Below are 60948 nucleotides of genomic sequence, written 5' to 3' on the forward strand. Positions count from 1 at the left end.
CAAAATGATCTCATATATCTCTATCTCAATTTTTACTAGGTAGTCTCCCTTCTTCTTTTGCACAACGCATTTGAAGAGTATCCTTGCTCGGCAATGTATTCAAGTGCCTAGAGCAATCTCTCTCTTTTGGTGTGTATGAGTGTCCCTACACTCATAGTCACACTAGTCATTTTGGGGGGTCATAGAGTGTGGGGGTTTGCATGGAGACAAGGTGTGTGGAAATGCATACATGGCTAAAGTATGTAAGGCCTCACATAGAGCTATTATATATATGTGAAGTCTCCTCTACAAAGTGATACATAGGGTGCCTAGGAAGATATGATATTATGCCTTTAAGGTGCCCATAAGATACTATAAAGGTCACGATGGCATGACTTATTGCTAGTCCAACCAATCTTCTCAAGATCTCACAGTTCTTGATATCTAGTATTACTAATGGTGATCCTATCAAAGTAGTTCACTATACTTGCCCCTCACTCATGGCTCCAACATGTTAGGGCGTCTAATCTTAGCCAACATGAGAGAACATTGAATATGGCTGATCTATGTGCACTTCCTAGATTTAGCAAGTGTGCCCCATATGTACTCCCTTCTTTGCCTTGGGCCATCCTATGTAGGCCCACCTCATCTACATCAATCTCTTTGAGCATGCCATCCTCTTACATGTAAAAGTCACTTTGTGTGGCCCCAATCCATGCATTAAAATCCCTTGCCAATAATACATCTCCCAAGCTAGCATATCTCATGATATCCTCATATAATGCATCAAATGGTGACCCATCTAATGAACATAGCCTTAGTTTGCATGGGAAAAGTACATACAGTGATGAAGATGTTGTCTAGTCTCCTTCTATGTATTTGGACTGACATGTGTCATGCATCTTCATCATTGTGTATTACATGCATGACATCTCTAAAACCCTCTTGAAAAAGTATGCCTACAACCTTAGAACCCCTCGTGCTGTAAGGCTTTTGAGCTTGAGAGTGGAATGTACTTTCCATTTGTACCCTCAAACACTAGCAATTGGCCTCCTTTGCATTGATGCATTTTTGTATACATGTCTACATTCATATTTTGAAAATTGCCCTCAAAATACCCAACATCCAAATGTAGCGCTCCATTGAAGTTCCGCATTAACATCATAAGTGTCTCATAGGCCACACATCATACTATGACTAATGTTTTGCAGTAATCACCCAACCATCTTTGTACATTGTATATACTTCCCCTCCTTACATGCTTGCAATATCTTAAACATGTTGGCTTTTTTGTGTTCTAGTTAATCGAGTGTCAAATCCTTATTAAGGTATATGTTTTTTCCCTTGAGGGCCCCTTTTTTCTTTGGCATGCCCATTTGGGCCATATGTCTTTGAAGGGAATGAAAATGCTTTCTCGTTTGCAGTACTTACCGCCCCTTGATTATGCATGTTTTGATTCATGTGAGCATTGTCTTTATGGCAGGCAGACTAGGTCTACACATAAGAAGTCTTGTAGGCCATGCACGAGTAAGCCCTTGGCATTGGTACATTCGGATGTCTGTGGGCCCATGCCTTGTCAGTCTATGGGTGGTGCAAAATATTTTTGTTACTTTCATAGATGATTTTTCATGGAAAGTTTGGGCTTATCCCATTAAGCTGAAATCCGATGTCTTGGCTGTGTTTCAGAGATAGCTTGCATTGGTTGAGAACCAGTTTGGGTATAGGCTAAAATGCCTAAGAACATATAATGGGGGTGAGTATGTTTCACGTGCTTTTGAGTAGTTATGTGATGAGAGGGGTATTAAGCGTCAGTTGACCGCCCCCTACACCCCCCCCAGAATGGTTTGGCTGAGCGGATGAATAGAACCATCCAAGAGCGTGTACGCAATATGCTTAGCCATGCAGGCCTACCACAGAGCTTTGGGCTGAGGCAGTTAGTACAGCTGTGCATATCATAAACAGATCACCCTCTAGTGGTTTGGATTTCCAGGTTGCAGAGGAGGTATGGATTGGAAAACCTCCCTCTTATGCGCATCTCCGTGTCTTTGGATGTGAGGCATTTTGCCATGTGCCCAGGGACAAGAAAAGTAAGATGGATCCTAAAAGTATCAAATGCATTTTCCTTAGTTATGGGGATGCAGGCGAGATGGGTTACCGTCTCTGGGATCCGCAGGCGCGCCGATTTACACTGTTTTAGGGGAACGGAATGGGACTATGCCTTATGGCAGAGAGGTTGAGCTTTGCATCCCTCTCGTTTCCCATTCTCCTTGAACCAAGTGCAGCGTGAATCCGCTTCGGACCTGGCGTTTCTGCGTAAAGTAGTTCGCTCGGATCTGACGCTAGTTGCTGTTAGCTAATGACCAATCAGAAAAACCCTAATTCCGGTCGATCCTAAGTGGGAACGGCCAGGAAGGGAGGCCTTAAGGACATAGGTCGACTTCATTGGGAAGGGAAAGGTATTCAGGGAAAGTCTATAATAACTAACCACCATTTAGTTTACATCATTTTATTATATTGAAAATTGTGTTACTTGCACTTTGGCATGTTTTTGAACAAGTAAATTGCACGAAAGATTTCGCATTCATGTACCATCCCTCACTCCCTCACATTCTCACACTCCCTCTCTCAAGAGCACACACCACTGCTTCATTGAAGAAGGTACACATTGTGAAGAATCAACACACATTAAAATCCCCCATCAGAAAACCCTGTCTGCCATGTGATAAGGAGGTCTGCAAAGTATTCCAAAGATCCTGGCAGGATAAAGGATCATTCAGAGCATAGAGGCCTCTGTGTGTGTGTGTGTGCGTGTGTGTGTGTGTGTTCGTGTTCCTTTTTTCGTTGCACACTCTCACAACATATTCATGTAAGGGTCCAAAGAACACTCCAAAACGTGAAGGGTTCTATCACATTCGAAAATAAAATGGCCCAATCGGCCACATCGAAAGTAGTGTCCAAAAAATATGTCCCATTTGAGCTCAAAAACGAACGTTTGCAACCCAAGGACCTCAAAATTAATTTTAGTTGGCTGGGATTTCCCTATGTTCCAAAGCATGTCATCCGCAGTCATGATGTAGTCTTCCATGAAGACAAAATGCATCGGCAGCCTGAGAGAGTTGTTGAGATCCGCAGGGTCATATTTCAGGAGGAGCCGAGAGCTCCCGCACAGCCAATTGGACAGCTTACAGCTGCAGCAGATGCTCATGATCAGGGTGTTGGACAGGCAGTTGGGCAGGCAGAGCCTGCCGTGAGATGGTCTACTAGAGACAGACGTCCACCTGATAGATTTCAGCCCTTGATGCACTATGTCTTGGTTACAGATGCAAGAGAGCCTTTCACTTATGATGAGGCTATGCATAGGGGTGATAGTCACTCCTGGGAGAGGGCTATGCAGTCTGAGATAGACTCCTTGCATAAGAATGACACTTGGGATTTGGTTTCCTTGCCTATGGGCAAGAAGGCTTTGCCATGCAAGTGGGTGTACAAGCTGAAAAGTACCCCTGGACACCCCAAGCCGGCATACAAGGCTAGATTGGTAGCAAAGGGTTTTAAGCAGGAGCATGATGTGGACTTTGATGAGGTCTTTTCTCCTGTGGTTAAGATGACTACCCTGCGCTTAGTCTTGGCTTTGGTTGCTCAGCTTGGCTTGGATTTATACTAGATGGATGTCAAGACGGCTTTCTTACATGGGGACTTGCATGATGAGATTTATATGGAGCAGCCTAAGGGCTTTGCAAAACCTGGCAGGGAGCACCTAGTGTGCAAATTGAAGAAAAGTCTTTATGGCTTGAAGCAGGCACCTAGGGAGTGGTATCATAAGTTTGATGTCTTTATGCAGTCACAAGGCTACAGCAAGAGAGCTATGGATCCATGTCTTTACACAAAGAAAGCCCGTGATGGTTCTTTATTGATTTTGGTACTCTATGTGGATGATATGCTGATAGTAGGGAAAGCTCATGATGAACTAGATGCTCTTAAGGCTCAGCTCAAGAAGAGCTTTGAGATGAAAGATCTGGGATAGGCCTCACATACTTGGTATGTGTATTAGACGTGACATGCATCGAGGACTTCTCTACTTGTCACAGAGGGAGTACATTTATAAAGTCCTTGAGCGCTTTCGCATACAGGACGTAAAGCCTATTGGTTGTCCATTACCTTCTTATGTGAAGGTATCACAGGTTAATTTTCCATAGACAGATGAGCAGAGGGCCGAGATGGCCAAGATTCCCTATGCATCTGTAGTGGGTAGTCTTATGTATGCCATGATAGCCACTCGTCCAGATATTGCCTTTGCAGTTGGTATTGTGGCACGCTATATGGCTACACCTGGCAAGAAGCATTGGGATGCCGTGAAGGGTATCGTGAGGTACCTGAAGGGCACTGCAGATATGTGCATATGCTATGGCAGCGAGGATACAGGAGTCGTAGGGTACACTGACTTTGATTATGCAGGACATGCAGATAGTAGGAAGTCCACTTCCGGCTATGTATTCACCTATGCTCGAGGTGCTGTTTCTTGGATGTCCAGGGTCTAGAAATGCACAGCCCTTTCTACTACAAAGGCCGAGTATGTTGCAGCCACTAAGGCTTGCAAGGAGGCCATTTGGTTGGGTCGTTTGGTTGTTGACCTTGGTATTGATGCTATCCCTACACTGCGTTTGGATTCTATGAGTGCTATTCAGTTAGCCAAGAATCCAGAATCCGGTCTTCCATGCGAAGACGAAACACATTGAGGTGAGGTATCACCTCATACGTGAGGTCATTGAGGACAAGTCTGTTGATCTTGTCAAGATCTCAACTGACTAGAATCCTGCAGATCTGCTCACAAAAAGCCTCTCTATAGAGCGCTTTGCCTTCCTCAGGAGGTTGATGGGCATGGGATGAGAAGACGTCTTTCCTTATCCTGTTGTACATGTGTACATGTTACATTGTCTTTCTTCTTTTTTCTTCTCACTCCTCACTAGGGCAGATTGGCCTTTAAGTGGGAGGTTGTTGGGGTAAAGGCTCCTCCGCCTAGTCGCCCGTGTATTACTACATTGACAATCACCGCCACTACACACTGCAGGTGGCAGGCGCCCGTCACCGTCACTTTATTCTTTATTCTTTATTCTTTTAGTGACATTTTGAACAAAGGAAGGCCTGGTCACACATTGTGACTATTGGAGTTCCCATTTCTTGTCTCTCTCTTTCTTGCTCTTGCTCTCCCGCCATAGCTCTCAAGTGCAAGCTTCGATCCTTCTCACCTTTCAAGGCCAAGCTATTTGGATGTCCATGGATATTAAATTCCGATTGTTTGGTGGATATTCCAATTGGTTGAATGATTTTTAGATGTGGATTTAAGAGAATACTTTTGGATGCATACCCTGACCACCCGTTGGATGAAAGAGCATTACCTCCCACTACAGAATGGGAGGCGCTCAAGGAACCTTTAGCTATTGGAACCTCAAGTTCTAGTGATTTTGAAGAGGGTTCTACAATTGAGGAGGTTTACCAAGTATGTTTAAATGAGACAATAGAGGCAAAGGACATGATTGGTGATGTTGATGTGACAGAGTTGGATCTTGGGACTCCCAATGATCCCCGCCCCATTAAACTCGGCACTATGTTATCTGTAGATGAACGTATAGAGTATATTACACTTCTACAAGAGTTCAATGATATATTTGCATGGAGTTATGATGAACTGAAGGGCGTCCCCCTCTCTATTGCTATGCATATGATCCCATTGAATGAAGGTAGTAAGCTTGTGAGTTAGAATGTTAGACTTATGCCTTTTGAGCTAAGAGAGCCTCTTTTTGAGGAATTGATGCATGTAAGGAAGGCTGGTCTGATATTTCCCATTAAACATACAGAATGGTGCTTGCCAGTAGTAATAAGAAAGGAAAAGAACAATCAAATCTACATGTGTGTCAATTTTAAGGAATTGAACAAGAAAATGGTGAAGCACTATTATCCTCTGCCCTTTATTAATCAAATTTTAGATCAATTGGGTAGGGCAAGAGATATACTCTTTCATGGACTATTTTGGGGGTTATAGCTAAAGAGGATAAGTTAAAGACAACATTTACTATAATTATTGGTACTTTTGCGTACCATGTGATGGCTTTTGGCCTATGTAATGCTCCTGGGTTTTGGCAAAGAATGGCTTACAAGACATTTGTTGATATATCCCATGAAGGGCTGAAGGTTTTCATAGATGATTTAGGGGCAGCTACCATGACTTGCCATAGACAATTGATTATTCTACATGCATGCTTTGAGTGATGTCATGAGTATTGTATAGCATTGAATCCTTGAAAATGTGTATTAAGGGTGCCTTATAGTTTGCTATTGGGTCATGTTGTGAGTGCGGTTGGTATTGCCATTGACCCTGAAAATGTGGTTGTTATTGTGGCCTTAGGCCCACCCACTTTCCCCAGGGAAGTTCATTGTATTGTTTCATCCGTAGGATATTATCGTTGATTCATTAATGCATTGGCTGAATGTTCATTAACCTTGGCGAATCTTTTATCTCACAACCATGTTTTTGAATGGATAGAAGCATGCAAAGTGGCATTTGAAGATATTAAAATGAAAGTATCCAAATTGTCGATTTTAAAAGCTCAAAAAAGGGGTGAGGTTTTCTATATATTCATGGCTGCGATAAGATGTAGTATTAGTTGTTGCCTATCCCAAATTCGGGAGGCATGGCTTTATCATCCTATTGCATTTGCAAGCTAGAAGTTGGGAATTTCAGAGCTTCGTTACAGCTATTTCGAGAAGGTTTGCTTGGCTATGGTGTTCACCACCAAGAAGTTCAAACACTATATTCTTTATGAGAAGGTGGTGTTTTTCAACAAGGCGGTAGAGGGATTGCACTTATTATTACTAAACAAGCTTCAACCCCCTGATTGCCTTGCCAAGTGGTTGATTTCTTTGTAGGAGTTTGACTATCAAATTAGGAGCAAGCTACCAAAGCGATAGGGTATTGTGGAGTGCTTAGTAGATTTTGGTGAGCCTAAGGAAGAGTGGGCTGATATTAGTGACTGCGAGGGTTTATGCAAAATTGATGCATCCTCTATTTTGTCATGGTACACGTATATCACACATTATTTATCAACAGGCAACCCAATGGAAACTCTTTCTAAATTCGAGAAGAGAAAGATTAAGCAACAAGCACTTCACTTTTTAATAATAGCATGTGTCTTATATAAGAAAGGTGTAGATGAGGTTTATCATTGTTGTGTGGTGCCTGATGAGGTACCCTTTATTCTAGAGGAATGTCATGATTCAACATATGTGTAAGAGATGGGGAATACGGGAATAAAATAATGGAGAAAAAAATACATGCTACACTGGTGGGTATACAAGATGTAAGGGACTTGACATTTTTTTCCATCAGATTATGATAACAAGTTTCCTTCATTTTCTCTCTCTCTCCAATTTTCATGGCTTCCTTTCTTTTCTGTCTTTCTCTCTCTTCTTCTAGTCTCTCTTTCCTCGTCACTCTCTTTCTCTCTCTTCTGCTTCTCCTCTTCTCTCTCTTCTACAATCTTCTCTCTCCTCTTTCTCTCTCTCCAGTATTCTCCTTGACAATTTGTATCAGAGCCATATGTTCTTGATCTAGTTGGCTAACATTCCATTCAATTATCCTTTTTCAGTCACACAAATCTTAAAGCCACAGGTACACATGTACAGACATGACATGAGAAGCAGTGGAGTTACCAAGAATTTGTGGATCACAAGGACTATAGGTTAGGAGCATTAATGGTGGCATGGACCAAGTTTGGAGGCTGGAAGACTAGATTTAGTAGCTTGTGGGTCATTTTTGGATAATTTTGAAGGTATTTTCCTAAAAGACAGTGGTAAACGAAGTAGAAGAGGGTAAAGTCTTGGTTACTTTTCAGGAAGAGTCTTCTCTCTCTTCATTCTCAAGCTCCTGCCAACCTTCCATGGAGGATATTGGCCATCTCTCCTTTAGCTTTGGATACAATTGAGGGAGGGCACCATATGCGATCACGGTCATGCTCACAGTCATGATCTCGAGTGGTCTTAGCATCATGATCAATTTCAATTCGACTGTTGTTAGAAACGAAATTTTGCCACTCATGGTGCCCAACTTTTTCTTTATCAGACTCTATTCGTTTTTCCTGACAAGCCTCCTTGTTTTTGTCCTCAAGCCCATAGCGTGTGCTCCACTTATACTGTCATGACGGGCTTTAGAAGACATTTCTTGATTAACAGTCTCAGGCCAACGATCTGATTGAGGAGTGCACCTGAGTCCCTCTCAATTATTGTGGAATTTTCTGACCATCTGTCATTCCTCCTAGAATCACTCCCATCACTAGCTTCCTTCTATCTGTCTCATCTACCACTTAAGCCACTTTCACATTCCTCATCCCTCCAACGTTCACAACGGCCACCATCAGATTTAGGAGTTGTGCCCCATTGATCTCTTCTTTTGTCCATATCACGGTTCCCATCCATTATGCACCGCTCTTTCAATAAGGAATCACTTTTTGAACCATGAATAGTAGTGCCAGAAGTTCGTGGGAGGTCCATTCCTGCTGGCGGTAGCTTTCCATCACTAGGCTTTGAAAACAGCCACTGAGGAGACAAAGGTAATGCATTGTCTCATACCTAGAAAATCTTTAATTTCTATATCACAAGATTCAATTGCTGTCTTATTCTTTCTCAAAGGGGTGAGAGCATATTTAAGCTGGTTGCTAAGGAGTACCACAAATGGCAGGCAATCCCTTGTCTTGTGAGGTGTGGTAGATGGTCTCGGGGCAAAGGCATCATCAAGCTTGTTGAGCATCCAATTATTGGGTGCATTGAGTCACTTCAAATGTTTCTTGAGACCGTGAGCCATGGCTTCCAGAAGCAGCATCTGTTTGGCTTGCTAATGGAGAGGTGTGGATGACCCTAAATTATGGAGATGATAGGTTGCAATACAACTAGGAGATGATGGGTTGCAATACAATTAAGACATCCATGAAATTTCTCTCTAAGATCTTCAAATCTTGAGGGATTTTGCTTCTTTTGGTCCTAGGAGCTTGTGGCTACAAGTACATTTGAAGATTGGAGCATCAAGAATCATGGATTTGAAGGAGGAAGCAAGAATGGAAGCATTGTATTTTGGGCAGCCATATCCATAGTGCAAGAACCCCAAGATTCTTCAAGTTGCCTTCAAGTTTTGACCCTGAGGCTTCAAGATTGGAGTCTACACAATCATTAGAGATTGCTTACAAGTTTTGAAGAGCCTTTGATGTTGAGCATTGCAAACATGGAGTTTATTAGAGTATAATGGAGCATCTTGGAGCACTTAAGAAGGGCTGAATCATTGTTTGATTGCCATCTTCATCAAGCATCATAAGGTACTTGGTTCTTGAACTCTTATTCTCTCAAATTCATCCTCTTGTTGAGCCATAACCAATTTCTTGAGAGAATGAAAGAGCTCAAGTAGGCATTAGAAGATATATTTGATGCTTGTCTGCTGTCCAATTATTTGCATTCATTTTTCTTCACTCTCATTGCATTGGAATGGGTAAATTTATGTTGAAAATCATTGAGGATTATTGCTTCTTTGTACCTTAACCAATTGAGTTGTTGTTTCTTGACTAAGCCACTTAAATCATAAAAAAATCCATTGTATAAGGGTAAGTCAACAGTGAGTCACTACTTGGTAAGCCCCTACCCTTGATCCCAATTTTCCATTCCATGCATTTCATGAAAAGGTTCAATTCCTACTTCCAAATGTATCTCATGCTGGGTGTTAATTAATAAATGTCTCCCACGTATATTCCGAGTGAGGAAAAGCCCGATACTAGGCGAGGTGGCAAGACAAAAGAGGGGTGACCCCCCTTGCCATCAAAGACCCTGAAGGGGTGCACAACCCAGCTCGGGGGGAACTTTGCCCACCTCCTGGTGATCTGAAGCCTGAAGTTTGATTGCAAGTGTAGGTACCCTCTTGAAGAACTAAGATATTGACTTGGCATTAATGTATGAGATGTATTTGTTGATGTATAGATGTACTTACTGATGTACACATGTGTGGATGTATTCTTGGCTACAAATGTATGGAAAATACTATTGAGAATGTATTTGCAAACATGAGAATGGATATGCAAGCAATGGCAGTGAATACAATGCTTGGAATGTATGAGAGATGCTTATGCATGGGGGATTATGCTGAGAGATGCTTATGACATGGTCAATTCTGAAATAAGGTTGCAAATAGTGAATTTGAATGATTGGAAAATGTATTATGCCATGTAGGATGACCCTTCAGTCATGTATTGACAAGTTGATCCCTTGCAACCCCTTTCTTGACCCCCACAGGGTGCTATGAGCAATTTGCTTGCATTTACAGAAGTATACCTACTCCTAGGAACTGAGATGTAGGTCTTCTAGAGTGCCCATAGGTATTAGTAATGGCCTTGATCAGTTTGGGAGCTCTATTTGGACTCTACAAGATACTTACAGGTCAAAACATGCCTCCTACAAGTGTAGATGGGGTGATTGACTACACAGTACAATACTACTTTTCCTATTATAGAATTTTATGTATAAAACCTGTGAGTGCATCTTTATGCTCAGTTCAAAGAGGGCATCCTTTCTTCGACTTGAACCAAAAAGTAGGTCAATCAGAGCTTCCTAGCTCAAGTTATGGACAAAAAAATGACAAGTGGTCTAAAGGGACTGCACCTAACCATGGCAAGGAATAGGGGAAAAATCAAGGCCAATGAAGATGTTCAGCAACAACAAATCAAGGATTCATGAGGGCCAAGGACTGAGAACAACCCTAAAATGGATTACAAGGAGTACCCTCATGACATTGGAAGCCTCAGTGCTCTTAATGACACTCTATGTAGGCATGAGACAAGGCATAATTAAAGACATGAGGCTATTTTGGAAAGACAAGAGGCTGTACTTGTGCAGGCATAGCAACAAACACAGAAAATCATGTTGAGATGATGAGGGAAATGTGTCAAATGAGATCCACCATGGACACACTTAATGCCGATTTCTCTAAGTGGTTGGAGATTCAACTGAAGGGAAAAGAGCAAGAAGATTGATCACATGTACGTGCTGAAAGAACCACCTTCCCATTAGTTAATGCAAATTCTCAAGGCATTTTAGGAAGAATGGGCATTCCCAATAGTAGCTTTGAGTTTGGCGAGTCTTCTTAGAGGCAAGAGGACCCATTGGGGAATGCATCACAGGGAAATTCTTAGCTTCCATCAGCCCCCATGCCTTTAGCAAGGTTTCAACAGTCTTTTGGCAGGCAACACTCTCATAATAGTACCATTTTTGACACTCAAAATGATCAATTTTAGTTGGGACAGTTTGGACAGGCCACTCCTCATGAATAAGAGCTGAGAGATAATATTATCTTCTCCAAATTTAATGGCCAATCCTCTTTCCCAAGCTAAATTGGAAGAATGGATTTCAAAGCTTGAAGACTACTTTGGTATTTTGCCAAGAAATGTGACCAAAAGATCCACTATGCCATGATCCACTTAGAAGGATTTGCTCATACATGGTGGTGGTATATTAAGAGGGAAAATTAGCAAGTTGATACTTGGGATGCCTTTAAAGCACTTATGGTTCAAGTTTTTGTGTCTCTCATAGAGAAAGAGAATCTTGCTTGGTAGTGGTACAACTTAGAGCAGTGTGTCTTGACAGTTCGGGACTACACAAATCAATTTCTTAATCTCATGATGCATGTTGAGTCCATAAGTGATGATGCAAAGCTGCATAAGTATATATATGGCTTGGATCCTGAGTTATTAGTTGATGTTTCAGTGCAGCCACCTTTTGATTTGTTTAAGGCTATTGAATTGGCTGAAAGATACTTCTGTAAGTATCATAGGGATACTTTAGTTCAGTCACAGTATGGACAACAAAGAGGCTTGCTCAACCATCTTTTGGGCTAGTCTACAGGGCATACACAGTCCAATTTTGGACAACAAAGAGCTGTTGTAAAGCAAGGCCAGTTATGGTGGTGGAAATATGCCATTTAGCACCCCTAGAGTTCTCACATATCCCACATTCAATGCCTCAAGGCAAACCAATAATTTCAGGGCAGTAAACAATGGGGCAGGGCTAAGAATAAACAAGGGGACAACAAGAACAAGAATGTCTTAGCCCTTGGTGGCCAACAATCCATTCCCATGTATTTGTACAAAGAAAGGAAAGAAAAAGGACATTATTTCAAGTGTGGGGAAAAGTACACAGCTAAATATGCTTCCAAATGTGCTTATAGAAATGCTAAGGCAAGAGTCCAAAGTATGTTGGTCTTTGAAGACAATGAGGATGACCATGAGGATGCAAGTGCCTTTGTAATCACTGCTGAAAATGATGAGGTTGATGAAGAAATTGGGCAAGAAGAGTTCTTTGACCTTGCTCACACCTTTCCTTTTGACCCCGGTGGTAATGTATGTGTAGATACGGGTGACAAGAATGACTCACATGCTGATGTCACTATTTGTACTATCTCCTTGGATGCTTGGACAAGATCAAAGAGTCCTAATACTCTTTGTTTTCAAGGCAAGATTCATGGGAAAGATGTGTTTATCTTAGTAGATAGTGGTAGCACACACAATTTCATAAATAGAGCAATTTCATGGGAAAGATGTGTTTATCTTAGTAGATAGTGGTAGCACACACAATTTCATAAATAGAGCAATCATGGATAGGCTGAAATGTTTTGCCATTGATTTATAGCAACCACTGAGGGTGCAAGTTGCCAATGGGATTGAAGAAATTAGTACTTAAATATGCCCAGCTGTACATATTTAGCTCGTTGAAAATTGTGGACATAATGTAGACTTAATTGCACTTGACATGTGGCCAATAGACATTGTGTTGGGCTGTGATTGACTGAAAACTTTGGGCAACATTTCTATGGATTTCTCTTTGCTGTATATGCAATTTTTTAGTTGCTAGAAAACTTCTTCACTTGGTGGGAATCCAAAACAACAGTGAATATCAGCTCATTACAGCCAAACAACTTAAGAAAGAGTTCAAGAAACGCTCTCAAATTTTTGTATTGCATTTAAATAAGGAAAATACAGATCAGTCCAGCAATGTGCAAGATGATTCACCTTCAAAGGCTCTACGAGTATAGTGATTTGTTTCAACTACCTACAACACTACCTCCCAAGAGAGCGATTGACCATCCCATTGATTTGGAACCACACTCAAAGCCGGTGAATAAGCCTCCTTACAGGTTGTCCGAATGTGAAAGAGAAGAAGTGGCCAAGTAGGTCAAGGATTTATTGGATATGGGTTTCATAGAGCCCAGCTCATCTCCCTATGCATCACTTGTCTTGCTGGTAAAAAAGAAAGATGGCTCATTTAGAATGTGCATAGGCTATAGAGATTTGAATAAGATTAATGTGAAGAATAGATACCCTATCCCCAGGGTGGATGACTTGTTAGATGAGCTAAAAGGGGCTAAATATTTCACAAAGATTGATTTGAGATCCAGCTACCATCAGATACGCATGCGTGAAGGGGATGAGATTAAGACAGCATTCAAGACTGATCATGGGATTTATCACTTCTTGGTTATGCCCTTTGGTTTGACAAATGCACCCGCCACTTTTTAGAGCCTAATGAATAAAATACTTCAGCCATTTTTATTCAAATTTGTGTTGGTATTTTTTGATGACATTCTCATCTCTACAACTGTTCATTGGAAGCTCATCTATTGCACATGAGGCAGGTATTTGATGCACTTAGACAACATAGACTCTTTGCTAAGGAGTCAAAATGTTTCTTCATACAGATTCAGATAGAGTATTTGGGCCACATTGTCAATGAGGCAGGCATTAGAGTTGATCTAGAGAAAGTGCAACGTGTTAGAGATTGGCCTACACCTACAAATATCACCTTTTTGAGAGGATTCTTGGTTCTCTCTTCATTCTACTATATATTTATTCGACATTATGCCACTATTGCAGCTTCTCTCATTGATAGGTTGAATAAAGAAGCATTTTTCTAGGATGCCATTATAGATAGAAGCTTTAATTAAGTGAAAGGTTTGCTTACTTCAACCCCGTTTGCCCTGATTTCTCCAAGGAATTTACCATTGAGTGTGATGCCAGTGGGCGAGGTATTGGTGTAGTATTGTTGCAAGAACATGGGGTAATAGCGTTTGAAAGCCAGAAACTTGTTGAAAATGAGATGGTAATAAATGTTTATGATTAGGAAATGTTGGCTATTCTTCATGCCATACTTGTATGGAAGCAGGTTTAGAGTCAAGAGTGACCATAGGGTCCTCAAATATTTCTTTCTTAGTCCAACCTTACTCCTAAGCAATGTAGATGGGTGGCCACCATTGCAAAATTATGACTTTGACATTACCCGTACTCGCAGGAAAGACAATATAGTGGCTAATTCCTTGTCTAGAATGTGGGCATGTAAATTCTTTGCCATCATGGAATTGCATAGTGATTGGATACACGAGCTTCAGGAGGCTTACCAATTGGATGATAATTTTAGCATTATATTCTAGAAATTACAGCAAGGTCAATGTGCAGAATAATCTCCATTTCAGCTAAAAAATGGGCTTTTATGGCTTAATGGTAGGATTGCTATCCCTCACACTTCCCCATTCAACCAAATCAGTTGGTCATTTGGAAGTGTTCAAAACCTATGACAAAATTGCCAAGAGTTTTCATTGGAAGGACCTTTGGAGAGATGTTAAAGAATTTGTCTTGAGTTGCATACCTTGTCAGCAAAACAAGGACATCACATTAAAGCTGGGTGGATTGCTACAGCCATTGCCTATTCCCAAGGGCAACTGGACTCATATAGCCATGGATTTTATTATAGGTTTGCCTCTCACCAAGAAAGGGTGGAATAGCATCTATGTGGTAGTGGATATGCTCACAAAGGTAGCTCATTTTTTCCCCACTAAAGCCCAATTTACTGCATCACAAGTAGCCAACCAGTTTATGGAACATCCGCATGGTTTACCGCAGGTCATTGTGTATGATCGAGATTCTAAATTTATGAGCAATTTTTGGCAAGCAATATTCAGTTCTATGGGCACTAGGTTGGCTGCCTCTACAGCTTATCACCCCCAAACTGATGGTCAAACAGAGAGGGTAAACAAATGGCTAGAAACTTATCTGAGACACTTTTGTCATCATGATGTTTAGCATGCTTGGGATGCATGGTTACATTTGGCTGAGTCTGCCTATAATAACTCCACCCTTGCTAGCATTGGAGTTTCACCTTTCAAGGCTTTATATGGGTATAAGGTCCCTCTCCCACGGTCATCTTCAATGACAAGATCATTTCTCAAAGCAAGGAAGAATTGGAGAGGATGCAGGCCCTACTTCAGCAATGTAAGCTGAACTTAAAGAGAGAGATCAAGATCAAATGAAGCTTTATGCTAATGAGAAAAGACAAGACATTTAGTTCCAAGAAGGGGATTCGATTTTGTTGAAAGTACATAAGTCTAGGTATGCCACTCCTAAGGATGGCTCCAACAACATGTTAGCTCATAGATTCTATGGGCCCTATCGGATTATCAAGTGGGTGGGTGACTTGGCATATTAGCTGGAATTGCCCCCTTCCACCAAGATTCACAATGTTTTTCATGTGAGTCAACTCAAAAATTTCATTGGATCATCAGTGGATTATTTAGAAGAGCTTCCTCCTATGGATGAAGAGGGTATCATCCAATACATTCCACAGAGGCAGTCATATGTCAAAGGGAAAAAAAGTTACGCTCAAGATCAATCATAGAATACTTGATCAAATGGCAAGGATTGCCCTTAAAGAGGCCTCTTAGTGACCAGCTTCAATCATGGAAGAGTTCCCTCATCTTATGGATGCTAACTTGGTTGAAATGTAGTCGATAGGTAGCATGTCCCAATTCAAACAATATGCAGAAAGTTCGCTGTTTTCAACTAGATTTGATTTGAATTATGGACAGTATTCAATGCCATATATGGACTAAAAGCACTCAAAGTAAGCTCTATTTCTATGTGTCAAACACCCTGATCGAAGTTACCTATCAAAAGTTATTGCAGATTTACTACAACAGGGTCCTGTAGTAGACATCGTGATGTCCATTGTCTGCAACACAATTCCTCACGAAATAAGGGTCAAATTTGGATTTTTCTTATTCCCCAATCATGCCCATACATCATATTGTATCCATGATCCAACATACATACATAACCCCCACATGATTTATTAAATAAACCCTTGTAATCATGCAATAGAGTAGTACTTTGGACTGCCCTACCTTGTTTTGTAATAAGTTCCCATTTTGTTTTTGAGGGCAAAAAACCTTTGGGTGGGAATGGAATGTAAGAGACACGAAATATGGGGGAAAATATGGGAATAAAATAATAGAGAAAAAATACTTGCTACATTGGTAGGTATGTAAGATGTAAGGGACTTGACATTTTTTTCCATCAGATTATAATAACAAGTCTCCTTCATCTTCTCTCTCTCTCTCTCTCTCTAGCTTTCATGGCTTCCTTCCTTTTCTATATTTCTCTCTCTTCTTCTAGTATTTCTCTCTCCTCGTCACTCTCTTTCTTTCTCTTTTGCTTTTCTTCTTCTCTCTTCTACAGTCTTCTCTCGCCTCTTTCTCTCTCCCCAGTCCTCTCCTTGACAATATGGAGGCCATTTTGCTGGACAACTCATTGCCCAAAAAGCTTTATGTGCTGGTTATTGGTGGCCGATGGTTTTCCAATATGCTTTTGCATATGTTAAGCATTGTGATATTTGCCAAGGATATGGTGCTAGGGAATATAAGTGATTGCTTAATTCTATCCCAGTGTGACTGTGCCCTTTGAGAAGCGGGGCATTGATTTTGTTGGACATGTGCATCCTTCGTCTATTACGTGGAAGTGTTATATCATTGTGGCGATGGACTATTTTACAAAATTGTGTGAAGCTCAAGCTACAATGAAGGACCATGCCAAGGAAATAACTATATTTATTATGGAACAAATTATTTGCCATTTCGGTCCACCTAAAGACCTGGTGTCCAACCATGGGTTGAATAAGATCATAGAAGCCTTGACTGAAGCTTTGAAAATTAAACATAATAAAACCACCCCATATAATCCCCAAGCGAATGGACAAGTAGAGAGTACCAACGAGCAGCTTGTAGGGATTTTATCCAAAATTGTATATGGGGGTAAACACAATTGGGACAAGAAACTTCATGTGGTTGTCTGGGCGGCTTATAATACTACATTTAAGAGACATGCCATACAACGTTTAAGTTGGTGTATGGGGAGGAGTGTGTCTTGCCCTTGGAAATTGAGTTACCCACTATGAGGTTTGCGTTGAACCATTCTTTGGGTGAAGAGGAATCATTGCAAGAAAGGTTGACCTCCCTAGCACATCTTGATGAGATCCGATTGCATGCTTTCTTACATCAAGAGAGGCAGAGAAAAAGAGGATGAAAGTGCTTCATGACCTTCGTGCTAAAAGATACACATTTGTGAAGGGTCAATTGGTCCTATATTATGATGCATGTCGTGAGTCATTTCCTTGCAAATTGGAACCCAAATGGGATGGCCCTTATAAGATCGTTCATTTAGGAAAGAATGGCTCTACAGCCCTTTTAGTAGATTTGTAGGAGGTAGAATTTAAAAATGTTGGGGTATAAGGCCCTTGGGCCTGCCTTTGTATAGTGACCGCCTATATTCTTTACTCATATATATATGAGAGAGTGCAATAAGGTTGTCATATCATTCTTGACAGCACCTACATTGTGTGTGCTCTTCTTTTTCACATCTCTTCTCCTCCACTGCCATTGTATCCCCTTCAACTGATATTAGAGCGGGTCTTCTGGAGTGCGATTGGGTTGTGCACACAAGGTACGAGAGCCGCTTCTCACTCAGTTTTAGCCATTCACATGTACAGCAGGGTTTGGAAGAGCAGGGCAGCCATAGCTTCGCTCTTTGGAGCTTGTTTCTATTTTCCCTCGACTTAGCCTTTGAAGGCTTGTTTGGGGCTAGTGTATGCCATCATTGACACTTGGCTTAAGGCCTCCCCACACTGTTTTGCTCAGCCATGTGCTGCTGTACCAATAGCATGATTTGCGCCAAGTTCACAGCTTGAATTGGTAGCAACTCTTTCACAAGATGATCATCATGCTTGATGTCTAGAGCACCTTGGACCACTTGGCAATGATCTATGTCACCTATTGAAGCTTGCACATGACTTGGGGCTTTGATCTTGAGCTCCTCTTGGCTGTATAAATAGCAACATGCCTAATTTCAGCATGTCCCAGACATTTACAGCAGCCCTCAGTACATTTACTTTATCTGGCACTTGGTTATGGCTTGTTGAAGCCTCCCGACACTTGGCTTTGGGTTTGGGCACTGATATTTATGGTTGGCATTGAACTTGGAGCTGATTTAGCTCAACCATGGACTGTTTAAGTAGTCCTAGGACTGTCATAAATAGGGCAACACCTTGTCATTGATCTTTACAGGTACATGTGATGGTCATTTGATGCCCAATTATCCTTGGATGACGCCTATATGTAAGGGGATGTATGCCTATGGTTAGCCTATCAATTTGAGCTTGGTTTGAGCATTGATCTGCTCAGTTTATAGAGGTTATTTGTTGTTGGAATAAGCAGGGTTGAAGCTATTTTGCTTCGAGTTTGGTTATGCATATTGGTTACAGGGTGCTTTTGGCTACTTGGCTTGACATCTTGATGTATTTGAATGTTTACGCTCTCAGAATCATTTTGAACCAAGATTAGAGCTCAATTTATGGTTTCACTGTCATTTTTAATTTGCAATTGGCATGCTACTTGAGACAATTCATGTAACATATCACTTGGGTGATTCTTGTATGACCCTCTTTGGGATTTGATGTCTAAGGTGGATGCTTTTGATCTCAACTGTAGGATGGCAGATGTTTGGGCTTCGTCTTGACTTTCATTTTGCAGTATTCCTTTGAGCAGTTTGACATTTGGTTGGTTTATCCCTTATGCAACTCGGATGCTATTTGGCCTTTTGATGCTTTGATGATTTTCTTGGATCTTGGATGCAGATACATGTTGAGTAGTGATTGCTCCATTTTTCTTTGGCAATTGGATATTGAGCTTTGATTACTCGTTGGTGTTTGGATTTGTTGCGGGATACCTGGTTGATTAGTGGACTTTGCAGTGCTTGGGCTACAATTATGGCTTTCTTGCTCCTTTGTTGTCTAGCTTCTACTCTAGTTGGGGCTACTCTTGCCCTCGTCCATGTTAGAGAGCAGATGCTATGTATGCTTACTTGTCTATGGACATGGTCTATTGTTGTATACCTTACAGAACCACTTGTATGGATGATGTTGTATGTGTATTTGGGCTTCTCTTAGAGCTTGACCATTGCAGGATCTTATGCCACTTATCGGTCTTGCATTGACTTGGATGCTACTATGTGATTTAATGTACTGCAGAGTCATGTTTGCCATTATGGTTATGGGCTGATTTCATGGTTGAATATTGTATGCTCTTATGATAGATGTCTTATGCTTTACCATACTGTGGTTGGTTATGCCATGTAGTTGCTTAAGTCTCTTTTTCATGTGGGAGCTTTTGAATCCTTGGCTGATGCCTTTATGGCTTCCTCTCCGTTGAGGTTTTATGAACCTTTGCAAGATGGTTTTACTACTTATGTACTTGTTGCAGATGATTGTCTTTATGAGTAGGTTCCCTTTGTTGGGACAGCCCTTGACTCATTGAGCTCTGTGGATGTTATGGATAGCCCTACTCATGATGACTTGGATTCCTTGTTGTCTTCTTTAGGTTCTTCAATTACAGATGTTATATGCTTCCATTGTGGAAAGCTTGGGCATGCTAAAAGAAAATGCTTTAGAGGGATTAGAGAGTAGTAGAGATAGAGATGCCGGACTCAACATGAGCAAAGAGTCAAAGATACAATAGATGCAGCAGGTGTTACCACTCTTACTAGTGGTGAGCTACATGTGGTTATCCATGATGATGTAGTAGACCATGTACTCTTGTCATCTTGTTTCCCTACAACTTACTTGCTCATCAGTGATCAAGCCTATGCCTTGGATTGGCTTTTGGACTCTATGGGATCTTGTCATGTTACCCCTTATAGAGCATGGTTCTCTTCTTACAGGGAGGTTGACAAATGTATTGATTTGGGCCTTGAGCAATCTTATGCTCTTGTTGGTACAGGGGATATACACCTAGCTTTGCCTAATGGGACTTCTCTTATGCTCAGGGATGTTTTACATGTTCCCATGCTTAGTAAGAGCTTGATTTCTGTCAATTAGTTGCATGATGTAGGATATAATGTTTCTCTTTAGGATAGGTCATGGAAGATCTGTCGTGGCTGCTTGGTTTTGGCCAGAGGTTCTAGAGATGGTTCTCGTTACCTAGTGCATGCCTCTCATGTGGGAGATTCTATGGTTGCAGTTATTTGGATACCACATGCATTGTTATGGCATTATCGCCTAGGCCATATGCACCACAGAGAGATGGAGATCTTCTCTCATTTAGACTCATTGATGCCTCCTTTGTCACAATCAGATCTTGATGCTTGCCCTAATTGTACTTATGGTCATTGCAGAGCCCCTTTGGCTCATGGCGATCGTGAGAGGCATGATCCTCTAGATCTTGTCCACCATTGTCATAGGGTTCTTATTAGCGTCCCTATTGAGTTTAGTGAGGAAGGAGAGATTGCACATGCCATACATTCTCTCTCTTGGCTCAACTTTGACTACCATAAGTATAAGTAGACTAATCGGTATGGTGTGACCTATCAATGAAGCATGGGTCTATACTTTGTATTTTGACGGAGCTTCATGAGGGCCCACTAAACATATGAGTGTCGATATGGTTATTAAAGACCCATGACGTAGAGTTGTTATAAAAATGGAAGTTTATTTAGACACCACTTTTGTTAATAACATGGTAGAATACAAGGCCTTAATCATGGGGTTGAATATAGCTCAACGTGGTGGTATCCGCCATTCATTAATGAAAGGTGACTCGCAGCTAGTGATCAACCAATTGAATGGGACTTATAGTGTGCAAGATCCCATTCTGCAGATGTTGTGCTACCTTGGATCTACTAGAGATGTTTGAGACAGTGACTTGATAGCTGATTCCTTGTTAGTGGAATCACTTTGCGGGCTCGTTAGCAAATTATACATTTGTCGAGGATATATTTCTCAACTGTGGTCTTGAGGGGTTGTTAGAATTGAAAGAATCTTATTAGCCTAGGACTATTGTGTGGATTGATTGTTGCTGACATGTTTTGTTATGGCCGCCGATGGTTAGTATGGGTGATGAGTCAAGTAGTGATTGACCCTTTTTATTCTTTCATGGACACATAAGATCGTTAAATGACCTATTCGTTGGACACCCCTTACCATTTATGTAGGGGGGATTAACTAATAATTTGATACATTTAGTATAGGGCATGAGCGGCCCATCCCTTAGTCTGGTGCTATCTTTCAGTATGATCTATATGGGGATTAAGGGTTTGCTTTCAATAGTAGGATGTTGTATGGTGTGCTTTATAGCTATATCTTCATAAGGCCAAGAGGGTCGTGTATTTGTGTAGTGTGGATGTGGTTAATAATTTCTTGTCTTAGTGCTATACTAAACAAATTCGATGGAGTATCTGGAGCGAGCCTCTTACTGCGTAGAAGCTTCTTGTGGCCAAGTCCAGGTGATGTCCTTCCTTTACAAGTTCTTTTCTTTTGTGCTATATATAATATGTATTTGTGGAAAATTTTCTTCTTTTGGGGACTAATAAATCAAGGCATGAAGTTCCAGGGTTTGGTTCGGTATATTTGGGAGAGGTTTGAACAGTTTTCTGCCTCCTGTAAACACATTGTCAAGCACTCTAAGCGCTAGCCTACTAATAAGTAGCAATTTCTAAGAGCTTCTACTAGTTGTGATGTCGATAGGGAAGCATGTCAAATAAAAGAAAGAGATCACACAATGAATATATATGGAAAACCCTATATAAAATACAAAGGTGTGTAAAAAGGGGTTCTAACCCCTTTAAAAAAAAATACAAGGAATGAAAATTCCTAGAGCAGATAATCATTGCCTTGCGATACAAGGGCATGGTAGATTCTTGGGGACAAGTTAGCATCCAATGCCTTGTTTTCCTGCGGGTGACTTTTAGTCAAAAAATAAATAAGGATAGTTGAAGCAAAAATAAGAGTGAGCAAAAGAAAAAGGATTTAGTGTCACCTTGCGAGAGCTTGGTAGGTTCTTAGGTACCAAGATAAGACCTGAGGCTGATGTCCTGTTATCCTCGGGTCACAATACGCTCAGCTCCCTTATTTTTACACGCTCGAGTATCAAGTCCTAAAGTTAAAAAAAGTAATAAATGAAGTATCTGAAAATAAAAGACTAGGCTACAGGAATCCTCACCTAGTAGGAGTTCCTCGTCTAGTTGCCCTAGGTCTGGTAGGCAAGTCAAACCACCACTTAGGATGACTCCTTTGATAGTCATTTTTAGTCAGTGTGTGTTGGAGCAATGGGTTAGCAACTAGCTCTAGATCTTTGTTAGACTATACTTGGGCTATTCCTTGGGGATTTTCATGCCTTGATTTTGTTAAGGGATAGGGTGAGAGCTAATAAGATATGTGTTTTTTTGTGTATTCTTCTTTGAAGCAGATTGATGCTCTTGATGGTCTATGTATGTGTAGATCAGTTTTATGAATTCAACAAATTGAGTCGCCCTACTCGTGGGTGGTCGCCAATGAGAGCGAATTTTATGACCCATAGAATGCAAAAAATGTGCCAAATTTTATCAATTCAAGGCGGAGTTTGAAGCTCATTAGAAGCAGCAGATGCGGAATCGACAATTTTAAGTGACCATGGAAGATGAGATTTAAAAGCAATTTGAAATATGGATTTTGCAGTGGTTGCAAAATTTTCATAATTTTTTTGGGTGCTAAAATGAAGTGAAACAAGCCCCAGGCAATGCGGGACTCCGATATGGACATATAGAAATTTTCAGATGACGAATCCGACGTCGGACGTGCATGGTAGCCAAAGTCTAGATGGGAGGAGGGTCAAAGTGACCAAGTTAGTGTAAAGGGACTTTACAAATTAAAGAGTCATGCTCTTGTGGGCCTCAAAGGCCACCAAAAAATTAATGAATCAGGGGGGCGTTTTTTGAAACGCCACGAAAAAAAGGTTTTGGTGCTGAAGAAGACCCTCATAATCTAAATTGATATTCCTCCCTCCTCCCTCTTTATCCTCTTGAAGGTTGTCTGGCTTCTTGAACCGGATTGTTATGAGATCATGCCAACACTAAGGAGTGATGGCTAGCACTATTTAAAGATCAATGGCAAATTTGACGGTTGTCTAAAAATTCAATTCTTGAGACCCAAAACACAAAAAATGGTGGTAAGCCTCTTTTTAATAAAAAGAAAAATGATGTGTTTTTTAAATTTCAAGTAATCAAATCATGTTCATATGGGATAAAATAAAGTGCAAAGATGGATCAGAGTGTGAATTAAATTTTTGAATAAAAAAAACCTTTTATATTAAAAATAAAAAATACTTTAAAATACGATTAAAAAAGGAAAAATTATTGTATCAAAAAATTTATAAAAAATTAAAGTTATCTTTGTGCAAGTATAACACCGATAAAGCATGAGGTTTAGCCTTGATTTACCCCCATTTGTATATTATTGTGTATATTTACCGCTTTCTACATAAAGAAACATACATGAAATACCCTTTTAACCTACCCACCATCGAATGCGAAATCATAAATGATAGGGGGAAGAAAATCATAGAAGTTAAGTATCGTTTGAATTTTGATTTTATGCATATTTTATCATATAGGTTTTGTTTTATTCAAGTCTTAAAATGCCTTACCAACGAAGCAATACGTTAAGTGAAATCATGAAAGGGCTATTTGTGCATATCCATGCTAATTGATTCATAAGTTTACTTGTTTGTGCACTCTGTTATTTACTTTGCATTCGCATTTTCATACATGGTATTAAGAGAGTTATCTCCTAGATGCATAGCACTTGATTTCGAACAATTGACCCACATTGAGTGCAAGGTTCTCTCAGCCGTAGGTCTAGTATTATTGTTTACTTTGGGGATTGATGTGGTAAGGATTAAATTATCTCTTGGAACATTTCATTAAAAGAGATGACTATGTTGTGTATGTGTTATATGTTGAAACATTGCATCCTATAGCTAATCTCTAGGGTATCGAAGAGCTATAGTGGGGCCACAACGATAAGCTAGGGGGTGCTCCCTTTGTTCATGTTACAAGGTGCTAGTCACTGATATGTTTGGGTACTCCCTCTGCTTGGAGTCAAGAACTGCATCACGTTGGACTACGATTTAGAGATTTTATCTACAAACGTGTTCTTTGAATAAATTAGTTCATAGTGTCTATACGCTCTTTGCCGCAAGGCCATGAAGTTGTTTGATGAGTGTAGGAGAATTGCGGGCTAGAGCCCTAGAGCTAGTATTAGGCCCATTTTTGGACTTGACAATAGGTCTTACACTTATGGAGACAAGGATATTACAAGAAGAGACTAGGATTCTTATTTGTGCTTGCAAGAAAAGTACTCTAGGGGTTTCTTGATGGATTCATTGCAAGAGTCACATATATATGTAAGGGTCTTCTTGTTCAATGGTAGTTCATCTACCGTAAATATAAGCTATGATATGCTCAATTGCCTCATTAACTAACAACCAAAGGTGACTAGACCCACATGTAATAACCCACATTTGCTACCCATTGAATATGAATCTCACTTATTGCTCTCTCTTGTATTGGTGTATATATACCATTTAATGGTAGCTCCTTATATGAGCAACAACAATAATAATAGAATACTTTTGCTTTAACTCTTGTAATCTAGCATTCTTACTCTCATTCTCTTGCATTCTATGCTATAAGGGATTATGCTTATATGCATACAAATAAACATATTTTAAACTAATTGAGGTGCCTATAGGTGAGCTTAAATGCCATCGAGCGACATATATTTGAATATATATATATATTACAGATAGCAAGCATGGTTTTAAATACACTTTTCAGTGCATTTTGATTGTAATTTTCACACAATGTTAGATACAAACTTAAACATGATAGGCTTGTAATTTTTAATGTATATTAAATGTGAATTTAAATATAGTACAATTCTAATTTTTATGTGATGTTAAATGCAAATATAAACATACAAATAGACATTATGTTTGTAGGTAAAAGAAACCAACGAGCTTGTGGTTGCAAAACTATGGTTGGGAGTCACAATTTTGCAACTAGCACATAGTTGGTACCTTTTTGCCCCTTCTTCCATATGCATTGAGCATTGTTTATATGCATCAAACCCACTCATTAAAAACTACAAGCAAGAATGTAGCTTCTCACAACAAATGTACAATGTAAATATAAAAGAACCACGAGAACAACCAAATAGTGGTCCTCCTTGCATCATATATTATATAAGGGTGTACATAAAGTTTCGGAAGCTAAGATTTGGCTTCAATCACAAGACAAGAACTCAAAACTACCAACTTATGTCATTTGATTGTACCATTTGATGTGGACTTAGGTCCAGCGAGGTATGTAGCCTCCCATGGAGGTTGTGATTTTGCAATGTTTGGAAAGGGCATTATGGTATTCTCTATTCTATGTACCACTTTTTCATTTTGCGATGCAAGTACAACAAATATACTAAACGTTTCTATATTGGAAGCAAATACATTGCTTATTAATACTTTATATCTGCATCTTTAACAAAATTTCAATGCATTTTCTCATAATTGTTGCTCTTGTCATGCAATAATGGTTTCTCTTACGCTTGAAAATCATTATGCATGTACCACTCACATGCATTGTGTGTACTTCATGTCAATGCACACAAATTTAAAGCTTATTTTAAAAGGTTGACGATAGATTGCGTTATTTATTCAAGATTCCTAAATATGCATTTTAAAGTTATTTTTATTTAAAAGTATGGATTTATTCTAAGAAAATACTTTTAAATAAAAATAACTTTAAAATGCATATTTAGGAATCTTGAATACATTTGGTATTTTCTTAAAGTTATTTAAAAGTATGGATTATGGTACAAGCTTTTTCATTCATTTCTATAGTATCTTGGCTAATCTACGTGGAGCAATAGGTGTCTCAACGAAAGGAGTAACCATTGACTCCTACATGAGTTGTCAATATCACCTCAAAATGATGATAGGCTCATCCTTCATCCTATTGAGAAGAGGACTGAGTAGCCTCCGAAACCTACAATGCACCTATCTATGGAAGGGACTCCCCCTCATTAAGGAAAAGTAAATCCCCCTCATTCGAGAAAGAAGGCTTCCCCTCTAACGACTCAATCCCCCTGGAAGAAACCTAAGGAGATGGGGAAAGTGTAGGAATACTCAATGATAAGGTAAAAGGATCCATCAAAGATCGAAGGAGAGGGAGATGGAGTAGGAGAGAAAGGAGGGAGGGGTCGTAGATAAAGAAGGGGTGCGAATGGGTAACTTGAAAGGAAGGGGAGGGGTCTATGACGAAGGACCACCTATAACAAAATAACCATCAGTTGAATCTTTGGAGGCCACGACTTGTATATGGTACATTTGATGGGACTATGTTTGATGTAGCTATACAACAAGAGCCAGCTATGCCACTCATTGCGTAGACTATTTTAGCAAGTTCTCCATAAAAAAAGGATCTAAATGCATCAATTTAAGTTGATAGAACCAATTTTAACAAGCTAGAAGAAAAATTTATACTAATAGAATTATGAATTAAGCCCTTCATATTCCAATACTAAGCAAAAAAATTCAATAATATATTTTTCCTTAAGAGGTTATCTCCACCATACATGTATACATAATGTGTTTATTTTTTTTCTAAGACCAATACCTATTTTCTTGCTTTCATTGAGATAAGTGTGATAAGAGGAGCATGATCTTGCTATTGCATTCCTTGTGCTCTTCTTTTGCCATCTTGCCAATATTCCAACATTTGCTCACCCTTAACTTTCTATCCTCCCCTTCTCAAATGTCCCAATATTCCAACATTTTCTCACTGTTAACTTTCTATTTTGGTAATATTTGCCATCTTACCAATATTCCAAAATTTGCTCACCCTTAACTTTCTCTCCTCCCTTTCTCCTTAATTGTCCCAATTGAATGCTATAACTCTCTACACTAATCAATGACAAGGAAGATCATTGAATGCATTCTATATTGGTATCTAAATCTCAACAATCATGCAAAAGTTAAAATTAGTACTTGTTGGTTGAGTCAAATAGAAGTACAAGTTGTGTTCTTATGAAAGGCATTAACGACCCTACTATCAAATAACCAAGTTGAAGTGCCATTGCTAGTTGCTCACTCATAGCTTAGCTTATATTATACAAGATGGCTAACCACAATGTATAATGCTTGCAACTAAAAGGGTCTACACTCTAGTTCATTATGGTGATTCTTCTCTCTTCTAACAATACTAAACAAGGTCCACAAACTTACAAGCACATTGAATTTGTTTGTGATGTGATTAACTTCTATATTTTATTCAATTTATTAACAATGAAATTTTGGTGTCATGGCCTCTTACATAATGTTTTCTCCACATGATACTATGTAACATATGTCCTTATTGTGCTAGATCTTAATGCATGCCTCAAAGCATCATATAATAAGAATGAAAAAAAAAAAAAAACCTAGAAATGGACTCTCAAATAAAAGAAGTTTTTCTAATGCGAAGATTTTTAGATGATCATCTTTTTTTTAGAAAGCTAAAATAGAAGTTACACACCAACGCACATATGCACGAGCTACACTAGCTAGGCTACACCCCTAACCTCAATTCACAACAAAAATAATAGCCCTACTCTACTATGTATGCAAGAACCATTGGAGCAACTCAAACATTGCAATAGCATGCCAGTACAAGCCCTGTTAAAACATGATGAAAGAGATTGAAAACAAATGTTGCCAATGAAACAACACTAATTATTTTCTACAAAATAAGAATATTGCTCCAAAGTATATACATACACTTATGACAGCTATTTATTGCATAACTATGTCGTAATTATAACATGGCTATTTATTGCATCATTAACAAATATAACTTTAATATTTTAAAATCTATGCAAGATTGTTATGATAAGAAAAGACTGATATTATTTAGGACTAAAAACCAAGTGATACACATTTTCTTAAAAAATCCATCGAATAAAATTTCAAATAAAAAATAACAACAATCTATCTTATGTCGTAAAGAACTTATACAAATCTTGAAAAGATCTTAATCATATAGAGAATGATTTCTCCCTAGTCCAATCTTTTCAATAAATTGCATTAAATCTATAAACTTGAAGTCTTGTAAAAGCAAGATTTTTATAAAAAAAACACTACGGAGATGCATCAATCTTACCCAAATGTCATAACTTTGCCACTTCTTTATACCAACACCATTAGTGTTGGGAGTAATTATGGCATGTGAGTCAATGCTCAAGGGAAGCATAGCACTTCTTTTGCAAAAACTTATCAAGATAAGGTGTTTACTAGGTGGTTAGGGTTAGTCTCTCCTAAGTCCCAAACTACATGGGCCCGTCAATGGAATGTTTAGTGCTTAATCCTACCACCATAATGCTAGTCTTCTTAGGGCTACCAACCAAAGGAAGTGAAAATAAGAGAGCTTGTTTAACAAAAGCAAGGGTTCAAGGGTTAGGCCTTGTGATTGTGCTTGCCCAACTTGTCATGCACATTGAACTCACAAAATAAAACAAAAAGAAAAAGTAACTATGGCAACAAAAAACCCCAATGACCACCACTTTATCATACACAACTATAAATAGCAAGCATAGAGCTTCAATTGCAAAGTAGAGTAAGGTTCACTTTAAACAATTGTCTTTAAGCACATTTTAGCCTCTCTTCACCTCCAACCTCACATTCGAATTTTCTAGGCTTTCAATTTTAAGTTACACTACAACAAACAAATTCCACATGCCACAAAAAAGGTGGAAAGGGTAGCACTTAACATACACCCATACAAATTCTGTATGCCAATTTTTTTAAAAAAAAAGGGAAGGGTAGCACTTTACATGCACCCATACAAATTGATATACTTAAATAAACCCCTATTTGTTAAGCTAATCAAAGTTTAACTTGACAACCCCACATTTTGACTATGTTGAGTTAATGAAACTTTTATATTTTCACTTTATCAATGATACATTCTTAGACTTCACAAGTTTTAACAAACCAACCACAAGTGTCCTTCAAGATCAACTTTGCACTTTTTTGTTCACCTTTACAACAACAAACTTCAAAAGTGCACCTTTTCTAGCTACATATCTCATAGAAATATCACAACAATGTTCATGATTATGTGCCTACATAAAAATGATATATTGGTAAGGCAAGAGAATGAATCATAATGTTCCTTGCCACTTATGCCTTGCAAACACCTTCAAAGTCCCAATCCTGCCAAGGACGATCCGAAGCAAGGGCAGGAAAGGGTTGTCTGCTCTGGAGCACCATCAAAAGTTGTTCCCATAAATGCCTGTATCCACGCGGGATCCTAAAGATCCTCCTGGCTATACGAAATGATATTAACACATTGCGACTGGCAAGGGTGGCATCCGCGACTGAAGCTAAGCCCAAACGTGCCATACGGTTGAATTGTGGTCAAAGCTCTTGTTTACCTTCCCATGAAAGTAACCGTGAGACTGCCAGCAATTCCAGTTGAAAAGAATTAGCATCTAAGCGATCCTCCGCCGGATGCCACTGAGCCTTCCGGAGGACCAGTTTCCAGGAACATACCAAATGGGCAAGCAGTGATGACATGTGATATCACATATTCTTTAATTGCAAACCCAATATAAATGAATTGCTCCAAAACTTATCGAAAGAATTGTGCTACTTGCATGATTATTCCATGATACATTAGTGAAGGGAAAACAAGGGTAAGCATCATTGTGGTCCTCATGACTTGTGTCTTTCAAGAAATCACCCATGCATTTGCCAAGTTCACATTAACATTTATAAACTTCATGCATACAACCTTTCTAGTTGCAAATTTAATAAACACTCACAAGGCTATTAATGATTTTATAGTAAACTATACATGGTATACTACCAAATGGAAGAGAATGCATCATTACATTTCCCGTGACCTATGCCTCGCAAATGTCTCCAAATTCATCTCACCATTTAGGATCACACCTTTCATACTATGAATCTAGTAAGACGAGATCATAAAGGTTTGCCCCAACTCAAGAGGATTCAAAGTGATTGTGGAACTAAACTAACTCTTTTCCAACTCAACTCCTTGACACACTCTCACACATAAATGCACACACATGTATGCATGCCTATGTGCGCACGTGCGCGCGCGCGCACACAAAATTCTAGCTTTGTGGGAATAGTGTCCTAAACACCTCAACTTATACTCCCACAACTAGGTTTCGAACTAACTTGTGGATTCAAATTTGAACATTCAAAATATTTATGCTCACCATTCCATTAACAAAAATGCAAGCAAAATAGGTGGAGTCACCAGCTTTTCTTGTTAAGACATTTATGGAGTTAATAGAAAATAGAAGTCCGCCACAAAAAAGCAGAAGTATAGTAAAAAGACAATAAATTTGTTAGCAAAAATCAATTTTAGGATCACAGCTATTAAATTAATTGACAAGTTTGAAAAACTTGAGAAAGTAAAATTCACGAGTATAAACCAACATGCAAGGTTTGTGCAAATAATGGAGGTTTCTCAAATGCAGTTGAAAGAAACTTTTCAAACAAAGGAAATCTGTGGCCAGTTGTCCTCTTCTTGCTATTAATGCGGAAAAGCAATAACAAGTTCTGCAGAACACATGCAAACTAGAATACCAATATGCTCAAATCCTGACCTGATTCTACTGTTACTATAAAATACCAATGCTCACAATCACAAATACCCTCCCTATACCCTATACCCCATTGTTACAGCAATGCATCACCTAAATTAACCCTAATTCAAACTTCCAACCAAAACCTAGAGCAGGTTGAGTTGCTACAAATATAAAGACAATACAAGCTTCAGCAGGAAGTGTGGAAAGAACGTACATTTCTAAACTCTTTCTTGGTAGAATGCCAAGGGCAGTGGTGTTATCTATCAAGAAGTTTTGCCTCATATTATATGATAGTATAGCCCTCAATCCTGTAATAGCAGTAGCACAGTTTACAAAACATGTGGCTCAGTTTCAAGAACAATTTTTAAAGGACATAAATAAAAAAGACAGGAAATTCAAATATGGACCCGCTTTAGTCTAGACAATGAGAACATATGCGATAATTACAAGACTCCTGCAAACCCGCGGGTGTCTAAAATTTACTTGTAAGTTGAGCACCCCATTTTTGTGCAATGATGGTCCTCATTCTCAGGACTGAAATAGCAAGGCTTAGGTCTGCAAACAGTTTCTTTCAAAGGCCTTCCAGTATTTGCAACTCCAGGTTATCCTCATGGTTCGGTATAGTCATAAGTATATTGGCAAGGAGGAGACAACACCACATGATAAAAGACTTGAAGCTTGAGCCTTGAAGGGTATAAAAGATGGAAGTAAAGAACACAAGGCAAATCGATACCACCTAAGTTAAAGCAAAGAGCCTCTTATAGCATAACTTCCACACAGATATCATATTAACTCAGCAAGAACATGTCACACAAGCTATGGAGAGTTACAGAGCTGCAGGTGTGTGCTCTAACTCTTATCTACCTTACTTTTTTATGGCAAACTAACCCTCATATGAGGGTCTGTTGCGATTAAGCATGTCAGAGAATTTTGTGAAAGGTTGAAGTAAGGCTAGAAAAAGGGTATAGCTTCAAGAGACTGTCTTTTGCCGTAGTATAGATTCTATCTATAAGTAGTATATACGACCACTATCACCATAGATCTTTAAAGAGACTGGCTGAAAACAGCATAAAGCTGAAAGATCAACCCTGCCACAGCAATGTGATTTTCCTTGCATGATAACTGACGCTATAACATGCTTGAGATGATTGATAAGTGATTATAATGTGCACAGTTAGACTGGAGAAAATAAGGTTGAAATTGATCTTTACTGGTTTATATGTAGAAACTAACCTAGATTACAAGCTCATCCTATGAAAATGTCAAGACCAACCTGCAAAGGAAGCTTCTGGTTGAACAGAGAGAGGGGTAGATGTCCCACTTGCTTCTGACCGACCTGAAGCGATTGAGCAAGTGATTCATTTACCTTTCGCACTGTCAGTTCATCATGTTAGAAGCTTATGCTGCAAAAACTTACCTGCAGTATTACCCCTCGGTATTTACCAGTGTACTGTTGTAGATAGCATACCTGTCACAAAGAGAACTCAATGAAATTCGAGCACCTCTGTTCAACTCAATAATGTCAACTAACTAACTATACACAAAATGGAGTAATATAGACAGACTTTAACAAACAAACCTTGGCCTGAGGATTGAATTTGATATAGACTGGACCAGGTGATGTGTTCAAGTCATGTTGGAAATCTAGAAGCTGGCACACGAGCAACTCTCAGATCCATTAGGTACACTAAAAACCTGTTATAATGAGTTTTTAAGTAAGCCATCCTTTTCCTTTTGTAGATCCTACATTCCAGAAATCTCAAAAGACCTTAGACAAAAGCATAAAAACAAGATTTCACTTATAATTCGTAAACCTTCAAAACAGCACAATATTTATCTTCCCTAGAAAAATGAATCCACTAAATTCTGTATGTATGTTCAGCAAGGATATTTAAGACCAAAATTACAAAAGACAATTGTGGGCATTCCCAATTTTCCAGCTGTTCATCTCCCATTGCCAGCCTTTTGCTTCGTTGCCATCATCTTTGCAGCCATTGCCAGCATCCCATCTTGCTGTGTTTGTTCTCAGCCCTGCTCAGAGACCATCCAGCCTGCCACCATCATCATCCTTCCTCATTGCATGGTGGACTTGCCCCTGTTCAAACTGCTGTGTCAGAGTGAAGCAATGCGGAAGCGAATGACCGTGACAATGAGTGAACAAAGAGAGAAAGAGACAGTGAAACGCAGAAAATCTGCAGTGAAGAATGCTGTATAAGGATGCAGAATTATACAGGGTCCAGAGAAAATATCTGCGTATGCCTCCACCTCGAGGATCTCGATCTCCATCAGCCCCGAGAGCAATCTCCGCAATCAGCAAGCTCAAATCTGTCAGGGACAATGCACAAAGACTGGTGGAAACTCAGCCTATTTACAGGCTGAAAGTAATGCCCATAAATGATCAGGTTGGCTGCTGCATTAAATGCAGCCGACTGATGCAGACGGACTGTCCGAATGCTGCCACATGGCAGCACTACTGATGTGGCCGCTTCCAGGGAAATGACTCTTAACACCCCCTCTCAGTTCTTGGACAAGGCAACAGACTGAGGGATTTAGAGTGTTGGCGATGAAAGAGGTCCTAAATCCGTCATCTCAAACTTCTGATGTAGGGCTGCCGTCATCTCTTCAACCTTCTGGGCGGAGATCGGCCCTAGAGCGCCGATATCCACACTTGCCTTGGAGAAACGAATCAATCTTCTCGTTCCAAGCACGTGAAGCTTGCTTCAGGCCATACGAGGCCTTGTTCAACCTGTAAACCTACCTATCTGAGGAACCAAAGCTAGGAGGCTGCTCTACATGGATCTCCTCTGTCAAATCACCATTCAAGAAGACCGACTTCACATCCAACTGAAAGACAAGGCATGTCATGAGGACATGTATTTCTGAAACCTCACTTAACATGTGGATTAATTTTTAATCACATGGTTAAGTAAATGTTGCACATGTGAGGTGTAACTGGGGTTAACGTAAATTTACGAGCCCGGGACTTGAGGAAATCACGAGATGTCAAAGGCAAAAGTTGCTATAAGTTATGCCGCACAGGTACTTGGTGGTATATGGTGCCAGTTGTTGGCCTAGGTCATTCATTTGGCTATAAGTGACGTTTAATGGTACCTAACGCCAATCTGATGGTCAAAGATGGCGCAGAGACACTCGGGGAGTGGAAGATACCTAGCCAATTTAATTATTGGCCAATTAGATTATTTTTCACAGCACTGAAATAATTATTAGATTAATTTTCAGCATTTAAAGACTGAAAATTAATATTTAATTATGGATAATAATGGAAAAACCATTTGGGAAGGCTTCCACTTGTCAAAAATGCCCATGCAAGACTGAAAAACGTCTTTAGAGATTGAAGAGAGGATTTTTAACGTATTCAGCCCGCAAGAGAGAGGGAGAAGATGCTGTTGGTCTGATTTGTAGCCATTGAAGGACCTTTTGGGGCTGCCAGGGGCTGCAGAAGACCAATCAATAGTAGATGACAGCATCTACAGGTTGTTGAGATAGGGCAGCAACAATAAATGACTGACTTTTCTTCAATTCTTTGCATCTACAAGCTGTTGTGGCAGGCCAGCAGCTGCATTTGACTGATTTTCAGTCATTCTTCGCGACAAAACTCTGAATCTTCTCTCTCTGCTGCTTTCTCTCTCATCTCCCAACCATTTCACAGCCTTGCTCTGAAGATCTCAGCATTTGGACCCTTGGAGGCTGAGAAATTACAAATTTCTCTACTGTAAAACCTAATTTACAGTAGAAATTAGGATTTAGCAACAACCTTGGGAAGCATGCCAAAAATTGGAAGCTCCAAGACTTGGATTTTTCAAGGTTAAAGGTGAATTTTAGCTAAATTCAACTGGAGGACTAGCCAGCCATTGAATTTGGGCATTTCCATCGTCTATGAAGTGGTTGAATGCCAATTAAGTACCCGAATCAAGGGGCAAATGCCATGAGGATGTGAAAATTTGATGCTTTGCTTATGTTTAATTGACATTTGATTAAAGGATTAATCAAATGTGCAATTAAAAGATGTGCCTGTGTTGCACATGTGAGATGCAAGCTACTTTTTTTATAGTTGAAGACCCAAGGACCCTGTGAAAAAGATGGGTGTCAAAGGCAAAAGTTGTAACAAGTTATACTTGTTAGATTCTTAGGTAAACTATGGTGTCAGTTTGCCCCTAGGATCATTATTAGCCATTAAGTGTCAGTGGTGACACTAGGGCCTAGGCATTAATTAATGGATTAATGCATGTCCAAGGGTCAAATTGAAGAAGAGGTCCTGGGTGAATCAAGGGGCAAATGACCCAAAAGGCTTACTGGCATTCATGACAGCAAGAGTATTAGGTGACCGCCTGTGTTTAATATCGGAGATTCAGCTAAGTGCCCCCCTCTCTGTCTAGAGTCCCAATAGCACGAGAGATTTGGTTCGTCTCACCACCCAACCACGCTTAGAAGGTTGCTGGCTCCCCTAATCGTGATCCAATTGCCAGCCGTCAACTTCAGGTGAGTCCTACTATCTTTCAACTCACTTACTTTCTAGGCTCCCCTTGACCCCGTTCGGGTGCCCAAGGCCCTCGGACGATCATCCCTCGCACTTGTCTCCCCATAAGTTACATGTGTTTAATGTAACATTTCCTCCCCCTTAAGAATCGGTTTCATCCTCGAAAACGATACTTGGAAGGTCCATCTGTAAATTGGAAAACCTTTTCCTTAAAGTACTTACTCGCTCCCATGTTGAGCTTTCTTTTGAACAATCTTTTCATTTAACCAGATATTCTTGATAAATAGTATTCCTTGTTCGTCTATTACAAACATTTAATATTCTTTCTGGTTCATGTGGATTAGATTGGTCATCTAATAGCTCCTCAATGTTATCATTTAAGATAAGATTATCCATATCACCCAGCTTCTTTCTTAGCTTACTTCCATGAAAAACTGGATGTGTTTTACTACCAGCACGTAGTTGGAGCTTGTAAGCCTGTTCTTCCACCCTTTTAAGTATTGTGAAAGGACCACAATATTTGGGTGAAAGCTTTGAACATCATCCCGTTTTCATGGTTTTAGTTTGTTCAGGCACTTTAAGATAGACCAATTCCCCTTCTTCAAAGGAGATGTCTTTTCGATGAGGATCTGTATAAGCTCTAGCTCGATTTTGAGCTTTCTTAATATTTTCTTGAGCAAATTTTAACATATTATTCGTATCCTCCAAAAAATCCTTGGCTGCCTGAACCTTTTCCTTATGCAGTCCCACTGCATGAGGAGCTCTGGGCTGAAACCCATACATTAGCATAAATGGACTATATCCAGTGGAAGAGTGCTTGGCACTATTATATGCAAATTTTGCTATCGGTAGATACTCTTCCCAATTAGTTTGCCTTTTACTTACATATGCCATGAGCATATCTTCAAGGATTTGATTAACCCTTTCAGTTTGCCCATCAGTTTATGGATGCTCCGCCGTACTTATGCTAAGTTTAGTATCCAACTTCCTAAATACATCATGCCAAAATTGACTATCAAATTTTCTATCTCGATTAGAAACTATATTTGCCGGAAGGCCATACAATCGGTATATGTTCTCTATGAACAATCTAGCCAATTCTGGTGTTTTAACATCAGTTGAAGTTGGAATAAACCTAGCCATTTTGGTTAACCTATCCAAAATCATCCACATAGAGTCGTGCCCTCTCTGTATTCTGGATAACGCCACAGTAAAGTCCATAGAGATACTCTCCCATTTTCCCGAAGGAATCTCTAATGGGTGGAGAAGTCCTCCCATTTTCAATCTTTCAGCTTTATTAAGCTGGCATTTATTACATTTGACCACATAGTCAAGGACGTCCTTATTCATTCCAGGCCAATAGAACTGCCTTTTAATCTTGGATGTCCCACACTAGGGGTATCATGACACTCAAAGAGTATTTGGCGCCTTATTTCTTCATCTTTCGGGACACATACCCTACCCTTGTAGAGTAAATAACCATTATCAATGGTAAAATTCTTTCACTTGAATCCCATTTGAGCAACCCCTGATGCTCCATTTCCTTGTTGAACATCCTCAGATATTCCTTCCTCAGTGGAGGCCCTTCCATTTGGATCCCCATTTTCTATTGCTTCCCATATGTTGGAATATGCCGGATCAACCTGGCATTTCCCTTTTAAGGATTCAAGTAAATCGGAAGTGAACTGAGTAAAACTCAATTCCTTTATGATGGGCATTTTGCTGAGTGCATCAGCCACTATATTGTACTTTCCCTTTCTTTACCTTATTTCGTAGTTGAACTTTTGGAGGAGTTCGGCCCATTTGGCTTTATGCCCTTGTAGATCATGAAATGGTACCATCTTGTAATAGTACATGCACGGTCTAATTTCTTGCTTTCAAAAGCAGTTGGTCGACCTTTTTGTAATAAGACCGCGCCTACTGTCTTTCTTATCATTGGCATCAACTTCAACCACGAATGGTTTATTGGGATCCACAATTAATAGTACTGGAGCCGTAGCAATAGCTACCTTAAGTTTTTGAAAACTTTCATTTTGGTCTGTTCCCCAATTAAAGTTCTTTCCTTTCCCTTTAAGTTGGTCCGTCATTGGAACAGCTATCTTGGCATAATCTCGAATGAATCTACGATAAAATCTAGATAAACCTAGGAAGATTTGTAACTCTTCCAAGTTCCTTGGAGATGGCCATTCAATAATTGCCCTTACTTTTTCTAGATCCATCTTGATTCCCTCTTTCAAGATAATATGCCCCAAATATTTGACCTCTTGTGCGAAGAATTCACATTTAGTTTTCTTCGCATAAAGGGAATGTGTTCTTAACAATTGGAATACTAATCGTAAGTGTTTCAAATGTTCTTATCTTGATTTACTAAAGATCAAGATATCATCTAAGAAGACTACTACAAAGTGTCCTAGATAGGGCCATAACACACTATTCATCAGCTTCATAAAAGTAGCTGGTACATTAGTGAGGCCAAAAGGCATCACCAAAAAATCATAATGCCCATATCTAGTACAAAATGCTGTCTTAGGAACATCCTGTGCCTTAATTCTTACTTGGTGGTAGCCTGATCTTAAGTCTATTTTTGTGAAGAATTTTGCCCCTTGTAATTGATCAAAAAGATCCTCCATTCTGGACATAGGAAATTTATTATTCACCGTTATCTTATTAAGTGCTCTATAATCAACACAAAGTCACATAGAACTATCTTTTTTCTTCACCAATAAAATTGGCGAGGCCCAAGGTGAATTTCTGGGTTGTAAAAACCCTTTATCAAGGTAGTCCTTAATTTGTCTTTCAACTTCTTGGTGTTGTGTTTCACTTAGCTTATAAGGTGGTTTAGAAATAGAGTGTGTATCCCTATCTATGTCAATTGGGTGATTTACATCACCCCTATCTGATTGAAGGCCACTTGGTAAATCAAAAGGAAACACATCTTTAAATTCATCTAACAAACCACTTAATTCATTACCTACATTCAACTCACAAACATAAGAAAATTATTGATTTATATTACAGAAAGTAAAAGTGTTCTGTACAGGAAGGGACCATAACATATATACCTCACAAGCTTCCTTCTTTATCAGCTTCTGAACTTCAATGGAACACAACAAAGGGTTATCAGATACTTCATGTTCACCTTGAATCACAAAAGTCTTACCATCCCTTTCAAAATTCCAGTGTATTATGATGATAACTACGTTTTAAGGATGGTTCCAATCTCCATAGCCGCTCCCTCCCTAAAGCAATATCAGCTCTTTCCATATTCATAATTTGAAAATCAAGTTTATCTTTATATCCTTAGATCTCAATTTCCAAATTGGATACCATTGTATCCCATATTTTATTATCTTGACCTTGCATCATACGAACAACATATTGATGCCCACTTTTTTGTTAGGAAAGTTTCAATTTTTTTACAAGTGCATAATTTATGAAATTGTGGGTGGCAGAGTCATCAATCATGACTCTAACCCTCTTTCCTGCTATCAATCCATGTACTCTAACTAAATCATGTGGCCCGAAAGTAGGTTGCCACATAGAAGTTGAAATACAACACCTGTGTTGTACATCCTTGTGCAAGACCTCTAAAGATTTATACTTTTCATGCCCCTTTAATTCCAGGGTCTGCACTACATGGATTTGTTTCTCTTTTCCCTTGCCCTTGTTCTTATCCTTTTCTTTATCTTCCCTCTTTTTTCTTTGAGGGCAATTCCAAGCAGCATGGTTAGGGGATAGGCAATTGAAACACAACCTTTCTTTTTTAGCTTTATCAAAGTCATCTTGGCTTAACTTTGGCCTTACATATTGTTTCTTTTCAAAGGGTTGTTTCTTGCCCTTAAGGAATGGCATTTTCCTTTTAAATTTGCCTACAATTTTTTAGGCTTCAAATTCCTTAGTCTTGGGCTCCGTATTAGTGAGAGTAGTAAGTGCACCTGGACGTGTATATCTTCATTGATTAATGCAAATTTAATTGCCTCTTCAAGCATCTTGGATGAACTCCTTTTCACTTCTTTTTTACAGGCCTTATCTAATCCCCTTATGAATCCTCTTGTCTTTTGAAATTCATGAGGATTATCTCACGATACTCCTCGAGATATGTCAGCAAAGGTCTTCCCTTTTGTTAGATATAATCCCAATTTCTTTCCATTTCATTTTCAGGAAGGAATTCTTTCAAAAAGACCGATTCAAATTGAGCTCAAGTTTCAGGTATTTTATTTGCCTCCTTTAAAGTTCTCCACCATTTATATACCTTTGGCCCCAGGGTTAGACTGGCCTCTAGCGCTTGGAGATGTGGTGGAGTATTCTTAAGTTTGTGCAAATCCTTCCATTTTTGGAGAAAATTAAAGATAGTGTCTTTATTTCTGTCTTTTTTCTCCCCGTGAAATTGAGGGGATTTCATATCTTTTAACACTGGGTTATCTCTTAGCTTTTGGTGGGGTTGGAATCTCACATAGTCACATCTAGATCTTTCGACGAAGATGGAATGTCTGAGGTTTCTACCTTATTTTTATCCCTTTCTAGTAACAAAACTTCGGTTTAACAGTCATCTCGGGATATGTGCTCATGAGAGCTAGGACTTGAATTCTAACAGTTGAAATCGGGGAATTTAAGGGAGATTCAAGAGGCCGGGTAGCCAATATCAGATGTGGGGCTGAATTTGCCTTTCAAGGAGAAGGATGAAGGCCAATCCTCGAGCAAACCAAGGGGAAAACTAGTTTGGAGGTTTGTTGGTCATTTATGATAGCAAGGGGCATTTGGATTAGTGGAGGAGATCAGAGGATCTCAATTTTACTCCATTTGCAATAAAAGCAGTTGCTTACATCTTTTAGGGAAAAGTACTTGCTAATTTAGAAGGAAGTATTTGCATCTTTAAAAGGGATGATCGTCTCTAATCGTGGGTTAGTTAATCAACTAAGTAATTCACGTATAGTTGAGTTGCTCACATGAAAATCATAAAGGTATGATTAGATTGCATATGACGATCACCTCAAAGTGCTAGGTAGGGTTAAGTTACGCTAAAATTTAGGACAATCCTTTATGACACGATCTTTTGCCTTACAATATCTATAAAACCTCTAACTCTCTTGTTTCTTCTCACCCTTATTAGACTTCCTTGTTTAAGCAACATTTACAATTTTCTTCTTACTAGGCAAAAAATGAAACTTTATCTCTTTAATGGTGAGAGTATTGCATGCCTTATAGTGCTTGCTTTGTATTGTGGATATGGTGTAATGACATTAGTAATATTGTTGAGCTTTAATTTTATAAGCTTGGAAAGTGGAATTACTCTTTGTGCTTTACTTTTGATTGTCATCTGCTCCTAGTTACACACACACACACGCACGCACGCAAGCACACACACACATACACACACACACACACACGTGTGGAACTCTAAACTGCTTGATGCTTGATTGAATCAAATACAACTCATTGGATTATTACCGATACATGTGGTGAACACAATTGATAGTTTGACATGTGGTCCCCAATCGATGAATTCTCCCTTTTACAAAAACAAATTCCTTTTTAAAAAAAGTGAGAAAGACAAATTCCTTTAAAAAACAATCATCAAATTGTTCTCGTGTAGCAAAAAATTCTTCCCATTGTTCTTCTTGAATTTCCGTTTCAAGGGGATCCACCATAGGATGGTCCCCGGAACTAGAATCTTCGGTTACCCCCGTTTTCTCATTGCCCTTCATTAATACACTGGAATTAGAAAGCAAATATAAGAAATTTGCGTACAAGATGAGGTACTTCCCTGATTACAGTGATAGGGTCGATGTCGATGGCTTTAACAGTTTAGTGATAGCAAAAGATATGAGGAACAGTTCGACTTTCCTACAAACTATGCCGGTCGCGTGGGACTAAGACTTGTTGGGCAGAAACGCAGGATGAGGATGGAATTAAACACCTCCTCCCCCCCCCCCCCCCCCCCCGGCCAGGTCACGTATGAACTAGCCGTGATCTCTATTATCACTTTAAGGCGGGATTTCGCCCGACGCGTCTTATACCGTCCCCCTTCCCTGTTGGCGACGCCCACGCAGATTCGAATCTTGCCGTTCACCGTCTCTACTGGCGACGCCCGCGTTAGCCTGGTGCGACTGCTTCGGTGTTGACGTGGACAGCTGTAGGATTGATGTACACAACCACCGACTAGTAACGCGACAACTCCAGATTGGCGTGCCAGGTAGGGACGGGACCCGACGGCTCCTTTCCGAAAAAGCCCGCCACGCTTCCGCTACCGACGAGGACGAAAGCCCTTTCGACTCTTTCCAAGGTAACGTAGCCCAACGGCTCTGATACCAATATTAGGTGACCGCCTGTGTTTAATGTCAGAGATTCAGCTAAGTGCCTCCCCCCCCCCTCTGTCTAGAGTCCCATCAGCACGAGAGATTTCGTTTATCTCACCACCCAGCCATGCCTAGAAGGTTGCTAGCTCCCCTAATCGTAATCCGACCGGCAGCTATCAACTTCAGGTGAGTCCTACTATCTTTCAACTCACTTACTTTCTAGGCTTCCCTTGACCCCGTTCGGGTGTCCAAGGCCCCCGAACGGTCATTCCTCGCAGTTGCCTCCCCATAAGTTACATGTGTTTAATGTAACAAAGAGCAATTGGTTAGCAGGAGGAGATTGAGAAATCTCAAGTTGTACTCCTTCCAATTGAATGAAGCTAAAGAAATACCGCAAGGGGCGCCAATTTCGGGGCCAACAAGGAGTCTACTGTCCAAGAATGTTATGGTAAAGTTTGCATTTCAGTTTAAGTTCATTTGCTGATTGCTGTAATTAAGTGCTTAATCAGGTTAAACCACCCTATCCGAGAAGGAAGGCTGGTTTCATGGTTCCATTGCCGGGATACATCAAATCTCTTGATTTGGTGGGCCCGAGGCACCTGATTGCAAGCCAAAGCTTTGTGCTAGTGTTGATCTTTATGCTCAGCTGAGAAATTACAGCAAGATATCTTCATACAGTGGGATGCAATCAAGTAGTAATGATGCCTCTCATGATGCACATTCACATGGAGAAGAAGGAAATGCAATGCCTGATCTTGGACAAGGCACGAATCATGGACAACATGCTGAAAATGTGGCTGAAGGCCAAGATGTTGGATCCTCAATGCAGAAAGAGGATGATGATCAACAAGGGGAAATGGAATTCGATGATGCATTCAAGAATCGAATGAGGGCAGCAACCAATATCTTTGTTGAATTGAACTTCGGGACAGCAAGGTGCACCGAAGAACAAGCCAAAGCCTTCTCAAGATGCTCCTAAAGATGCTCATGGTGAAAAGCAGTTGGTGCCAGTTGGGCAAGAAATGCAAATGCAAGTTCATGATGTAAATGCTAATCCTATGGTTTTTGGACAGCAAGGTTTGCATGAGAAAATGGGGCAGCTAGCTTAATTTGGTGGTAGCACAATTTTTCATGCTATTGTGGGTGAGCGACCGAATGTGGGAATGTATGGCACACCTCCCCATAATTTTCAGCAACCAATGCATGGCTTGCATAACCCAATGTACTCGGGTAAGGCTCATGGAATGCATAATTTGATGTATGGCGGCATCGGTATGATGCCTGGTGTGCAAAATCACGCATATGGGCAAGCATCGGTACCCTGTCGTGCTTTTGGGGCTCAAGGAATAAGTGCTAGTCATGCAAATGCTCCGTTTAATGCTGGCTATCATGGAAATTGCCTCTACACTAGTGGATACACCATGCCTTTCATGTGAGCTTGTTGAGGCCTTTTTATGGTGATGTGCCTAAGGATGTATCTACTGAAATTTAGTCCAATGAAGAGGAGCTGAATAAGATATTGGTATCTGAGCTGATTTTGGCACATAAAGAGGAAAGGTCAAAGGTAAAGCTTCCATAAACTATTGGGTGAAGTTTCACAACTGTTCACCAATGGATGCTAAATGGATGAAAGAGGATGACTTGGCAGACCATCCTCAGTTGTTGCAGCTTTATCCTGATGTCTTTCAGTTAGAGCCGACTTTGGATCGGGCTCTTTCAGGTTCAACACGGCAAGGGTCCAGAGTCCCACCTGATACTCAAAGGGGAGGTAGCACTTCCACTCCACGAATGGACTGCTCTCGTGTATAGTGGATCTCGGATGTATTCAGCATGCATCCAAGATACTGTGCTGACAGTATGTCTGCCATGAGGTCACTATTCAGTGTACTAGTCATTGTGGTATGTATGCAGATGGGTATGGTTTTCACTGCAGCTCTGAAACTGTACATTTGCATCAAGTTATGATCATGAGAGACTGATTACCGAGTGCTGCTTTTCAATGTATGATCATTAGTTTTAGTGGTATTCAGCTGGTTCTATGGACAGCAGCATGAGTATTGAACGCCATTGACATTTCAGCCATGGTTTTGGCTCGGTTTATGCTTTACTATGGTTGTGTAGTCAGCACTGTTGAGAAACAAGAGTTTGGGATGCATCCGATGAGTTTCTAGCAACAGTTCTAAACTATTGTTGAGCTTTATGCTATGGTTATGCTGGCTAGAAATTTTCAGCAAATGGTTGGCATATGAGATAGTTAGCCAGCACTGGCCAATGTTGTGTTGACTATGATGCCTTGTGGAAATTCCAATGTAGCATTGTTTACTTTGACACCTTACAGTGCAATCGAGGACAATTGCAAGAATTTCAAGGGGGTGGTCTGTCACGAGGACGTGAAATTTTGATGCTTTGCTTATGTTTAAGTGACATTTAATTAAAGGATTAATCAAATGTGCAATTAAAAGATGCACATGTGTTGCACATGTGAGGTGCAAGCTACTTTTTTTACAGTTGAAGGCCCAAGGACCCTGTGAAAAAGATGGGTGTCAAAGGCAAAAGTTGTAACAAGTTATACTTGTTAGGTTCTTAGGTGAACTATAGCGTCAGATTGGCCCTAGGACCATTATTGGCTATTAAGTGTCAGTGGTGACACTAGGGCCTAGGCATTAATTAATGGATTAATGCATATCCAAGGATCAAATTGGAGAAGAAGTCCTGGTGAATCAAGGGGCAAATGACCCAAAAGGCTTGCTAGTCATTTATGACAGTAAGAGCAATTGGTTAGCAGGAGGAGATTGAGAAATCTCAAGTTGTACTCCTTCCAATTGAATGAAGCTAAAGAAATACCGCAAGGGGCGCCAGGTTTGGGGCCAACAGGGAATCTATTGTCCAAGAATGTTATGGTAAAGTTTGCATTTCAGTTTATGTTAATTTGTTGATTGTTGTAATTAAGTGCTTAATTAGGTTAAACTACCCTATCCAAGAAGGAAGGTTGGTTTCAGCAAATCTGATAGAAGACTTGTTGGTCTCTTCGGACAGCAAGGGGAGTTTGGATTGCGAAGGGGATCGAGAGAATCCCATTGTTAATCAACTTTTTCTTCAATAAAGCTAAAGAAATACCGAAAGAAGCGCCAATTTTGGGGTCAATCAGGTGTGCATTATACATGTGACTAATACACTAAGTAGTAACCTCATAGCAAACATACCGTCAATACAATACCTTGGATGCATTTGGTAATGCAATCGAGAACGAGTGCAAGGATTTTAAGGGGAAGGGCTGTCATGAGGACATGTATTTTTGAAACCTCACTTAAAAGTTAACACGTGGATTAATTTTTAATCACATGGTTAAGTAAATGTTGCACATGTGAGGTGTAATTTGGTTTAGGGTAAATTTACCAGCTCGGAACCCGAGGAAATCATGATATGTCAAAGGCCAAAGTTGCTATAAGCTATGCCGCACAGGTACTTGGTGGTATATGGTGCCAATTGTTGGCCTAGATCATTCATTTGGCTATAAGTGTCAATTGGTGACACTAGAGAAGTGGCATTTCATGGTACCTTACACCAATTTGATGGTCGAAGATGGTGTCGAGACACTCCATGAGTGGAAGATGCCTAGCCAATTTAATTATTGGCCAGTCATATTATTTTTCATGGCACTGAAATAATTACTAGATTAATTTTCAGTATTTAAAGACTGAAAAGTAATAATTAATTATGGATAATAATGAAAATACCATTTTGAAAGGCTACCACTTGTCAAAAATGTCCATGCAAGACTGAAAAACGTCTTTAGAGACTGGAAAGAGACATTTTTAATGTATTCAGCCTGCAAGAGAGAGGAAGGAGATACTATTGGTCTGATTTTCAGCCATTGGAAAAACCTTGTGAGGCAACTAGGGGCTGCAGAAGACCAATCAACAGTAGGTGACAGCATCTACAGGCTGTTGAGACAAGGCAGCAACAATAAATGACTGATTTTCTTTAGTTATTTGCATTTACAAGCTATTGTAGCAAGGCAGCAGCTGCATTTGACTGATTTTCATTCATTCTTCGTAACAAAACTCTGAATCTTCTCTCTCTACAATTTTCTCTCTCATCTTGCAGCCATTTCACAGTCTTACTCCGAAGATCTCAGTATTTGGACTCTTAGAGGCTGAGAAATTACAAATTTCTCTCTTGTAAACCCTAATTTAGAGTAGAAATTAGGATTTAGCAACAGCCTTGGGAAGCATGCCAAAAATTCGAAGCTCCAAGACTTGAAGTTTTTAAGGCTGAATGTGAATTTCAACTAAATTCATGTGGAGAACTAGCCAACCATTGAATTTGGGACATTTTCATCGTCTATGAAGTGAGTGAAGGCAATTAAGTGCCCGAAACAAGGGGCAAATCAAATTGAAGACTTATTGGTCAGTTTGAACAACAAGGGGAGCATAGTACGAGAAAGTTTCAGAAATAGGGGAAACGGAAACAGCAAAAACTAGAGTTTCAAAGTTTTGGCCAAATTTTTAAAACAGGGAAACGGCGTTTTGGATTGTACACTAAAAAAAAAAAAAACAGTATTATGTGGATATGTAAATATATCAATGCCTACAACAACATGTACCCAAATTTCATACAAAATTTTATGTCATATGATTGAAATCATGATTCATTACACATTTCACGACTCACGACTCACGAGTGAAGATTAAGAAGTCAAGACTAAGGACTCAATGGTTGAAACTTAAGATAGCTTAACACAATTAAGACTCAATTTTCAAAACTTAAAGCAATAAAATGAATTAGAATTTATAACTTGTGAATAATCTATGATTTAAAAAGCAGTGAAGACTGACATCAAGAGCAATGGAACAAGAATCAAGATGCATAATAAGTGGGATCAAGATACAATGATACATGTAACTATGTCATGTGAATAATCTGTCAAAACTTCAAAGTCTAGTGAGGCTATAAGTATCAACATCAATAAATAACTGGCAACTCTAGTCTGGACTCTGCATTGCTAAACTGTCTCCTATATATCACAAGTCATGACTCATGACTCATTCGGACTTCGAGGATCTGTGTACCATCTCCTTGTCCGACTCTGAGAACCCCGATCGAGAAGTTGATGAAGCAGCCTGAGTCTCATCCTCGAACTCTGGCTCTGACTCTATCTGTGATGCACAACCACGTGTGACCCTCATTCTAACCCTCCTTTGTGTACGAGTCTCATGCACCGGTGCCCATAGCTTCCATAGAGCATAAAGTAGATATCCCGCTCCTCCTGTGGTATCTGCGGAATGTCATACGCCTTCTCTATATCAATCTTGTGAACATTCACATGTAAAGGTGAATGAGGCAAAGATATATCATATAAGAGGAGATTCAATATGTTCAATGTTCATACATATCACGATTTACAATCCAACTTCCAAGCAAATTAGCAATGTCAAGTGTCAAGAACTCAAGGTTAAAAAGTTAATTATATATAATACTAATCATTATCAATTTACCTGTGAAGGCTCAAGGAACAGAGCGGTCCTCTCAAGAAGCTAGAGATTGCAATGACAAAATACTAAACACTCCAGCTAGGCAGTTGTAAGCTTGTTTCTCTTTTTGGTGTGGAAGAGGGCCCATGTGCTCCAGTTCCTCTCAACAGGACCTGAACTACAATCTTGTGAGAGAACCCGAATGGCAATACATTTCTATTCAAATTAAAGAGATTGAGATTAAGTCATTGACAATTGCTAATATGCAAGCCGCAAAATCACAACATTTGAGTGGACAATAGATTATAAAGCTTGTTACCTAGGTTACATGATACATTAGATAATCAAAATTCAAAATATAAAAGTCACCAATCACATACTATAGTAGGAGCACAATTGCCGTTTTTCTCCCACCAAGAGACAAGTTGAAGTTGTCTCTCGAAGCCTAGCTAAGGATCGGCCAAAATGAAGAAAATGATTGCGAAATGTCAGCAAATCATCCTCTACTCTTCTCATCATATCTATATTATCACCTGTGAGGCGCCTCATGTACTCCATGAAGTCCTCCTTTAACTCCTCGCTAGTGTACTGCTCCTCACTAAACCAAAGGGGATGCAAGATATATGCGACAACATGGATTGGTTTATGAAACCAATCTCATCGTGCATTCTACACTGCACGAATCTCATCAACCCTATAGATAAAATAAGTTAAAAACTTAAAAGTTAGAAAAATGATCAATCATCAAGGAGTCATTAATACCAAATAATTACATGTGTAAAAGTTAAACAAAAACCTACTTGTCTTGGGACAAAAAGCTGTTGCAAAGCAAGGCCTCGCCAATTTTATCAATATACTCATATAGCCCTAAAGTACTTCCATCCATATCAATAATGTACAATAGTATAAATATATAATATTTCTGCTGAAAATATTACGAGTCGCGTGAGTCTCATGCAAGGACAATTCCGGCATCAAAGATTAGGGATGGTGTGAACTTTAACGGTACACAATAACATGACCCTCCACTAGCAAAAAAATCGAGACTAAGGTTTAAAGAAACCCGCATATTTTCATGTGAATCTCCTCTTGGGAGGAGATCAAGAGGATAATGTAATAATTATTGCAAATTTTTTTATTACCTTCCCACAGCCGAAGCGTGGCTGAGGAAAGGTGATCGACTGAAAATGGAATTAGAGAGGTGGAGGAGAGGAAATGCATGCAGGGCACCACGTGGGGGAGGGAGCCCTCTCCCCCCCTTGTCCTATATAAACCCTTGCTATGGGGTGGAGGAAGAGAGAGTGGTAAGACTGACGGAAAAGGAGATAGTCGTGATGAAACCGGCCTGTCCACTGGGAAAAGCGGTAGTGTACAACCAAAATATATAAATGCTTTCAACCAATTTAACAGTCGTCCACTTTACCTTAACTTAAAGACACAGAATCAAAAAGAAATACAGGATGCTAGAATGCTCCTATTGCAACACAGACACCCTGTTGGCCCCTAAGTTAGGCACCCCTTGCGATATTTCTTTATTTTTAGAAGGAGAGAAATTACAATGGGCTGTCTTTCACCTATTCTGGGTGAAATTTGGCAGCATAACAATACAATTACTGACCCAAAACAAGTTGACAAGGAGGGAAAACTCTGCCCAAGTCTGAATCTTTTGGTTGGAGTGCAGAATTGACCATTTCAGTCTGCTGTAATTACTGGTTCAGACCTGTTCTAAGACCTGTTTACAACACACATTGTTCCCTGTACTGTTCAGCCCACAGTAAATACTGGTTCAGACCTGTTCTGAGACCTGTTTACAACACATACTGTTCCCTGTACTGTTCAGCCCACAGTAAATACTAGTTCAGACCTGTTCTGAAACCTGTTTTCAGCTCATACTGTTCCCTGCACTGTCCTGCATCATCTGGGCCAAATGCCCCTTGATTCTGGCATCAATTGGGCTCTGAAATAGCCTCTGAACAGTCCAGAATCAGTTCTGGTTTAGTACTGTTTCAGACACTTGCTTGGTGAGGTTAACACCCTCACCTGTCCCTGCTAGGAACTGCAAACAACTGCTCCTGTTCCTGAAGAAAAGAGGCTCTTGCCTCATGCAAAACAGCATATTCCACACAGCTGTACCTGAATCAGAAGAAAGGCCCTTGATTCTCTAGCATAACCATATTGTCAAGGAGAGAAAGAGAGAGTAGGAAGCAAGCTCAGCTCTCTGTGCATCATAGACAAGGTAGACTAGCTCTCAAGAGCTCTCCATCTGCAGCAATCCATCTCCCTTTCACAAATGAGCCCCCCATGGATTGAAACTCGTTTTTGTGCTGCCCTCTCTCTCTCTCTTTTGGGAATTTATGCCCAAATTGTGACGCATGGCATACATGTAACAATTTTCCTATTTAAACCTTTCGGTCTAAAATTCTCCATCCTCGGTTTAAAAAATTTGACCTCGGCACAGACCAGAGGATTAATCCTCGTACAAAAATGAAGATAATGACGCGAACAGATTCTGGGGTCCAAAAATAGTAACTCCCTAAATTTTAGGAGTTGCTTCCATTGCATCCCCACTAGTCTTCTAACCATCTTTGCAAACTATGGCTACATCCAAATCTGTAATGTAGCTCAACTGAAAGTGAATTTCCACTGATGACCCCACATGGACTAATCTCTTGAAGATTTGTCCATCTTCACTTTGAACTAGTCTCTTCCAGGCTAGTTCTTCAACACACTTGTCCATATACACTTTCACAAGTCTCTTTCAGGCTTGTCAAACTACAGTACCAACAGTCTCTTCCAGACTTGTACTGGACCTTAACTGTCCAGTCTTGACTCACTAGACATTCCTGTCTGTTTCACATACTGGCCATGCAACTCAGGTGTTTAGATTTCAAGAGGGATTCTTCCAAAAAGAAAAACCAAATAAAATACGTAATAAAAAAATCAACAAAAAGGTAATAGTTGTCACAGTCTAGTGACACGTGAAGAGGAGGGTAAGCCACCAGACTGTGGTCCGTGGAGCCGCCGTTCGAGTGGGAGCGAGAGCAGGAGGAACATCAACGCGTCGACCTAATTCTGATATGCAGCTGCCGTGTTGCTGCGCCGTGAGGAGAATTGCCGCAAAAGATCCGCCTTCCTCTTCGTCCACGTGGGTACTCCACGCCTCCAGGAGCTTCTCAGAAGCTTCTTGAGAAGCTCCTAAGGGCCCCTTAGAAAGCCCCCCTTCCTGTGGGCTTTCATAAGCCCCTTCCCAAGTGGTTTTCATAAACCCCCCCCCCCCCTCCCCCGGGATTTAAGCACCCCTTCCCGTGGGGTTTCACCCAAGTCCCTTAAAGTTCAACTTACTCCAAGAATTAAACCCTTTTTTCCCCCTTGGTTTCCCCAGAATACACCATAGCCGGGTTTTTCAAAGCCCTCCCCTTAGCATTTCCACACCCACACAAGTCCTTTAAAGCCATTTAAACCCCCTTCCTGTGGACTTGTATAAACCCTTCCCAAGGGGTCTTTATAACCCCCCGGATTTAAGCACCCTTTCTCCCCTTGCATACTACAAAGCTATTTTTCTCCTTTCCGTGGATTCCCACACTAGACGGTTTTAAGCTCCTTTTCCCACTGAATCTACTTAAGTCCACTTTATCCCTCGGCTTTCTTTTAAAGCCCTTTCCGTAGACTCACATAAAGCCATATTAGCCGGGTTTTAACCCCTTTCCCATTTCAACTCCCACAAGCCATTTTACCCCGGGGTTTTTCTTAAACCCCCTTTCCGTGAAGATCAATTGTATTCCCGGAACTTCTACGAAAAAAAGGGGAGTTCATAAGTTCCCATTTTCAAAGCCCGAATTCCGCAAGAAGGTGCATTGGTCAAGGAAGCCCTATTTCAAAAAGGGAATTGCGCGTGCGAGGGAGGCGGGCCAAGATCATAAGTTTGCGGCCAAGGCAAGAAGGTCGAATTCTCAATGGCCCCTAAAAAGGCACAAGGCACAACTGCAAGTGGATCATCTCCTAACATTCATGTGGACATTTTACCGAATCCACAAGTCCAGGTTTTTCTTCCTAATTTTGGTTTACGTCGTAATATTGAGATTATGCATGGTTAATTCATGGAAGCAAGATGCGCTTTTACGATTGAAAACATTGGCTATCTTAAGGGAAATAACTCACAAATGAAGAATCGGTCATTTGTATTTCTCAAAGAAATGAACGAAAGAAAAACATAAGACGTCTATGCATTCTTAGCAAATTGTTTTTATGCATTGCAAAGTAACGAATTTAGATCAACTAATGACCATCATTTCAAAGTCGAAATTATTGTTGTACACTTCGATTATGCATGGAAAGATAAAATCGCATGTTGCATTATTAGACATCTCTTTCTTCACAAGGATTCATTAGAGAAGACTGCTAACAACCGTAGGAATTTCCAAGGCATGGAAATGATTCTAGGGCTGCATGAAGTAGATTAAACTCTAGTCAGTTGGCATAAATCTCAATCAACTACGTAAGTAGTTACGAAAGGTTGTGTAATGCTCATTCAGCGTACGAAAAATTCATTCAGAAATGAAATTAGGAAAAGGCTGCATGGTTTGTTTTAAACATACAACCCTAAAAGCTTAATCTTGAATCCATGTTTTAGAAGGATCAATGAAAATTATGCCATAACTTAACATACGCTTTGATCTTAACCAGAAAAGTTAGGGTTTGTAAATCTAATCATACGTAGGCAATGAATCATGTGATTACGAGAATGGCATCGTAATTATCTTCATGAGTAGACAAGTAAATTGGTTTACCCTAAACACCTAAACCGCGAAGGAATCGCTTAGGAATGGTTAAATCGATGCAATATACCCCAAGTGCTAACTAGGGTTTAGCAAGTCTCGGAGACCCCATTATCTATACAATACACTCCCCATCTTATGCGGCAATGTCACCATGCCAGCGAAACAAAGCAGGGGCACATCGAGGCAGCCCCAATCAAAAAGTGAATGAAGAAGCTCATTTGGAATAGCGCAAGAGACGGCAACCGCAGAGGGCCAGGAGACAGATCCATCTAACACAATATTCAATTTTAAAGATAGATCCGTCCATCAACCTATCTCCCCACCGGGATCCATCTAACACTATTGTCAATTTCAAAGGCATACATCCCTCCAGCACACCTTCCACCAAGGCTCGTATAAGGGCCTTCCAAGTCCATAAATTTTAAAAGAGCGCAAGGTGCACCATGATTTTTCTTGGCATGCCTTCGTATAAAAGAGCGCAAGGTGCACCATGATTTATTTTAAGAGCACCGGGCTCTGACCCATGCATATTGTAAAGGTAGATAGTGGACAGTAGGAAGAAAGCTAGAAAGACAAGAGAACAATGGGAGAAAGGGCCTAGACCATGGCCGGCCATGTAAAAAAAGGGGATAAGGGATGACGCCCAAAAGGGATTTAGGGTTTTGTATATAAAGTTCAAAAAGTGAATGAGAGCTCATTCTTTTGGTGTGTGGCAACAAAAGACTCACATTCTTCTCTTATTCTCTTCTCTTTGCTTGCTTGTGTATGCTTGAGGGAGGGAGTGAGTGTGTGAGAGTAAGGGATCAAGGAGGTGAAGCTCTCTATCATCTCCTCTCTTTTTCTTCTCTCCTCTTCTCTTCCCTTCTCTTGTCTCGCATACGGCTATAGAGGATGGAGCTTGGAGGTGGCGGCTTGAGGATGCTTGAGCTTGCATCAAGAATCGTGGAGCTATCGGAGTGCTTGAGAGAGAAAGCAACTCGATCAGGCATCAAGGTAAACTCACTACACTCATAGAAAGGGATAGCGCATCGGCTATGTAAGAGGTAGCCATTAATGCTCACTTGAAACACTTGAACAATAAGTGATCCGTGGGTCTTGGCAATTGAGCTTGAGCTCACCTCTACAAAAGCCTATACACAGTGGTCCTCAAATTGTGCCTTGAAAAAATTGCAGCTCTTTCCTATTTATCCTAATACAAACTGAAGAAGACAGCTTACCTCTGGATGTACATCAATAAGCAAATCCTCCAGTCTGGATGGAGAATGTTTCTGCAAGTTGTGGCCCAGCTTCTTATGTCATTAATCATTTCAATAGAGAACAGAACCACTCCACTTAAATTAGAGACACAAAAGGAACAGTTTCCCATGCCCCAAAATGAAGACAGTACAGGTTAAAGAGCACTATGGGTATACCTGTGGTGTGATAAATTCACAGCGTAGGGCTCTCGTCCACTGGTGAAGAACTGAGAGCGCTTCTGTTGCATTATTTGCACATATTCCCAAGAGGGGTTGACACCCATTAGCTTTAGCAGCTTCCACAGCCATTGTGACAGAGGCCCCAAGTGCAAACAAACCTCCTGTGCTCTGTAGGGAAGGCTGAGTTAAGCCTTTCACATCATTTTGATTGTATTTGTCCAAAATCTCCCAAGCTGCTTCAATCACAGCCGAGTCTAGCCAACAAAAGTGGAAAGCAAATATTATGAATCATAACTGCTTTGGTCAGACAATTTAATTCCAATAGTTGTATTGCAAAAGGAAAACAGCAGCCGTTCTAGACACATGAAACTAAATCTCTTGGAATGGTTGAAATTTGAAGTTCAACGATAGCCTCAATGTAGAGAAGAAAGTGCGCATAATGTTAAACCTGCCATTGCTGCCTAGAAGAGCTATTCTCTGTAGTCGGTGCTGGACTGCTCAATCATGCTCACTCCAACAGCAAAAGAAGTTTTAGACATTTCCTCATGTGGGAAAAGGGGCTCCTTACCCTTGTTTGTAGTGTTCAACATCATGAGCGTCTACTTGGGAGGCATCTAGGTGTGGTTGGGGGCAAGGGGCTGGCAGCCCTCATCCCCCCGCCCCCCCAAACCACACCTAGCTATGTATGCGATGCCTTTCCAGCAAACGCTCATGATGTTGTTATAAATGACAATGTGGGAATTACAGTGCAGATTTGCCTAAGACTCCTTGTGAAGAGAGAAAGTGATGGGTGCTACAACAACGGAAACAATAATTATGCCAATGATAACAATATCGACTGATGGATGCTTTCTGGAAAGAGCAGCAGCAGCAGCAGCAGCAAGAACGACAATGACAGATAATACCATTGATTGGTGGATGCTCTCTGGCTATACAAAGGTTATAACAGCAACACTAACGACACTCTGACATCGATAACAACATCATCAGCCGACGACGACGAAAAAACCACAACATCTATAATTAACAAATTTGTGAAATTCTGGGAGCACCCAAAAGAAAAGTGAATATGGGAATGACGAGCCGATGCTGAAATTACCTTGTTGCTGGTTTAAACATGCGATAGGAGAAGCCTCAACGCAGGTCCTTCTTCTCGGAAAGAATCTGCTTCTAAACGGGGGGGTCTTGATAATATGCGCATGCAAAAAAATGGAAGGGCATGAGGTGTAAGCAGAGGGAGGGCTGGAGATGCAGATTGGGAGGTGTGTGATTGCCAGGCTATGGAGCATTTTCGCTCTCAATCCTGCTTCCACTGAGCATCTATATGTGAGTAAGCTCTCCATAGTATACATGGAAAGGAAAGAATTTATCGTCCATTGCAAAGCACAAATGGTTCAGGAAATCCATTCTGTCGCCGTGTTCAGGTGATACTATGATTGAGCTCACCCGAGGAAGAACCCCTTGTCTAAGCTCTAACTGTGACACCAAAATGCATTATTTTTCTAAGAGGAAGCTTTTTTATATAACTATATATATCTATATTCCTCTTTATTTTGCGATTTCCTAACTAGGGTGCTCAGTGGCTGCCACCAAACGTGACATGGCAGTAATACAATGTTCTTGGGGTTGGGGAGTCACCAAAGCAATTAAAAAACTTGCCAATATGGTCTCCTTTTTTTTCCCCTCTTGCTAGAGGCATCGCGCATGCATCATATTCTCTACTTGTGCATTACTTGTTTATACTACTCCTTATTTTGTATGGCAGTAATATAATGTTCTTGGGACTCCAAAGCCAAAAAAAGAAATTAAAAAACATACCGATATGCTCTTCTTTTTGTTTCTCCTCTTGCTAGAGCCAGAATACATGCATCATATTCACTACTTGCGCATTATTTGCATGGCTATATATCTGGTGAGTACAATGCTCTCTCTCTTCTTGGGGGTAAAGGCATGTATGCTTAAGCACCCATGTATTCATTACACTGACAATACCCGCACACGTGTACATTGCAAGTGGTGGACGCCGATCATTATCATTTCATTCTTTATTCTTTTAGTGACATTTGAATAAGGGAAGGTCGATCACACATTGTGGTTGTTCCCATACACACACACTCACTCTCTCTCTCTCTCTCTCTCTCTCTCTCTCTCTCTCTCTCTCTCTCTCTCTCTCTCTCTCTCTCTCTCTCTCTCTCTCTCTTTGCCATAACTGGTGCGCAGATCGGATACCGTATGCTTGTGTAGTGAATGCCGGAAGGTCCCCAAGAACAAAAGAACTCTACTTTTTGCACAAAACTCAAGATAAAAAGCATGCACGACATGAACAAGAGACCAATTGCATGCAATCTCCCCCCATGCCTTGTGTGAGCGCTCCACAAAGCATGTATTTTATATATTAATCATCTTCAAGCTCAAATAATAGCCCAAATTACAAAATAGCAAGCTTTTGGCTTTTGAGTTTGCTTTAGCACAAAATAGAAATAAAGCTAATGGGCGGTGCCCAAAGAGTCAGGTGTACCCAATACAATGTCCAAGTAAAAATAACATAATCGTGCGTCCATGCGCATACAAAATAATAAATAAATATCCAACGCCTCAATAAATAGGCGCGACAAAATATAGACGCCATGCCTAAGGTATGCGCCCATCAAAATATAAGTGATAACTCAAATACTCGCTGTCCTTCAATACTTTCCTCCGCCACTACTGCTATCTCTACACATCAACTGAAGCATTCACAATCGTTAGTAAAATAATACAATTAAACCAACAAAAGTGAATGCCTAGCAGTCTTCAGCTACATAAATAAATCAATTGGTTAGAAATCAATCCTAACCTTAATTTATTACGAGTGCGCACTCTAAACTCATAAACGTTTATTAATTTAATATGCATTTTGCGAAATCACCCGCTATGGAATCACCCATGTACATACTAAATTAATGAAACGCCCGAAAAGGATAGGCGTCCCCATCAACTTCTCGCACAAAGAATCCACTTTGTGTATGAGCCCCAGTCATCAAAGTTTACGGAATCCACCGTAAAACCTCATGGAATCCACTGTGGCATGGAATCCACCGTGAAATATGCCTCCTGGCATCATACCCCCGGGGTGGGATAGCAATTGACCTCAATTGCTATTAGCTCAATGTGGAGCTAGCAGAGTGGGAAAAGCATTTAAGTCTCTAGCGTGCATCCATTGGGCTTCCTCTACAGGATGGTTCTTAAACTTTACTAAATATCTAGAATATCTTCGGCCAGTTCTAGTAGTCATAAAGTCAGTATCTATGATAGCTTCAGGTTCAAGTATTTCAGTCTCTTCCTCTAACAAAGGTGGGTTTTCATAAACAGGGTGTACATGTAATTGGCCTCTGAAGGGTTGTAATAAACTAATGTGAAATGTGTTGTGAATTTTCCAGTGAGGTGGTAATTCTAACTTGAATGCGTTGTCATTGATTTTGTGAATGATCTTAAATGGTCCATAGAATCTAGGTACTAATTTGACAACTGGGTGTCTATCTACACTCTGTAATCTACGTTTTTTTATTCTCAACCAAACATAGTCATCAACTTTGAAATTCATTACTTGTTTTTTCTTATTGGCTTGTTTGGTATATGATTGCTAGGCTTTGGCAATCATGTCTTTAACCTCATAAAAAATAGTAGTGTGCATAGTAGCAATATCATCAGCACTCTGAATTCTATTTGATAAAGATGCAACAAGTGTAGACAATCTATAACCATAAATCACTTCAAACGGTGCTTTCTTTGTAGATGTGTGTGGTGTATTGTTATATGCAAACTGCATTAAATATATAATGTGTGTCCCATGTATGTGGTTTAGAAATAGTGTAAGCACGTAAAAGATCTAGAATAGTACTATTAGTGGCTTCTATTTGTCCATTAGTTTCATGATGAAATGCAGATGAGAAATCAATTTTTGTTCCAAGGTTAGCAAACAAAGTAATCCAAAAGTTGTTACAAAATCTAGAATCACGATCAGAAATAATAACTTTTGGTAATCCATGGTTAGTGAAAATAGTTTTCAAAAACCATTGTGCTGCCTGAGATGCTGTTAAAGCTTTCTTACATGGAATGAAATATGCTTGTTTACTAAACCTATCTACTACAGTCCAAATCATATCATGGTTAGCTTTAGTATTAGGTAAACTAGTAATAAAATCCATAGAAATTTGTTCCCATGGTCTTGATGGAATAGATAAAGGCATAAGTAATCCATACTGTTTACCGTGATGTCTCTTAACTCTTTGACAAATCAAACATTCAGAAACAAAATTAGATACATCAGTGTCCATATGTGGCCAATAAAAATCTTCAGTTAATGTACGTAAAGTAGATATAATACCTCTATGACCTTGATATGGAGGACAATGAATCTCATTCAAAACAAAAGATCTAAATGGAACTGTAACACATAATCTCTTTTCATAAAACATGAATCCATCAGTATAAGACAGTGAATCAATAGGAATCCAGTTATTTCCAACTAATTTATTCCAATCAGCATGAAAAGTAATATCCTGATGATAAGTATCTTTCATAGGAGTTAAAGAATAAAATGATATAACATAAATATTATGAATGGTAGGTCTTCTACTTAATGCATCAGCCACTATATTTTCTTTACCTGGTTAATATTGAATGATGGGATGAAAACTCTGAATAAAGGCTGCCCATTTGATATGTCGGTCAAATATTTGGGGTTGGCTAAGTAAATGCCTAATACTTTGTTGGTCAGTCTTAATCATAAATTCAAAACCCATTAAGTAGTGTTTTCATTGTCTTAGAGCTTGTACTACATCTAATAATTCTTTGTCATATATGGAATATTTAAGTTCGGAGGGTTTCAGTTTACAACTAGAATAGGCTATAGGATGATTGTCTTGCATAAGTACGGCTCATATTCTAGATCCACTAGCATCAGTCACTACTAAAAAGTTAATGCATGTTTCAATAAGTCAAAAGATTTCTGTTGATTATCAGACCAATGATAAACAATACCTTTCTTTAAAAGTTTAGTCAAAGGCAAAGCAAATAATGAAAAATTACGCACAAACTTCCTGTAAAAACTAGCAAGACCTAGGAAAGATTGTAACTCATGCACATTTTTAGGTATAGGCCAATTCAATATTGCTTCTATTTTCTTAGGGTCAACTTTAATACCATCAGATGATACAATATGACCTAAATATTCAATTTATGTTTTAAAAAACTCACTCTTTTCCGGATTATCATACAATTTATTATCTTTCAATAACTTGAAAGCCAATGACAGATGTTCATAATGTTCTTTCTCATTTTTACTAAACACCAAAATATCATCAAAGAATACAATAACACAATGCTGATATTTCAAAAATATACGATTCATCATTCTACTAAATGTAGCAGGTGCATTAGTAAATCCGAAAGGCATCACTAAAAATTCATAATGACCAAATTGTGTTCTAAATGCAGTCTTCAATATGTCAGACTTATCTAATCTCACCTGATGATAACCAGATTTAAGGTCTATTTTACTAAATATAGCAGAACCTTGCAGTTTATCCATAAGGTCATCGACTCTAGGAATTGGATATCTATTCTTTACAGTGATCTTATTTAAAGAACGATAGTCAATGCACATACGATAAGTATTATTCTTTTCTTTTACTAACAAAACAAGTGCACCAAATGGAGAACTACTAGGTCTAATCAATCCTCTATTTAGTAATTCCTCAACTTGATTTTGAATTTCTTTTTGCTCTATTTGGTTATGCCTATATGGTGCTTTACAAGGTGGCTGTGTACCAAGAATCAAATCTATTTTGTGGTCTTCTGGACGTGAAGGAGGTAAACCAGGTGGTAGATCTTCTGCAAAACAATCTTTAAAGTGTGCAAGAAATTCTTTATGCCTAGGGTGCATATAATTTTCTTTAACTTGCAGTTCATTCACCCAAATGAGATAAGATTTACTACTTTTGCGTAATGCACGTTTAGCTTGAGTATGCGAAAGCAGTGGAAAAGCATTAGATACATGCATACCATACAATGTAATATGTTTTCCTTGAAATTGAATATTAATTGAATGTGTGGAATAATCTATATCAGGGTTATGCTGATGACGCCAAGGCATACCTAAAATAATATCACTGGACTATAATGGTACAACTAGAAAATTCATTTTTTCAGTGTATTCACCAATTTGAATTTCTAAGTCATGCACTTCTTGTGTTCCATTATACCTTGTGCCTAAGAATGCTGCTTTAATGTGATAATGCGTAGGAACAGTTTGTAATTTCAATTCTTTCACTAGCTTTGTAGAAATAAAATCATGAGTACTACCATCATCATGCAAAATAATCTTTTCTTTTCCATGCACTAAACATTTCATTGTCAATAAAGAATGTGGAGTTGGCATACCTGGTAAAGTATCCGAAGGAGTAGTAATGTCGTCTTCATTTTCCGTGAAATCAAGCATTTCTTCATGTTCGTTATCTTCCATTGCTCCAAGGTAGTTGATATGGACAGGTGGCTTCTTCGATTGGCAATTGGCTGCTAGATGTCTAGGTTGGTGGTATTTGTAACACACTATAGGTTTGGCTTTGGTTACATTGTTTGCAATGGCAGAAAGTCTAGGAATATTAGGATTTGGCTGTGGAATTGGCTTAGGGTTGTGATTGGTATTGGATGGTAAAGTAGGTGGTCTTGTCCAAGTCTTACGGAAAGATGATGAAGGAAAACGACCTTGATTAAATCTTCTAAAATTTGAGTTGAATTGCTTAGATCCATAGTTACCATTGGCTTGGAATTGCTGTGGACGCTTGTCTCTTCCTCGAAGCTTATCTTCAGTGTCATGAGCTAAAGAAATTGCGTCTTCAAGAGTTGCAAGCTTGAACATATTGACTTTAGCGTAGTAATGCCCAAGTAATCCAGACATATACTTGCGCTTGTGTATCGCTTCAATTACGTCTTCAAGCATGTGTAATTGGAGTAATGCATTCGTTCGGTGTACTGAGGAATATGCTCACGATCTCTTTGCTGAAGAAGGTTCCATTGCTTTATGGCTTTTTCATGGAATTGTGGAGGAAGGAAATTTTGCATAAACTTCTTCTTGAAATTCTCCCAGGTAGTGGGACAATCTATACTCTTACGAACCACGGTCCACCAAAGAGATGCTCTATCCACTAAATGATTAGTGACACACTTGATTTTATCTTTTTCTGCGTATGTTTTCTCATGAAAGTAATCATCAAACTGACTGATGAATGCAAGAACAGTTTTTCCATCTCGGGTGCCATTGAAAGTACGGAATTTGAAATTTCTTTTACTTATCTTTGTTTCTTTACGGATGGATTGAGCTTCGAGAGTCGCGTCGATGGTACGTCGAATAAGATCTTCAGATTGTGGTTCCTCTTTGTCGATAGTCGATCTTTGTAAATTAGCCAATTGAACTTGCAATGCTTGCCTAGCTCGTCGTTCTTCATCCAACTGCATCATGATTAAATCCAGCTTTTGCTCCATCGTAGGTTCAGGAAGATCGCCTTCAGCCATTAAATCATCCATATGTGATTCCGTCATCCTGCAAAACTTCAAAAAAACCTCACACTCTCAAAATCCAATTAGCGGGATGAGCGTAGCTCAAGA

At 39.7% G+C, this 60948-nt stretch overlaps 1 protein-coding gene across 6 annotated transcripts; it reads right to left on the reverse strand.

Annotated features, from left to right (window-relative positions):
• Nucleotides 1-29027: 29027 nt before the first annotated feature.
• Nucleotides 29028-54808, reverse strand: LOC148039755 (uncharacterized). 6 transcript variants are annotated; one of them, XR_015693233.1, is made up of 8 exons: nt 54401-54808; nt 53299-53555; nt 53104-53154; nt 32420-32491; nt 32258-32308; nt 32114-32176; nt 31055-31148; nt 29028-29340 (listed from the first exon to the last, which is right to left on the reverse strand). XR_015693233.1 is itself a non-coding variant. In XM_087693628.1 (7 exons), the coding sequence occupies exons 1-7, from the start codon at nt 54651-54653 to the stop codon at nt 31143-31145; spliced, it is 753 nt and encodes a 250-aa protein (XP_087549754.1). In that variant the 5' UTR covers nt 54654-54808; the 3' UTR covers nt 29685-31142. The 6 variants fall into 6 exon arrangements, 3 of the variants coding, with proteins under 3 accessions (XP_087549754.1, XP_087549760.1, XP_087549763.1); XR_015693231.1 differs by lacking the exon at nt 29028-29340 and adding an exon at nt 29347-29676; XM_087693628.1 differs by lacking the exon at nt 29028-29340 and having other exon boundaries at nt 29685-31148.
• Nucleotides 54809-60948: the final 6140 nt, after the last annotated feature.

Source organism: Lygodium microphyllum, chromosome 2 (genome assembly GCF_053477565.2).
Source record: "Lygodium microphyllum isolate KBCC chromosome 2, Lygodium_microphyllum_v1.1.10, whole genome shotgun sequence".
NCBI lineage: Eukaryota > Viridiplantae > Streptophyta > Polypodiopsida > Schizaeales > Lygodiaceae > Lygodium > Lygodium microphyllum.

Bases quoted from the DNA above. Each gene is read 5' to 3' on its own strand.
- LOC148039755 (XM_087693628.1), bottom strand. From the start codon at position 54,653: ATGTATACTATGGAGAGCTTACTCACATATAGATGCTCAGTGGAAGCA. The intron at 53,556-54,400 runs GTAATTTCAGCA...TTTGTTGGCTAG, and splicing joins ATGTTTAAACCAGCAACAAG to ACTCGGCTGTGATTGAAGCA. The intron at 53,155-53,298 runs GTATACCCATAG...CACAACTTGCAG, and splicing joins GTGAATTTATCACACCACAG to AAACATTCTCCATCCAGACT.